Here is a 60948-nt window from a genome sequence, read left to right as displayed (position 1 = left end):
GAATCCGGTTAACATAGCTCTATCACATGATCTAAGATGATAAAGAAAGGTCAATTATTCCTAAATGCCCCGCAGCCTCCTGTTTAAAAGTGTGGCACACTTCACACCCATAAATAAGATTCTATTGGACACGGCTCGTAGATATACCTGAGGACGAACAGCTCTGATACCACTTTTATCACGACCCAACCGGAGGGCCATGACGGGTATCCAAAGTTAACCTTCCGAGCACCACTGAACATACATCTCATACTTATTTCTACGTAGGCCACAAAGCTAGCTCAAGCGCGTTATAATCTGTAAGGGCATATATCAAAAGATAATGTCACATCTATATATAATCATCAACAACTATGCCCATCATCACAAGCCGACAAGGCTGCCAAAATATTATACAACAATATGTACTGGTAAGGTTATGGGACATCTAGCTACATACATCTGTCTATGAGCCTCTATAAATAATACAGGGATCCATAAAGACGGGGCTGGACTCTGTCATGCCCAACTATATACACAAAAGAGTAATACCAATAGACATCATCTCCGAAGCAAATGGAGCGCTCCTAAAACTCCGTTGATGAAGCTCCTAAGGATCCGATCCGTTTCCCTACTTTCCTGCAGGCATGAACGCAGCGTCCACAAGAAAGGACGCTAGTACGAGCAATGTACTGAGTATGTAAGGCATGACTAACAACATAATAAGATATGACGAACATGAGATAAAGAGATAACCTGTATACCTGATTGCCTCTCAAGGCAGATATCATGCATGCTTAACTTTAGAAAAAAAATAAACATTTTCGTACATATATATGCACTGCGGCGGAACATACAGCCCGATCCATATATCATATCATCATTATATATATTGCTGCGGAACGAACAACCCGATCCATAACCATATATCCCGCGTTCGGGACGATATCATAATATACCAACTGATCAGGTGGTTATGCGTATATACCACCGTCACCTTTTCCCATACCCCATATACATATAATATACGCGTATATAATGCCGTCATCTTTTCTCATATCATATATACATATATAATATAAATAGCATGCGTGAGAGCCCAAATAAAAGCGACAACTTTATCGGAGTGAGTAAGGTCAGTAACCTCCGATTTATATTATAAAACAATCATCATCGCTATATCTCACCTTGAAGGAACAATTATCATAAGGTGAGATCAACAACAATGAATGAAAACAAGAAAATCTTGAAATAAGCTCAATAACCTCATAATAGCATCAAACCCATAAGCTTTGGAATCTTGTAGAAATGGGATCATCATCATTATCATCGTAGAAAACATCTATATTTAGCATCATAAGAACTTTGAGAATCATGAACTTCTAGCTTTTTGGGAATAAGGATATTATAGAAGTCATGTATGGGTTCATAAGAAGAGAATCATGCCTTTAGAAAGAAAGGGATTAGCCTTAACATACCTTTTTGATCTCTTTAACTACTTAACGCTTATCCTTCAAGCTCCTAAATCTACATTCAAGAGAATTCATACTATTTTTAGGTTTATCGGCATATGCTTATCTTAAGCCTTCAAATTAAATCTTTTTAGAATCTGCCGAAATTCGAACAACATCTCCTCTGTTTATGTCCCTAGCCCGAAATCACAATACCAACAACCAACAACAACAATAACAACACTAACATCAACAACATCATCCTCAGTACTAATATACTCCATAAAACATCCCACACGATGTTTACCCGATTTCTCAATCAACTAATTCATTATACGACTATTTAATAGCTCTATCTTCATAAGTAAACCTAAATCAATATTAATAAGGAGAGAGTCATACCTTGTTCTCACTAGAACAGCAATATCTTCAATATTTACCTTGAATCCAAGCCAAGATCTACCGCAAAATTATACTATAATCACAACTATACGCTATCCGAAACTAAATCTCGAGATTTCACTTGATTTGAGCAAAAGTTTTATGGGTGGAAATTGGGAGAAGGTTCTAAAGGGTTAGTGATAAATTGGAGGGGTGGATGAGTGAAAATTAGGGGTAAATCCCCTTTTTATCTTGTTTTAGAGTCAGTTTGCACCGACTCAATATTTGCTCTGCGCGTTTGCGCAACCTTGTGGTGCGTTCGTGTAGAGTTGCTCAGTGCTTCTCTTGCACATTCGTGCCACCTCTGGGCGTGTTCGTGCAGGGTTAGTTCCTACTCTGGCAGTCTATTTTTAAATGCTCATAACGTTTGATTCTGATATCGGATCGACGCGCGATTTGTTGTGTTGGAAACTAGACTTCCTGAACTTCAATTTAGGCTTTTGTTTCACTTCAAAACTCCTGATATACTAGGAGATATTCCTTTCTCAAGTTAGACTAAAATTATCGTACGAAACCTTTCCCATCCTTCCTCCAAAGTTCCAACAAACTTAATTTCCTTAATTCACTTGTTCTCCAATCCTTCCATAACCTGTTACATGAACTTAAACCCTCTTAACCATAAGATAGGCACATATAATCTCATATATCCTATAAAATAGCTCCAGTGTTTACAATTGAACAACTAACACCTAACGAATCTCAACGTATAAAACTACGAGGTGTAATAGATATAAAATAAAAGAAGAATCTTCAAGGCGGTGGACGTCCTCATGCTCACCCTGTAAGACTCGAACAGTAACTCTCGAACCACTATCAGCCACGAGAAGCCGAGGTCGATCCCACCTGGAACTCTGCAATCGTAAAAGAATGCAGTAAGTGCAGGTCCGTACAAATAACAAGTACTGGTAAGTATCATAGGGCGACTAAGTTTAGCTAACACATATCGAGGAAATAAAGTAAGATAAATAGGTAAATCAACAAGGTAAAAGTCAAACACGAGCCAATAGCAAAATGCAATGCAATAATGTATGAAATGCGGATGCAATGCATATGCACTGTACGCATATACTCCAATGATGGAACATACATATCGGCAGCACAACCCATGAGGGACCCGCGAAGTCCATCTACCTCACGGTTCCAGGAACAACCTCGGAAATCGCTACCTCATGATTCCGACAACAACCTCGACAATCACTACACTCATACCTAGATTCTGGGATAAACATCGGACATCGGTCCTCACGTCACTCTCATCTAACTGAGGCCAGCTCGTAACAGTATTTCCTCAAGTATCATCAATGTATCAATAGTATATCATAAAGGATGAGAATCCGTGCAATGTATGAGTTTAATATCAATAATCAAATCAATATCAAAGTACCACGCATGGATACACCAACATTATCATGCAAAGGAAACACAATAAGCCATAATAGAACACTATCCTCATATCAAATGACATCAAGTAAGATAATACAATATCATGATCAAGATATATCAACCGTCTCCAATATCTAATATCTCTACATGGCATCAAGCCAACAATAAGAGAACAAGATAAGTCATAACACAACGGGGTGGCTAACTCCAATAACACAACAAGGCCCAGCCTAAGACAATATCTAACCCAACTTTATACTCGAAGGTTTACATGCTTTCTCTGACAATATCGTTTAAATATATGCTTTGCTAAATGAAGTCTCACCATAGGGTAAACCGTAACCTACCTGGAAGGCCGAATAGAAATAACACCAATAATCACTCCTTAGACTTCCCTTTCCTTTGAGCCTCGAGATAAAGAAATTCTAGGCACATTCGAATCAAGAAATTAGAATCAAGAAGAACATCAAACGAACCCTACTTTTATGTAAGACCCAAATCCCTAACCTAATGTAACATCCCATAAACCTGAGTTAGGTGTGTATGCGTAAAAACTAGTATTAAGATGATATTTTAGCTACATGAATCCATTCGTATTGAATTCGGGTGATAAACAGTCATTTTAAAGTCAAACCGAAAAGTGAAGTTCTTAAGGCCTTCTAAATTCGTCTAAGTCTGAAACAGTCTTGTCACGAGCCAACCGGAGTGACATGACGGGTACCCGGTACTAACCCACCCGGGCACCTCTTAACGTACATTCACATTTACATCCAGGTGAGCCACATAGCTTAATCATAATTTCTATCCATCATTCATGCTAATCTCATTGGGCAACAATACATTTATATCACCATCAACAACTATGCCCATATCAATGTACATAAGCCGACGAGGCTACCAAAATGACATACAAAATATAAGCCGACAAGGCCAAACACATCTAACCATGTACACATGTCCACGAGCCTTTAAGGAGAGTACGTCACATTATATAGGCGGGACAGGACCCCACCATGCCCATAAATATGTACACAAAAGAATAGATACTAAAAGTTGTAGCTCCGAATGAAATGGAGCTCCACTACGTAGTCCCTGAGTAATAAAGCTATGGATCAAGTCTGTCTCCCTGGCCACCTGCGGGCATGACGCAGCGTCCACAAACAAAAGGACGTCAGTACGAAGAATGTACTGAGTATGTAAAGCATAATCAAAATCATTATAGAAGCATAATAGACAACATAAGAAATAGTATAAGATGGGAGGTAGTAGAACCATCGTCATAAACACTTACTTGCTTTTCATAGGGACCTTCCATTGCTAATATGTGATCGTGTACGTACATTCATATCCATATCCGTATTCGTATCCATATTTATTTACATTTTCATATCCATATTCATATTCATAATCGTATTCATATTCGTTTTCATATTCGTATTCATAGCATACCCGACCGTGAAGGTTCGGTGATTCACATACCCGACCATGGCAAGGCTCGGTAATTATGCATACCTGGCCCTACCAAGGTTCAACAGTATCCGTACCCAACTGCAGTGGTGAGCGCGCAATACATTTCATACCCGGCCATATAAGCTCGGGGTTACATAATACATAAGTTCCCATAAGCGTCTTTGGAATCATTACTATCATCGTTTCATTGCATCTATCCTTAGAGGATCACTCATCATATAATGAATTTAGTAGAATCAAATCATAATGAGAATCATGAGCTTTAGTAGCTTTAAAGATAGAATCATTTGGAAGACATTATAGACTCATGAAAGGATGGGTATATAGACAAAGAACCATGCCTTATTGAAATAAGGGTTAGCCTTACATACCTTTTCGTTTAGCTATTCTATCACTTGAACGTTGTCCTTCAATGCTCACGTTCTACCTTCATGAGAGTTTATACTAACATTAGATGATCGATAGCTTAGCATACTTGACTAAAGCTAGAGAAAATTGGGCAGCATTTCCTTTATTTATACAACTTCCTCCATATCATATATCAACTCCCAAACATCTATAATAACATTCACAACATCATAGCAATAGTCTTTATTCACCTCTATTATCTATATTCCTCAATTCACATCAAATTATCCATATCCATGGTCATAGCACACTATTACATTCACTCATATACAATGTCTATCCCATGTTCTTAATGTCAATTATAGCATAATTATAATCACAACATATCAAGAATCGTGACTCAATCCAAGCTACTACTCAAAAATGATACTATTCTCACATTCATGACCCATTTTCTATCTCCTTCTACAATCCAAGTCTTTCAACCTCTCAATACCTTAAAAAACATGGAAATACCATAAAACTTACCTTTGATGGTGTAGGAATGGACTTTGGGTGGAAACACTGCACTTGAGCAAAACCCTAGTTCCACTTCCACTTCCATTTGGATTTCTTGTCTTGGATGAACCCTAATGTGTTTCTTACACTTGATTCTCTTCGTTTGATGAAGTTGATCATTAATTCTCTTTAATACTTGTGGAAGAGGTGTGGAGAAATATTCTAGAGAGTTCTTGAGAGAAGGGGAGTGAAGATGAAATGAAATGAAATGAACTTGGTCCCCTTTTTAATAATTCACAATCTGTCCCGCTTTGATTTCACGGACCAACATACGGTCCGTATAATTTATATGGACCGTATGTTTGGCCATACTTTTATTTCAGTGAAGGCTACCGATCTGGGCAGAATATACGGCCTAACATACGACTAGTATATTTTATACGGCCAGTTTGTTGGGTCGTATAATGCCCAGCTTTTCCGAACACGTTCTCGTCGACTCGTTTGATCTCCAATCCTTCTGGAACCTTCTTAACACTTGTTTAGTACCAAATTAACAATCTATGGGACATTATAACTCCTCTCCAAAGCATCATTAAGTCATCATTAATTCGGTACTCGTAAATCCTCTCCGATACATAACGTATACCTTGCCTTCCTTGGAAAACTTTCTTCTCTCACTTCGAATGTCTTTGAAACCCAATTAGGGTCATCAAATGCTATTTCTTACTTATGAAGCATCATATACTTCGTGCGCTTTGTTAGCCTATTCACTGTGCATCAACGGAGAATTTTCCGAGGTGTAACATTCTTCCCCCGTTAAGAACATGCATCCTCGAATGTTAAGTGCTTGGGAATTCTCTAAAAATTTCGCCAGAGTTTCCCCTGTAATAGGGTACCACCATCCTGTCACAACAGCCCATAACAATAATGCCTCATAGGGCCACAACATAATAGCAATAGAGTTTGGCCACACACGACCCAAATGCATAAAAAGGAAAACATACATACCTCATGATCTGGATGTCTCATCTTGGATCTCTTCCGGGGGTTGAAATAGGTGCGGCTACTTGGACATCATATTTTCTTCCGCTTCCCAAGTCTTTTCTTCTCGGTTATTGTTTCTCCACAAAACCTTAACTGAGGCCACTTCTTTATTTCTAAGCCTCCGTACTTGCCTATCTAATATGGCAATGGGTACCTCTTCATAAGTCAACCTTTCTGTCACTTGAAGATCATTTACTGGCACGATCCTAGTAGGATCTCCAACACATTTACGAAGCATCGAGACATGGAAAACTGGGTGAACTGACTCCAAATCAGGAGGTAGATCTAATTTATAAGCCACTTCGCCTACCTTGCGTACAATCTCATAAGGCCCAATGTACCGGGGACTAAGCTTCCCCTTCTTGCCAAATCTCATAACACCCTTCATTGGCGATACCTTTAAGAATACCCAATCTTTCACTTGGAACTCTAAGTCCCTTCGATGATTATCTACATAGGACTTCTGACGACTTTGGGCTGTTAATAACCGATCTTGTATGAGCTTAACTTTCACTATGGCTTACCGGACCAAGTCTGGCCTTATCAATTTAGTCTCTCCTACTTCAAACCACCCAATTGGGGATCTACACTTTCTCTCATATAAAGCCTCATACGCTGCTATTTGGATGTTAGAATGATAACTATTGTTATAAGCAAATTCAATAAGTAGTAAGTGATCATCCCAATTACCTCCAAAATCCAGCGAACATGCCCGTAGCATATCCTCGAGAGTCTGAATAGTACGCTCAGCTTGCCCATCAGTCTATGGGTGAAAAGTCGTGCTAAGGCTCACATAAGTCCCCAAACCTTCTTGGAAAGATTTTAAAAAATTAGCTGTAAACTGAGTTCCTCTATCAGAGATAATAGATACTGGAACACCAAATCGACTTCGATTCTTGAATAATCCACATCTCCTTAACATAAAGCTTTGCATAATCTTTTTCCACATATATAGTTCTGACTGGTAAGAAATGACCTGACTTGGTGAGTCTATCCACAATCACCCATATAGAATCATACTTACGTCGAGAACGGGGTAAGCCTGAAATGAAGTCCATGTTAATTACTTCCCACTTCTAAATTGGAATTTCTATGGCTTGCAACAATCCGCCAGGTTTTTGGTGCTCGATTTTCACTTGTTGACAGTTGTGACATTGAGCTACAAATTCCGCTCTATCATCCTTCATCCCATTCCACCAACATCTAGATTTAAGATCATGATACATTTTCGTTGCTCCGGGGTGGACAGAATAATGGGAGCAATGGGCTTCTCCCAATATTTGGTGGCGTAATCCTGCCACATCAGGAACACATAATCTGCCTCGGCATCAGAGAACTCCATCTCCTGAGACCTCAAATGATGACTTCTCCTTTTGAGAGAGTGTATCTCTATAATGAATTTGCATGGGATCTTCGTATTATCGCTCCTTCACTTCCACTACTAGCGACGAGACTGCCGAATTCTGAATGGTAGCTTCCATGCTACCTGGGTCCACTACTCGAACTCCTAGGCTAGCTAACTACTGGAGCTCACGAGCCATTCCTCTTTTCTCTGGGCGAACATCACAAAAACTTCCCATATATCTACGGCTAAGAGAATCGGCCACAACATTTTCCTTTCCAGGGTGATACAGGACATCCACAACATAGTTTTTTAGCAATTCCAACCACCGTCGTTGCCGTAAATTCAACTCTTTCTGCTTGAAGATATACTGAAGGCTCTTATGATCTGTATAAATATCCACATTTACACCATACAAATAATGTCTCCACATCTTTAATGCATGAATCACCGCAGCCAATTCAAGGTCATGGGTTGGATAATTTTTCTCATGTTTCCGTAATTGCCTTGATGCATACGCAATCACCTTACCATGTTGCATCAAAACACAGCCTAGCCTAATGCCCGAAGCATCGCAATAAACAACATAACCTTCCAATCCCTCTGGAAGTGTCAGGACTGAGGTAGAAGTTAATCTATCCTTTAGCTTTCGAAAACTACGTTCACAAACATCTATCCATTGAAACTTTGCTGATTTCTGGGTCAGCTTTGTGAGTGGTGCAGAAATAGAAGAAAAGCCTTCTACAAATCTCTTGTAATAACCTGCTAAGCCCAGAAAACTACGAACCTCCGTAGCAGTCGTGGGTCTTGGCCAAGTCTTCAAGGCCTCAATCTTTTGGATATCCACCCGAATACCATTGGCTGAAACAATGTACTCTAAAAATGTCACTGAGTTCAACCAAAACTCACACTCAGAAAATTTGGCGAATAACTCTCGAGTTTGAAGAACTCTAAGGACAGTACACAAATGATCCGCATGTTCTGCCTCGGATTTAGAATACACCAACATATCATCGATGAATACAATCACAGATAAACCTAGGAAGGGTCTGAACGCATTGTTCATCAAATCCATAAATACTGCCAGTTCATTTGTTAGCCCGAATGACATCACCCGGAACTCAAAATTGCCATATCTTGTTCTGAAAGCTGTCTTAGGGATATCTTTCTCCCTAACTCACTTGATGATACCTGGATCTCAAATCTATCTTTGAAAATCATTTGGCGCCTTGCAATTGATCAAATAAGTCATCAATTCTCGGAAGAGGATATTTATTCTTAATCGTCACCTTATTCAGTTGCCGATAGTCAATGCACATTCGCAAGAAGCCATCTTTCTTTCGGATAAACAACACGGGTGCTCCCCACGGGGAAGAACTAGGCCTAATAAAGCCTTTCTCAAGTAAGTCCTTCAATTGCTCTTTCAATTCTTTCAACTCTGCGGGAGCCATTCTATAAGGTGGGATAGATATAGGCTTGGTGTCTGGCAACACATCAATAGAAAAATCAATCTCTCTTTCCGGAGGAAGGCCTGGAAGCTCTTCCAGGAATACATCCGGAAACTCATTCACCACGGGAACTGACTGAAGAGTTGGCGGTTTGGCTTCGACATATTGAACTCGAACTAGATGATAAATGCAACCTTTTGTGATCATTTTCCTCGCCTTTAGATAGCAAATAAACCTACCTTTTGGTGACGCAGTATTTCCTTTCCATTCTAAAACTGGTTCTCCCGGAAATTGAAAACGAACCATTTTCATTCTACAATGAACATTGGCATAGCAAGAAGCCAACCAATCCATACCCATGATAACATCTAAATCCACCATTTTTAACTCATCCAAGTCCACCATAGTATGATGGTCACAAATCACAACTATGTAATTTCTATATACTCGGCTAGCTATTACCGCTTCACCAACAGGTGTAGACACCTCAAAAGGTTTGATCGACTCCGGTTTGACTCCAAACTGACCCGCAATATATGGAGTAACATATGACAATGTGGAGCCCGAATCTATCAAAACATATACATCATGAGAAAATACTGATAATATACCTGTGACAACATCAGGAGAAGACTCAAGATCTTGGCGTCCAGCCAAAGCATAAATACGGTGCTGAGGACCGCCAGAACTGGGGACTCTCCCTCTGCCTCTACCATGGCCGACTGACGCATGTGAACCTGGTCCCATAGGGTGTATAGATGATGAAGACCCAGCTACCGACCCTGAAGGCTGAGTCCTACCTCTACCACCAACCGAGGGGCAATCACGCATAATATGGCCTGGCCGACCACATGCATAGCAAACCTCTGCACCTAATCGGCACTGGCCCCAATGTAACTTCCCATACTGGGAACATCGAGGCACGGGTGGCCTCGCCTGACCCGAATCACCCCTGAACTGTGAACCGAAAAAACTCTGACACGGCCCGAAATGAGTAGATCTATCAAATCTCTGGCCTGAAAACCGTGGAGGTGCACTAGTCATAGAATGGCCTGAATGCCTAGAAAACTGCTGTCTGTGCCCGCCTCTAAACTCATTCATCGGACCCGAAGATCTATCCCTCTTGTTATACCCTCTATCATGCTCACACTCACTTCTTTGATGTTGTTGGCTTTCCTCTAAATTTTGAGCATGGGCCTGAATGCGTGAAATATCTATATTATCCTGAAGGGATGCAGTCAAGAACCTATCCATCAAATGTGGCCCTAGGCCTCTCACAAATCGGTGCACTCGGTCACCCATATCCGCTACCGTGGCCGAAGCATACCTAGCCAAAGAATTGAAGCGGAGACTATACTCTAGAGCACTCATACTTCCTTGCCTAAAATTCAAGAACTTATCGGCTCTAGCTTGCCGAACCTCTAGAGGTAAGAAATGTCGGAGGAAAGCATCTACAAATTCTTCCCATACCGGGGGAGGGGCATTGGCTCCCTGTGAAGCCATCCAAACTGTGTACCAATGAACCGTAACATCCCTCAATCTATAGGATCCTAACTCCATTGACTCAATGTCCGAAGCATGTATCAACCATAGTGTCCTCAACATCCTGTCAATAAAATTCTGAGGTCCTCATCCGGCTTTGACCCGAAGAATTTCGGAGGTTTCAAGCTTATAAAATCACGAGCCCTTGCACTAACAGCCCTATCACATTTCCCTGTACCTTTCCGCTGAGTCTGGGCGGTAACCAATTGAGTAAGCAAATGAATGGCCTCTTTTACATCTTGGCCTGAAGCATTCGGTGGAGAAGGTGGGGGTGCTGGAGCTGGGGCTGAGGCTCCCTCATGCTCCTCAGATATAGGCACTGAGTGGGAGGACTGAGATTGAGCTGCATTCTGGGACGTACTTACCTCTACAACTGTTGGTGGTGCTCTTTCAGCCCGCTTTTCTGCCACTGTCTTGCCCTTTTGTGCTGCTGTAGCCTTTCTCTTCATAGGCATTTCTAAAATACATAATACACGGTTAAGGAAAAGAGAAACCCTTATATTATGGCTCTATCGCACGATCTTATGAAGAAATACGTTCATTCATTCCTAAAAAGCCAGCAGCCTCTTGTTTATAAGTGTGGCGCGCAACACACCCATAATCAAGACTCTACAGGACACAGCTCGTAGACACACCTTAGGGCAGAACTGCTCTAATACCACTTTTGTCACGACCCAACCGGAGTGCCATGATGGGTACCCGGTGCTAACCCACCCGGGTACCTCTTAACGTACATTCACATTTACATCCAGGTGAGCCACATAGCTTAATCATAATTTCTATCCATCATTCATGCTAATCTCATTGGGCAACAATACGTTTATATCACCATCAACAACTATGCCCATATCAACGTACATAAGCCGACGAGGCTAACAAAATGACATACAAAATATAAGCTGACAAGGCCAAATACATCTAACCATGTACACATGTCTACGAGCCTCTAAGGAGAGTACGTCACATTATATAGGCGGGACAGGACCCCTCCATGCCCATAAGTATGTACACAAAAGAATAGATACCAAAAGCTGTAGCTCCGAATGAAATGGAGCTCCACTACGTAGTCCCTGAATAATAAAGCTATGGATCAAGTCTGTCTCCCTGGCCACCTGCGGGCATGATGCAGCGTCCACAAACAAAAGGACGTCAGTACGAAGAATGTACTGAGTATGTAAAGCATAATCAATATCATTATAGAAGCATAATAGACAACATAAGAAATAGTATAAGATGGGAGGTAGTAGAACCATCGTCATAAACACTTACTTGCTTTTCATAGGGACCTTCCATTACTAATGTGTGATCGTGTACATACATTCATATCCATATCCGTATTCGTATCCATATTTATTTACATTTTTATATCCATATTCATATTCATAATCGTATTCATATTCGTTTTCATATTCGTATTCATAGCATACCCGACAGCGAAGGTTCGGTGATTCACATACCCGGCCATGACAAAGCTTGGTAATTATGCATACCTGGCCCTACCAAGGCTCAGGGGTATCCGTACCCAACTGCCGTGGTGTGCGCGCAATACATTTCATACCCGGTCATATAAGCTCGGTGTTACATAATAGTCGTACATAGATACATATACATAAAAGCTCATAAGAGTCTTTGGTATCATTACTATCATCGTTTCATTGCATCTATCCTTAGAGGATCACTCATCATATAAGGAATTTAGTAGAATCAAATCATAATGAGGATCATGAGCTTTAGTAGCTTTAAAGATAGAATCATTTGGAAGACATTATAGACTCATGAAAGGATGGGTATATAGCCAAAGAACCATGCCTTATTGAAATAAGTGTTAGCCTTACATACCTTTTCGTTTAGCTATTCTATCACTTGAACGTTCTCCTTCAATGCTCACGTTCTACCTTCATTAGAGTTTATACTAACATTAGATAATCGATAGCTTAGCATACTAGACTAAAGCTAGAGAAAATTGGGCAGCATTTCCTTTATTTATACAACTTCCTCCATATCATATATCAACTCCCAAACATATATAATAACATTCACAACATCATAGCAATAGTCTTTATTCACCTCCATTATCTATATTCCTCAATTCACTTCAAATCATCCATATCCATGGTCATAGCACACTATTACATTCACTCATATACAATGTCTATCCCATGTTCTTAATGTCAATTATAACATAATTATAATCACAACATATCAAGAATCGTGACTCAATCCAAGCTACTACTCAAAAATGATACTATTCTCACATTCATGACCCATTTTCTATCTCCTTCTACAATCCAAGTCTTTCAACCTCTCAATACCTTAAAAAATATGGAAATACCATAAAACTTACCTTAGATGGTGTAGGAAAGGACTTTGGGTGGAAACAGTTCACTTGAGCAAAACCCTAGTTCCACTTCCACTTCCACTTGGATTTCTTGTCTTGGATGAACCCTAATGAGTTTCTTACACTTGATTCTCTTTGTTTGATGAAGTTGATCATTAATTATCTTTAATTATTGTGCAAGAGGTGTGGAGAAATATTCTAGAGAGTTCTTGAGAGAAGGGGAGTGAAGATGAAATGAAATGAAATGAACTTGGTCCCCTTTTTAATAATTCACAATCTGTCCCGCTTTGATTTCACGGACCAACATACGGTCCGTATAATTTATATGGATCGTATGTTTGGCTGTACTTTTGGTCCAGTGAAGGCTGCCAATCTGGGCAGAATATACGGCCTAACATACGGCCAGTATATTTTATACGGCCAGTATGTTGGGCCGTATAATGCCCAGCTTTTCCGAACACGTTCTCGTCGACTCGTTTGATCTCCAATCCTTCTGGAACCTTCTTAACACTTGTTTAGTACCAAATTAACAATCTATGGGACATTATAACTCCTCTCCAAAGCATCATTAAGTCATCATTAATTCGGTACTCGTAAATCCTCTCCGATACATAACGTATACCTTGCCTTCCTTGGAAAACTTTCTTCTCTCACTTCGAATGTCTTTGAAACCCAATTAGGGTCATCAAATGCTATTTCTTACTTATGAAGCATCATATACTTCGTGCCCTTCGTTAGTCTATTCACTGCGCATCAACGGAGAATTTTTCGAGGTGTAACAAGTCTGTACTTATGGCCAGTTTTCGGGTATTTGCATTGGAAATTTGGGAAAACTCAAAAATGAAGTTGTAGGTCTTTGAAATACCTTCCAGCGATATATTATGGAGGCCAAACGGAGCACTGTACAATAAGTTATGTCCATTTTACCGAACACTACATATAAACTGACACGAGCCGCCTGATGGCCATGTGTCGTGCACGTGAAGGCTCGTGCAATGGCTCCATGTCACGCACCGAGTGCACAAAAACACCCTTTCTAAATCTAAGGTCTGCAATGGGTCCCACGATGGCCACACATCTCCGGCCCATCGTAAAAATATCGGGTTTTGGGTTAAAAGCTTGGTTTTCAAGTTTCTTTCTTATATTTAAGCTTGGGGTAGTTCCTATACATCTCTAATCACAAAACAATAATCAACCCTAAGGTCTCCCAAACCTCTAAGGTGAGTTCCTACTCCATTTACATCGATTCTACACTAAATTCACCGCTTCTTGACGCTACTTCATCTCTCCAAACCCTAGATTCTTGAAAACTCAAGAAGAAGGAGATAAGGGCATGCGGATTTCGTCTAAGAGGTAAGACTTCTGGTTTTCTAAGTTTAGTAATAAGTTTTGGATTGGTGTAGAGCATACTTCAAGATTAGAATTCACTAATGATTCACATACGAATTCAAGAACAAGTTTTAAGGCTAGAAAAACCCTAGTTTTTTTAATAAGGGAAGAAATTCCTCGAATTGATTAAAGTTCTAAACTTGGTTATTAATATCCATTGTAGTGTGATTGTTGAACTTAGAAGGAATCCGATTTCTAGTTTGTAGCGGGATTAGAGGTATGTCTCATTTTGAACATACTCTTTCGATCAGTTTCTATGAACTCTTTAGTTGTGGTTTGTGTGCGTGAGGGACACGCCCACATTAAACCTTGTTTGTACTATATTATATATACATATTCATGATTGTTTTCCTCTCTAAATGATGATTGAAAAATTGAGATATAAAGCTTTGGTATTCGAACTTTAATTACCCCATAAGGGATGTTTAAACTTGATAATTGAAAAGCTTGACTATCTTATGTGAATGCTCTATAATTGTTTGTGTTGGACTTGAAACCTGTTTAAAGAAAAGAACCCAGTTTCTCAAACTGCAATGGCTTGATGTACCGCTATAATGGGATGATGAACATAATCCTACATGAATAATGTGACTGTCATGATATGACTTGTGATTCGGCTTCCATGCCATGATTTGAGTGATTTGGCTTCTATGCTAGGATGGTCATTTGGCTTTTTTGCCATGATCTATGTTGTTTATGTTTGGCCTAACTACTCGGGAGAATGGGTAGTCACTATGGATCCTAGTGGGGTCAGCTTAGCCATTCGGGAGAAAAAGTGGTCATTGAGGATTCGCAATCCAGGTGTGGTCTCTGCCTAAATATTTGGAAGGAAGGGTAGCCATTGGAGTTGATAACCTCGATGTGGTGCTTCTATGCAGTTTAGGGAACCTTAATTGGTCGTCCCTTCTTTATGTTGATTTGGGCCTGTATCGGCATGTGTTATACTTTGGTTGCCTGTAAGTGGCTTGTTGATGATCTTGAATTCATCATTGAAAGACTTAAATTTGATAAATGACATAATGAGTTTAAATTGATTTATTTCCTCTTTAATGGTTTTCCTTAATGGTGTAACTAAGTGGGTGATTTATTCTATCTCTAAAATAAACTGCATTTATTGACACCGCTTCACTGATCCTTATTATATTATTTTGTTATATTAACTATTATCCCGGAGACACTCACTGAGTACCCAGTACTCAGGCATACCGTTGTTGTTTTTATGGTGTGTTAGGTTACGTTGAAGAGCAAGTTTGTGATACGCGTGCGGATTAAAAGAGCTTGCTACTTTCTGGACTATTTGGTGAGCCCAAATGCTTGTTCGTGGGGCACCATCCTATCTTAGTTATTGTTTTAGTTTTTGAGCTGCATCCCGAAGTTAGATTATGTTTTATTTATCGTCTTAGAGGCTCCATAGATAGAAGTTATTTCTGTGGGTAGTTGTTGAAGCCATTGCTTGACTCTTTGGGTGTTGCTACATTATAACGATATATTTATGACAGACTTCCGCTGATTTTATTATTTGATGGTGACCATGAGTTAGTTAGCTATTTATAACGTATTGATATAACTATTGAAAGATCACCAAAAAAAAATTAACGTTTATTAATTTTATAAGGTGCTTCCGGTGTTGTTCATAGCATCAAATGCCTGCTACGCCTAGGGTGGGTTTTGGGGCGTGACAAGTTTGGTATCAGAGCCTAGGTTTATATGTGTCCTAGGATCTGTCTGTGTCTAGTGGAGTCTTCCTTGTCCAGCCAGGTCACTTGCATGATTGAAAAAAATAGCAGGACATTAATAGGTGTTTCTCATTCTTCTTTATTCTAGATTGTGCTATAGACCTTGAACTTCCCTTAGGATCATCCTGACGTGTTCGTTAATTCGTGCTTCGCAGAAATGGCTTTATGTAACGACCCATCCGGTCGTTATTTAATACTTCACGAACCCATGCCCAATCTACGTCTATGATCGTAAATAATAAGCCCCATGGTGTGTTTTAAGGATTAATAGTGGGGAAAAATCAGTTTCGGAAAGAGTTAAAAGTCATGGGCTCGGGTCAGGAATTGGACCCCTATAGCGGCCAAGGGACCGCCACAGCGGTCCTGCTATATCAAGACCTCATCCGCCGTAGTGGACGAGGCGGGGCAGTGACACGTTTTTTTGGTTATTCAGTTTAAATTTCACCCTCCCTTTTAAAAAAAGACCCTCCAAGGTTGCTATTAGGTTTTAACAAAAGAAAAAACCCTTGACACCAAGAGGAGAGGCTTTTTTCAACATTCTCTATATCCTTCCCCACAACTATCACCTCCCCTGGATTTGGATAAAAGCTAGGAAGGCGAGCAATTCATGGAAACTCAAATAGTTGATCGTCATCTAGGTAGGTTATGATTTACTTGAGTTATACTTTAATTAGTGAATCATATATAAATTTAGATTTGATGGAGGATTGCATGATTAGGTCTTCAGACACGGAGTTTGGATGGATATATTCACAATTATCGAAATTTATGTGTAAATAGTAACTAGGGTAACAATGAGTATTTACTTGAGGGTTGAGTGGTGCTTGCGTTTAGGTTTATGCGTTATGGGACTAAAAGTGATTAATTGTCATGGCTAGAAAGGGGTATTTCATTGTTCAGAATATGTATTCCTAGGTATATTTGCTGGCCGTCTTTATTTCCAAGTATATCGAAATATCTACACGATTGTCATTCTTGTTAACAAAGAGGATAGTTTTGGGAAGCCTGAAGAAAGGCATAATAGTTCTACGCCCATACGCCCATCAAGGGCATGATTCATGATATTGTTTTCATTCATTGGCATCATTGCATACATTGCATAAGGTTATGAGGTAATACATGAAGCAAAAAGTCTGAGTATATGTCAGTTGTGTTATCCGGTCATATGGCCGATTTGGGTTAAATATGAGGTACTATCTATCAGCAAATCATTGGCGGTAATGTAACGGCGAGTATATTTATATAATATGGATCTGCGTCCGAGGTTCTTTCCGGAACGGAGGATTTATGGCTCGGGTCCGATGAGTATCTGGAACGAGTGGTACATGGACACCATGGGTCCTCTGCAGGTCAAGACTACTGAGCAATAACATCAGTTAACATGTATGTACAGCGTGATTAGGCCCTTGCATTGCATTACATTTCATACTGCTATGTCCTTATATTTGTGTACTGTCAGTATGTTATATTGCATTGTGCAACTCTTATGATTTTGTTGAGGTGGTGATTCTTACAAAGGTGAGTGTAAGAACGAATTCTAAGTGGTAAGTTTGTCCCATGAGTGCATCATATCTTGGTAAGTGAACTGGGTAGAAAGGCTCTACGACTAAGAGTTAGGAATTAGATGTTAGTGTAAATGAGGAGATGAGACTTAATTAATTGGCTTAAGGGAAAATGGAATGGGATTTTAATGACTAGTTAGATAACCAGTATTTCTATGGGAATAAGAGAGGTGAATATCTGGGAGTAGAAAGGAAGGTTCGTGACGATCTAATAATCTATGTAGAGAGTCTTGAGGGTCATTGACTTATCTGCTTACCTTATTGACTGTATATTGTGTTACGTGAACTAATCTTACTCGGCCTATGATGCTTACCAGTACGTGTGGTGTACTGATACTACTCTTGCTACATCCTTTTTGGGTGTAGGTATGTTGTAGGTTTAAGTTAAAGTTTCTTCGTGTGGATTACTAGGCATTCTCCTACAGCCTCGCTCATCTCACTCCAGGCAGAGGCTGGGTCATTTATTATATTTTCCTTGTGTAGTGGGATCTCTTGTACCTGTCTTGACTAGACCCCGGGGAGTTTTTTAGTTTTTCTTGTATCAATAACAGAGTTTGTTGAGCATTTACTTTTAAACATTGTGATTATTAAGAAAATCATAATTATAAACTGGCTGAATTTTGGGTTGGTTGGTAAAGGTTCGCCTACTAGTTAGTCTTATGGTAGGTGCCCGCACGACCTGTAAGTGGGGTCGTGACACTTTAACTCGTACGGGAGCTGCTAATCAAAGGAGTAATAGTGCTTCTGATTCATTGTCTGGCGGATGAGCCGATAGGATCACTAACCGCACCACTGATGAGACTGCTGCTGGGGTTGGGAATGGAAATGGAGACCAAGCACCACCGCCACCACCACCTGCTCCAACTGCCCCTGTTGTGGGTGTGGCTGATATTGGGTCGATGCAGAATGTGATCCAGATGCTTACTACACTTGTTCCAGCCCAACAATAGCGTGGGGGTGTGGATCCGACACTTAGTTATGGGGGACGGCTTAAACAATTTTTGGGGCTGAATACGCCCAAGTTCTTTGGTTCGCGAGAGGAGGATGATCTCCAGTACTTTATCGATGAGATTTTCAAAGCTTTAAGGGCCATGGGTGCTCATAGTTCTAAACCTATAGAATTCCCATAATATCAATTGAAAGATGTTACTCATGCTTTGTTCGAATTGTGGGAGACTGAGCGAGGTAATAATGCTTCAGCTCCTACTTGGGATAAATTTGAGGGGGCATTCATAGAGAGGTTCCTATCTGATGAGGAGCGGTTTTCTATGGCTACAAAGTTTGAGAATATTGAGCAGGGCACTATGTCTGTTCGTGAGTACAGCTTGAAGTTCACCCGTCTGGCGAAGTATGCGCCGTATATGATTCTGACTGAAAAGCACCAGTTGAGCCGATTTATGCGTGGGTTAGTACCACTTATCAAGCCTGTGTGTGTTGCTGCTGCTATGTCTCCCACTTGTACATTTTCATCTTTGGTTGGATTCGCTGAGCAACAAGAGAAAGGGTGAAGAGAGGCTAGAAAGGGAACAAAGTAAGAAGGCCCGGTCTGCTGGTGGGTTTAGTGGTTCACAAAATGGAGAGCAAAAGAAAGGGTATTCTGCACCAGCTCAAACCGGCACTTATTCGAATGTCAGTGCTCCATCCGGTAGACAGGGTCAGAGGAACAATAATTAGAACAGGTATTCTCAAGGTGGAAATAGGCACTCATCTAGATAGAAGGATCGTATTTTTCATCATTGTGGTATAAGGGGCCACCTCAAGAGGAAGTGTAGGAAGTGGTTACTTGAAATGGCTAACTCTTCGAGCTAGTGAAATAATTCGTCTGCACCTGTTGCTTCTTGGAATCCGCCTGCTAGTAATACTAATAACGCTCCTAATGTTTGTGGTAATAGGACTGGTAAAGCGGTTGATAACATCGCTAATAGGGGTCAAGCCTGACTTCATGGTTTGACCCGTAGGGAGGCAGCTGAAGCCTCAGATGCTGTGGTCACATGTATTCTCACTATTTTCTCTTTCGATGTGTATTCGTTGATTGATCCGAGTTCAAATCTCTCTTATGTAACACCATATTTTTCTCTTGATTTTGGGGTGGAGCTCGAACAATTGTTAGAACCCTTCTCTGTGGATACCCTTGCTGGTGTTCCCGTTATTGCTTCTAGAGTTTATAAAAATTGCGTAGTTGTAATTAAAGGTCGTGAGACTATAGCCGACTTGTTCGAATTAGAGATGGTTAATTTTGATGTGATTATGGGGATGGACTGGCTGTCTGTGTGCTATGCAAATGTGGATTGCCGACATAAATTAGTTCGTTTTGAATTCACCAATGAACCAGTTATTGTGTGGAAGGGAGAAATTGCTAAGCCTCGAGGTAGGTTTATTTCTTATCTTAAGGCTCATAAAATGATCTCGAAAGGGTGTATTTATCATCTGGTTGCTGTCAACGACACTCAAGCTGTAGTACTTGAGTTTGTATCTATCCCTGTAGTTAATGAATGTCCCGAAGTGTTTCCAGAAGATCTTCCGGGTATTCCACCTGATAGAGTTATTGATTTTGGGATCGATGTTATTCTAGATACTCAACCTATCTCTATTCCACCGTATTGTATGGCTCCGGCAGAGCTACGAGAATTGAAAGACCAATTGAAGGACTTGTTGGATAAAGGCTTTATTCGACCAAGTACCTCACCTTGGGGTGCTCCAGTCCTATTCGTCAGAAAGAAGGATGGATCCCTTAGAATGTGTGTTGATTATCATCCGCTTAATAAGGTGACCATTAAGAATAAGTATTCTTTGCCTGGGATAGATGATCTGTTTAACCAACTTCAGGGTGCTAAATTCTTTTCAAGGAGCAGGATATTCCGAAAATAGCTTTTCGTACTCGTTATGGACACTTTGAATTTCTGGTGTTGGCTTTTGGTCTAACTAATGCACCTGCTGCATTTATGGATCTGATGAATCGCGTGTCCAAACCTTTTCTTGATCATTTCATTATTGTCTTTATTGATGATATTCTGGTGTATTCGAAGAGTCGTGAGGAACATGCAAATTGCTTGAGAACAACCTTAACAATGCTTGAGGAGAATAAGCTTTATACAAAATTTTCTAAGTGTGAGTTCTTGCTTAACTCTGTGGCTTTCTTAGGCCACATGGTGTTTAGCGAAGGTATTAAGGTTGACCTTCATAAAATTTCGGCAGTCAAAGACTGGCAGAGACCCACGAGTGCAATGGATATTCATAGCTTTTTGGGTTTGGAAATTTACTACCAGAAGTTCGTGGAAGGTTTCTCATCGATAGCCTCACCATTGATGAAACCGACTCAGAAGACTGCTTAGTTTCAATGGTCTAAAGCTTGTGAAAGGAGCTTTCAAGAGCTTAAGGCGAGATTGTCTTCGGCTCCTGTTTTGACTTTTCCTTCAGGGTCTGGTGGCTATGTAGTTTATTGTAATGCTTCCAGGATTGGTTTGGGTTATGTGTTGATGCAGACTGGTAAGATGATCGCCTATGCTTCGCGACAGTTGAAGAAGCATAAGGAGAATTATCCAACTCATGATTTGAAATTAGCTGCTGTGGTTTTTGCTTTAAAGATTTGGCGTTATTACTTGTATGGTAAGCATTGTGATGTCTTCACTGATCATAAGAGCTTGCAATACATCTTCAAGCAGCGAGAGTTGAATCTCAGACAGAGAAGATGGTTAGAGTTGTTGAAAGATTATAACTTGAACATCTAGTATCATCTTGGTAAAGTGAATGTTGTTACAGATGGTTGAGCCGAAAATCTATGGGCACGTTTGCATATTTGGGTGCTCAAAATATGCCGATGGGCAGGGAAATTTGAAGACTTTCTAGTCTTGGTGTCCGACTCGATGAAACTGAAAATGGGGAGTTAGTGGGAATTACGCAAGCGCGATCCGATATTGTGGAGAGAATTAAGTCCAAGCAATATGAAGATGGACTTCAGGTGAAGCTGCAAGATGGAGTGGAGAAGGGTGAGTACACTTCATTCACTGTTGGTGCTGATGACAACATTTTGCGATTGCAAGGACGCTTATGTGTCCTTGGTATTGATGGCCTCGGGCAAGAATTGATGGTGAAAGCGCATAGTTCCAAGTATTTTGTGCATCCGAGATCCACCAAGATGTATAAGGATTTGAAACAACACTGTTGGTGGAAGAGCATGAAGGTAGATATCTCTAACTTTGTAGTTAAGTGTTTGAACTGTCAACAAGTGAAGGCCGAACATCAAAGACCTGGTGGTTTGGCTCAGAATATTGAGATTCCCCAATGGAAGTGAGAGATGATAAATATGGACTTTGTTGTGGGTTTACCTCGCACAAAGACCAAGTTTGATTCTATTTGGGTGATCATGGATAGACTAACCAAGTCTGCTCACTTCCTTCCTGTGAAAACAACAGATACTGTGGCACATTATGCCAAGTTATATTTGAAAGAGATCGTTAGATTACATGGGATTCCAACGTCTATCATATCTGACAGAGGTACTCAATTCACTGCTCATTTCCAGAAGTCGTTCTAAGAAGGTTTACGAACTCGAGTAAACTTGAGCACTGTCTTTCATCCTCAGACGGATGGGCAGGCAGAGAGAACTATACAAACTCTGGAAGACATGTTGCGAGCTTGTGCAATTTATTTTGGAGGTAATTAGGATGAAAATCTGTGTCTTGTGGAATTTGCGTACAATAATAGTTATTAAGAAAGTATCCAAATGGCTCCGTATGAAGCACTTTATGGGACGCATTGTAGATCTCCATTTGGGTGGTTTGAACCTACTGAAGTAGAACTATTGGGTCCCGACTCAGTTCACAAAGCAATAGAGAAGGTGAACCTCACTGTACAACGACTTAAGACAGCTCAGAGTCGATAGAAGTCTCATACGTACATGAGGCATCGTGAACTAGAGTTTTCTGTTGGTAAGAAGGTATTCTTGAAAGTGTCACCGATGAAAGGAGTAATGCGGTTTGGTAGAAAGAGTAAGCTTAGTCCTCATTTCATTAGCCCTTATGAGATTGTTAGGAGAATTAGGAAGGTGGCTTACGAGTTGAAATTACCATTTGAGATGGCCATGGTGCATCCTGTGTTTCACATTTTGATATTGAGGTTGTATAAACCTCATCCTTCTCATGTCTTGACTCATGAAGAGATTGAAATCAATTAAGGGTTGTCTTATGAAGAAGAACCGGTGCAGATCTTGGATCGACAAGTTAGGAGGTTGAGAACAAAGGATGTAGCTTCAGTTAAAGTCCTATGGCGAAACCATAATACCGAAGAAGCGACTTGGGAAGCGGAGGAGGACATGAAGAAGAGATACCCGCACTTTTTCCCTATTCTAGGTATGTGTTGAATCTTCTAGTTGTCGAATGCTTGTGATGGTTTAGGCTAAAGGTGTAAAACCCTTATTCCATGTTTAGGCTTTTCTGGTGTGGTTGTAAGAGTCTCTGTGAGGACCATATGGTTATTGTTAGAGTATTATATGACTTTTGTTCAAGATAGCTTGCAATGTAAAGGAACACTAGAGAGAATTTTGAAGACTTGAGGTTTAGTGAAAATCTAAGGCGATAACTTTCATTCGACGACGAATGATCCTAAAGAGGGGATAATGTAACATCCCATAAACCTGAGTTAGGTGTGTATGTATAAAACCAAGTATTAAGATGATACTTTAGCTATATGAATCCATTCGAATTGAATTCGGGTGATAAACAGTCATTTTGAAGTCAAATCGAAAAGTGAAGTTCTTAAGGCCTTCTAAATTCGTCTAAGTCTGAGACAGTCTGTACTTATGTCCAGTTTTAAGGTAATTCCGTTAGGAATTTGGGAACACGCAAAACATAAAAGTTGTAGGTATTTGCAATACCTTTCCAACGATATATTATGGACGCCGAACTGAGCTCTTTACAAGAAGTTATGTCCATTTTACCGAACACTGCGTAGAAACTGACATGGGCCGCATAATAGCCAAGCGTCGCGTGCTTGAGGGCACGTGTGATGGGTCCACATAGTGCACCGAGCATATAAAAACACCCTTTCTGAATCTCAGGTCTACAGGGGGTCCTGTAATGGTCACACATCGCGGAACCATCACAAATATGTCAGGTTTTGGGTTAAAAGGCATGTTTGCGTGATTCTTTCTTATATTTAAGCTTGGGGTTAGTCCCTAAACATCTCTAATAACGAAAAATCAATCCTAAGGCCTCTCAAAACCTCTAAGGTGAGTTCCTACTCCATCTACATCGATTCTACACTAAATTCACCTTTTCTTGACCCTAGTTCATCTCTCCAAACCCTAGATTCTCAAAAACTCAAGAAAAAGGAGATAAGGGTGTGTGGAGTTTATCTAAGAGGTAAGACTTCTAGTTTTCTCAGTTTAGTATAAGTTTTGGAATGGTGTAGAGCATACTTCAAGATTAGAATTCACTAATGATGCACATACGGATTCAAGAACAAGTTTTAAGGCTAGAAAAACCCTAGTTTTTCGAATAAGGGTAGAAATCCCTAGAATTGGATAAAGTTCTAAACTTTGTTATTAATAACCATTGTAGTGTGATTGTTGAACTTGGAAGGAATCCGGTTTATAGCTTATAGTAGGATTAGAGGTATGTCTCTTTTTTAACATACTCTTTCGATCGGTTTTTATGAACTCTTTGGTTGTGGTTTGTGTGCGTGAGGGACAAGCCCACATTAAACCATGTTTGTACTATATTATATATAAGTATTCATGATTTCTTTTCTCTCTAAAGGATGATTGAAAATTTGAGATATAAAGCTTTGGTATTCGAACTTGAATTACCCCATAAGGGATGTTTAAACTTGATAATTGAAAAGTTGGACTATCTTATGTGAATGCTCTATAATGGTGGGTATTGGACTTGAAACTTGTTTAAAGAAGTGAACCCGTTTTCTAAAACTAAAATGGCTTGATGTATCGCTATAATAGGATGATAACATAATCCTTAATGAATAATGTGACTATCATGATATAACTTGTGATTCGGCTTCCATGCCATGATTTGAGTGATTTGGCTTCTATGCTAGGATGGTGATTCGGCTCTTTTTCTAAGATTTATATTGTTTGTGTGTAGCCTAGCTACTCGAGAGGAAGGGTAGTCACTATGGATCCTAGTGGGCTTAGCCTAGCCATTCGGGAGGAACAGAGGCCATCGAGGATTCGCAATCCCAGTGTGGTCTCTGCCCAGCTATTCGGGAGGAAGGATAGCCAATGATAACCCCGATGTGGTGCTTCTATGCAGTTTAGATAACTTTAAATGGTCGTCCCTTCTTTATGTTGATTTGGGCCTATATTGACATGTGTTATATGTGGTGCTTCTATGCAGTTTAGGGAACCTTAAATTGTCGTCCCTTCTTTATGTTGATTTGGGCCTGTATCAGCATGTGTTATACTTTGGTTGCCTGTAAGTGCCTTGTTGATGATCTTGAATTCATGATTGAAAGACTGAAATGTGACAAATCACATAACGAGTTGAAATTGATTTATTTCCTCTTTAACGGTTTTCCTTAATAGTATAACTAAGTTGGTGATTTATTCTATCTCTGAAATTAAATTGCTTTCATTGACACCGTTTTACTAATCATTTTTATATTATTTTGTTATATTAACTATTGTCCCAGAGACACTCACTGAGTACCCAGCACTCAAGCATAGCGTTGTTGTTTTTTATGGTGTGTTAGGTAACGTTGAGGTGCAAGTTCATGATACGCACGCGGATTAAGAGAGCTTGCTACTTTCTAGACTATTTGGTGAGCCCACATGCTTGTTTGTGGGGCGCCATCCTATCTTACTTATTGTTTTAGTTTTCGGGCTGCGTCCCGAAGTTAGATTATGTTTTATTTATCATCTTAGAGGCCCCATAAATAGATGTTATTTTTGTGGGTAGTTGTTGAAGTCATTGCTTGACTCTTTGGGTGTTTCTACGTTTTATAACGATACATTTATGACACACTTCTGCTGATTTTATTATTTGATGGTGTTCATGAGTTAGTTAGCTATTTATAACGTATCGATATAACTGTTAAAAGATCATAAAAAAAAGATTTAACGTTTATTAATTTTATAAGGTGCTTCCGGTGTTGTTCATAACATCGGATGCCTGTTACGTCTAGGGTGCGTTTTGGGGCGTGACACCAATGGCACTGGCCGCTTTAGTAATAAGGTGACCGCTATAGTGGTACTGCTATCGCAGTGCTGGTGCCGCTCAGTAGAAAAGTTCCAAGTTTCACACTTTCAACCTGAAAGACTATCTCTCGAGGCCATCTGCTCACATACCAAATATGCAGACATACATAAAAACACTCTACGAACACACTCGTGGCCTCGAAATTTCTAATGAAGGTCTCATTGACCGAGTCAACCCCCGATACCTCAATTCCAACTTCCCAACCCAAGTCCCAAGATGCACTCGAGTGCATTGGGAACCGAACTAGATATGTATTCAAGTTCTAACATACCATACGGACCTCTCGAAATCGATGAATTTTCGAAAAAGGTCCGTTTACCCGAAAGTCAACTTTGAGTTAACTCTTTTTTGCTTAAAGCCCAATTTTCCCCAAAAGTCACCCAAATCAACTCCGAACACCTCGGGAAGCTTGTCAACGGTCCCCTCGGGTAAAAAGTGAGCTAAAAAGCCTGGGGAAAGGTCAACAAGTCCTGAAAAGACTATAACGGCCAAGCGGGTCGTTACACCCTTTTATCTCTTTTTACTTTTAAATTGTGTGTCATGGGGATATGACATCATTTAAGTGTGGGGGTAGAGGAATATATTTTAAAAAAAAATGCATTTTCGTTATTTTTTAACTAAAAAAAAATTAAAAAAATATATGTGTGGTGTGTTTTCATTTTCATATTAAAAACAAAATTGAAAAACAAAACTGAGTTACTTTATCCGTAAGGTAACTTATTTCATGTACTTCCATGGATTTCTTGTTCGGTTCTTTTCCATGGTCGTAATATTTGAACCAAAAACCTTTTAGGAATTTTAGGTATTTTCTTTGTTTTGGTAAATAAGTTGGTTAAACTTGGTTTAAATTGAAAAATGACGAGACATAAAAGACGGATTTAATTGAGTATCATTCATGAGTTGTATGACTCCAAACTCATACTTGCTTATTGGTGATTGAAATCATGGTTTTTGCTAGTCCCAAGTGCATTGTGTGGTCAGTATACATTATCTAGTTCTCGTGCTTATTCGGAAATCTAGAATTTGCCTTGAATGTGGTTTGAGCCGAAATTATAGGTAGATTTTGAGTTGAGAATTGAAAGTAGGTCTTCCTTGTTAACCCATGGCCTATTGACCTACCTTGATGATTTTTATCCTTATCTATCCCCTTTGAGCCTAAATGAATTATCCCTTATTTGTTGGTTGCCGAGCTTTAACCCTTAGCCTTTTTTTGTTATTACGACTAGTTATTTGTTCACCTTATTTCCTTTTAGGCACTTTGTGAGTTGATTTGAATACATAAAATTAAGTGTAAAGTGTGAAAAGAATAGGTGAAAGGATAATTGATTGATATTGCTAATATATTGAGATGTTGTCATAAAAACTGGGTTAAAAAAATTATTGAAGATTTGAAGGGGAAAAAAAAAGAGCAACAAAGAGATGATGGCAACTCATTTTTAAAAGGGAAAATATGAAAAGTATGTCAAGTCGAAAAGATAGAAAAAAATGAAGAAAAAGAGATCGATTATTTAAAAGAAAATGGAAGGCAATTGTTTCTAGATTTAGAGGAAGCAGTAAGTTACACCTTTACAAGAAATTCTATAAATAGCACTTGTTTGTACTACTTGAGGGACGAGTTCGGGGGGGGGGGGGGGGGGGGGGGGAGCCAACAAGATTTCAAAAGAGTTCTTTTCTTCTTTGTTCCATTCTTAAGCTTATTCTTCTGCAATTTCTTTGTGTAGGAAATTATTCTAGTTCCTACTTTTAATTAAATAGCGAAATTATTCTTCTTGAATATTTCTTCTATTTTCTTATTAATGGATAAGAATATTTCCGTGAGTTGTACTCACTCCAATATGGAGTAACTTTCTTTTGTGTTGGGAGAATGATGGATCTTGATATTTCTATATACTAGTAGATATTATTTCTCAATTTCACATGCTAGAGTTGAATCTTTTATTTAATTTTTATCTGCATTACAGTTAGATGTTATTTCAGTTGTTAACATCTATCTATTTTATACTACATATTAACATATTACTAATTTTGTAATCGAGAGAGGCAGAAGAGGTAATAACGTTACTATTGATATGGATAGATATTAACATTTATTTAGTACCATCTATCTCGTTTATGTTAGAATTAACTTTACACTTATTTATAATTGATAGAGGAAGATGGTGTAGTGCTTAGTTATAGCAAGTAAGGTAACCGAAACGGACTTACTATAAAGAGCATGTTTCAGTTCAAGCGTATATTTCTGGTGCTTTAATATACTATTTTGATAATTAAGTTGTATAACCGGGAGGAGTGCAATTAATTCTTCGACTTATGTAATAATATATAAATTTAATCGTGAGAGGCATTTATACATTTATGAGAAATAGAAATTGAAGATTAAATTATACTCTTTTTTATACAAGTGAAGTCAGGATCCCAACACCTCTTTTTATATTCGTGAAAAACAAAAATAATTTTCCATTGCTCTATTTACGCACTTTTTAGTTAATTAATTTGCAACTCAACTCTTTTTTATTTTCTCAAATAGTAATTAAAATAAGAAACGTCTCTAGAATAGATAAACCAAACTCTGTGGGTTCGACATCTTTCTATACTATTATTTGACAGAGTACGAGTTAAAATATATATACGCCAGACACTAGTCACATAACAACAAGTCTCAACAAGAAAAACCAAAAATTGTACAGGTGTTTTCACCATCATTCTTCAACAAGGATAAGCACAGGCAGTTTCAGAGCAATTATATTAACAATATTCACATGGATTTTGATCAAATGATCTGGATGGGTGTCCTCTTTGTGGTATTAGCATCATTTGGTGCTCATTCAAAGGGACATACTTTCATTTTATTTAGATTAAAATCACAAAATAATGTAGATATATATATATATATATATACACACACACACACACACACACACACATATATATATATATATATATACATATATGCTAATCAGCATCATTTCCAGATAGGTTTGTCGTACAAGTCAAAAAGAAGGGCAAAAACAGTACTTACGAGTTGTAACAGCAAAATTAGCCCATAGGTAGATCAAGGGAGGGTTCAACCAACAATTTTCATATCAAGGCGGGCACAAGAGCTCAACAAACAACGAATACGGTCATGCAAGACAACAAGAAAGCTTAAATTAGTTGAAATGCACAAACAAAGAGAAGAGTTGAAGTGTCTAGGACTTACATGGTGTTTCAACTTCACCTAAGAAGAAATAAGCCTCAGCACCGTCGATACGCATCAGAACAGAGCCAAATCGGAGCTGAATTGAGTTCAGATCATCATGGAAGCAACATCGGCGGTGGTGTCTCAGAGAGAGAAGCCCAAACAATGAAATTGACACTTATCAATCTCAAAGCTCAGGTGAGACTTGAACTGATCGACAATTTGAGGGGCAAATCAATTCAATTTTCTGGCCGATCATCATTTTTGCACTTTCAACAATGTCGATTTAAAGTGGAGAAGAGACACAAAGGCGATAATCTAGGGCAAAACAAGACAAATGTGCCACTTTCCTTTTTTAGAATAGACTCGAAAATGTTATTTGTTTTTTCATTCTATATTGGTTTGGGCCGGACCCAATTTTGGGCTGGCTATTTTTTGTTGCTAAAAAATTTCTTTTCAGATAAATAGAAAAGCCCAGGTGGGAAAATTTAATTATTTAAAAAATCTAAATTTAGAAAAGCAAGTGCATTCAAACCAGAATCTCAGCATATAAATCAAGCCCGGCAAGGGCCCAATTCCATCTTTCAAGCAAAGAAAATATCTGAATATTCTACCAAACAAAACAAAAGCCAAATATAGAAAAACAAAGGATCCAAATTGTTCAAAACACCCAACAAATAAAACCAAGGTAAATGTCTGAAATAAAGGCCCAACAAGGGATATGACCATACGCTAAAGGAGAACTGCTACTGCTGCCTCGCGCTGGATGCCTCGTCACCCTCTTCGTCTGAGCTACTATCACCACCACCTCCCTTGGGCTCAGTCAGAAAAGAGTACTGCTCATCGTCGTCCTAGTCCTCGATCGGAAGCTTTGATTTCGAGTACATCACCTTGAACATCCCCTTGAAACCCCTCCACAACTTTAGCAGCAGCTTACCCCATGACTTACTCTGCTTCTTCTCCGCATCAATGTCCCGGTGAAGCTTACCGTAAGCATTAACCATGGAGGTGTAAGTTGTCTCAAGGGTGTTAACTGAATTCTTTAGCCCCTTATGTGCCTCCAGGTACTCCTTCATCTCCTCCGATGAAAAGTCGCTAGCAGCAGCGCCTGATGTACCGTTCTCAGTGGGAGGTCTGGGAAGCCCGAAAATTAGTCCCTTGATAGCATCCATATGAGAGCTCAGCAGCTCAATAGGCCCCTACGGCTGCGAGGGTACAGCATCATCCTCATCCTCTCCAAGGTTCACCTCAATTTTTCTCTTCTTACTTTGAATCGTGCTACCCGCTCCCTTAACCCTCAAGGGGTTGAAGGCAATGTCAGTATCGATCCACTCATCAGTGTATCTCACAGGAACCTTTTCCTTCTTGCATAAGGCAGTAATAGAGAGGGAAATATCAAACTCGGACCCAGCTTTTCCATATACTCCCTTCCCTCCCAAACCACGTCATAAGCTACATTCACTGGGATGTCATCCAAGATGCAGGCTATCATAAGAGCATTAATGTAGGTGACATCGGTATTGTTACTCGAAGGACATACCCGATGAGTGATGATGTTCTGCCACCTCTTGGTCTCAGCAATGAAGGGGCTGTTCTTGATCCCCTACTTCTTGTTGACCTTAGTCGATCTGCCCCAATCTTCCTCCGTGGCTAGATTTGAGACTAACCAAGCCCTATTACCATAAATTTCTTTCTCTTACATAGCACTCACGGGATGGTCGGTTAGGTCGTAGTAGGCATTTATCACCTCAGCACCAATCTTTACCATCTTGCCCTGAATTATGATTTCTGGGTCTAGATCGGTCAACTTCACCTTCTTAAGGTTGGCATAAAATTCCCTTATCCATACCTCACTAGCTTGGCATGGTTCACCAATAAATCAATTCCAGCTAATCGTGTGTAGCCGCTCAAAGAACTCGGGGGCACGATGCTCCACCTTATTCATATTGAGTCCCCTTTCTAGCAGAAGCCCTTTCTCTTCCATATCTTTAAAGTAATGGCGCTCGTAGTCCTAAGACAAGAAACGGTGGGCGTCATAATTTTGGCCACCGCCCCTTCCGACATTCCCTTTATTAGGAGCAGCACTTCCTCCCTCGTTTTGAAACATAATCCGGAATTTGAACCTGCATCAATCAATTAAGTCAGTTTCTGCAATTACGCTATGTCCAGTATTTAATATATGTCAATCAAGCCAAGAAACTAGCCAAAAACAGTCCCAGCCCAACCAGTACGAAGCTACTGGTTTGGAAAAATCTGTGCAGGTCTCGCCTCGGCAGAGCACATACCGCCGGAGCCAGGCCGGTTCCGCGAATAAGTGTCCGCATAGGCTGACAGTGTTATCACTATTAATATGGCATCTGAGTAAAGAAGGACACAGAGGCGGGTCTGCATTTGCGATCGAGCCTCCGCATCTATGCATATTCCCCACCCCGGTTACATTTGCATCAGCGCAAGGTGAGGCGCTGAAGAGGAGTCACACCTCGGGGGTGGACTCGACTTCTACGTCGAACAGCCTAGAAAAATCCTTGAAATTTATTACCAATTTTTTACTCAAAACCAATGTGTTACCCTTAGATCATCTAATACTCAAGCATGCATGACCGTTAGACTTCGTAAAATATGATTCTAGGCCACAAACACCCCCAAATGCTAAGGATTTTTTCCAAACCATGAACACCTACCCAGTGTTCCTCAAGTTTTCCCCTAAATTCCAAGAAATTCTAGTGCATTACACAATGATGGACATTTTATGACACTAAACAACAACCAAATCTTTGGATTATCCGACTATCCACCACCAAAAGCCACATCGCAAAAATTGGAACTTTACCCAAATTCCTCCATGTTTGGCCCTGTATGGACCCAGATTTGCAACCTAAAGATCATTCTAGAGTAAAAGGAAAGTGAGTACGTACCTTGTGTTCAAGATTCGGAGTAGAGTGTGGAATTGACTAAAACCCTCTGTTGCCTCTCAAAGTTCTGCAAATTTTGAATGGCCTTGTGTTATGTTGGGGGTTGGAGTAGAGGTGGGTGTAGGGAGGAGTTCTACGAGGAGGGACAGGGAGTTTAAGGGGTGTAACGTTAGGAAGGGAGGACAGAAATTCAGATTGGAAGAGTGTTTAAATTGGATGTGGGAAGTTGTATGGTTGATCCTTACTGTGTTTATTTCTGGAACTGTCGACTCCCACTTCCGCAGAAGTTTACCGCTTCAGCGCATCCGCCTAAGCGAATAAGAATACCAACCCTGTTGATATGCCTTCTGGTGTCCCTGTTATTGCTTCTAGAGTGTATAGAAATTGTGTTGTTGTGATCAAGGGACGTGAGACCATGGCTGATTTGTATGAACTTGAGATGGTGGATTTTGATATAATTATGGGGATGAACTAGAGTCAGAGCCATTTCTGCAAGGCATGAATTAACGAGCGAATTAGAATGATCCTAAAAAGGACTTTAAGCTCTACAACACTATCTAGAATCAAGAAGAATAGGAAACACCTATGAATGTCCTGGGAGTTACTCAGTCATGCAGGTGATCACGCTGCACAAAGAAAGCTCCACTAGACACAGCTCCAAAGACACCGACAATAATCCTAGGACGTATTTAAACCTAGGATCTGATACCAAGCTTGTCACGCCCCAAAACCCACCCTAGACGAGACCGGCATCCGACGTCATGAACAACATCGGAAGAACCTAAACAACACAATAATAACACTTGAACCCGCCAGGTTCAACATTCGCCTCCAACAGTTTATAAAATAAAGGTAAATAAGTCATACGTATATGAACTAAATCAGCGGAAGTCTTTAGTAATCAATACTTGTCAAACATAACAACATGCCTGAGAGTTAATCAATAACTCAAGAACTACCCACAAGAATGTATACTAAGGAGCTTCAAAGATAAAGAAATAATAGTTTGACTCATCGGGTCGCAGCCCAAAAACTAATAATGAATGAACGAATAAATAGGGTATCCCACGAATAAACATGTGGGCTCACCAAATCAGCAGCAACAGCAAATCCTTCCTAAGCGCCTGTAGTATCAACAACCTGCTCTTCTCTGTTACCTAACATACATAAAAAACAACAATGGTATGCGTGAGTACTTCGTACTCAATGAGTGCCTCGGGGACAACAAGTAATACGAAAATAAATTATAATAATACATAAAGAAATCAGTCCTCAAAAGATAGTATAAAAACAGTTATTCCACTTTGTGATTCTTAATATCATTTGTTAAACAGTTTACAAGCCATTTCAAAATCCCAGTTTCCATTGTGCTTTAAATCAATCAGGCATAAAAATCAATTCCATAATAAAGATGGATATCACAATCGCCCATATAGGCCAAACTCAATATCAACAACACTGCACAATACACCAGAATATGGATTCACGGTGGCTACTCTTCCTCCTGAATAGCAAGGCCATTAATACACCCCAGGTAGCGAACCCGAAAGTGACCACTCTTCCCCCAAATGGCAAGGCAATTAATACACTAGGATCTATAGTGGCTACTCGTCCTCCCGCATAGCAAGACAAACACAACAACAAAGTTCATGGCATAGAAGCCGATTCACAATTTGTCTCAAAGTAGTCATACCATCAATAACATTAAAGTTCATTATGCCATATCGAAAGAATAAGTCATTCCAGTCAATGTTTTGAAAACGTATAACTTATTTACAAAAGATTTCCATGTCCCAATTCATCAATGAGAATTTCATTACTAACTCTTAACCATCATTATTAAGCATCTCTCATAGAGGAAAACATTCATAATACCTTATACATATATAGGGTTTGGTACAATCTAGGTTTAATGTGGGTTTGTCCCCTCACACACATTAACCACCATTTAGACATGAATTAGAGTTCAAGAAACATGAAAAGATTACTTTTCCTTTCATTCATTAAAGAATCTTGAATAAAATTTATACTTCCAACAATAGTTTCAAAAAGTGATTTTCATTCAGAATAAGTTTTCAAAAGAGAGACATACAAATCACCTTTATAGCCAAAAATAAATTTTTTTAAAAAAAGACATACCTTAGTACGTTAAACAAAGTTTAACAATTCACTTTTCTAATAAAGAACACCCAAAATCCTAGCTTGAATCACTTTAGAAAGAATTATGGTGTAACCCTTGTTGTGGGAGGTTGATAGGAGAATAACACGTTGTTCTAGGGTTTAGGGAAATCTGATTTTTCGAGTAAAGGGATGAATTTATATAACAGGAAAATTGGACCCCCTAGCTCGCCAAGCTAGCCCAAAGCCAGGGGTGACTCGCTATGGCCCTCGCTCGGCGAGGCCCTACCTCGCTTTGAGCCTCGCTCAGCGAGGTCACCCTCAAAAGGGACTTAGTCAATTTTTCTTAAGTTTTCACTTTTGGACCCCCCCTACCTTGCTGAGCGAGGGCTATGGCGAGCCTCTACCTCGCTTTGGGCCTAGCTCAACAAGCTCCCCTATCTATTTCACACTTAGCCAAAATTTTACGATTTTTGACTACTTCGGCATCGCTCAATAAATTGGTCATAACTTCTAGCACAGAGCTTTGCTTGAGGTACACAATATACCGTTGGAAAACTATTTCAAATATCTACAACTTTCATGGAGGAAGTGTTCCCAAATGAGCAACAACCTTTCATGAAAAGCACCCAGAAGACGGACCTACCAAAACTTAGGCGAATTTTAAGAGACCTTAAGAACTTCAATTGTGGGTTTGACTTCAAAACGACCATCCTCCACCCGAATTCATCAAGAATGGATTCACATAGATATAATATCATCTTAACAATAGATTTTTACACATTCACAACTAGTTCAAGTTTACGGGGTGTTACATTATCTACTCCTTATGATCATTCGTCCTCGAATGAGAATCGTATTCTAGGAAGTAATCACTAAACCACAAGTTGATTCAACAAACACAGGCGATTCACCTAAGAATAGTTAAAACGCTAGCTCATACCAGTCATAGGGAACAAGTGAGGATATCTCTTCTTCATGTCCTCCTTTGCTTCCCAAGTAGCTTCCTCAGTATCATGGTTTCGCTACAAAACCATGACCGATGCCACATTCTTCGTCCTCAACCTTCTAACTTGATGATCTAGAATCTGAACTGGTTCCTCCTCATAAGATAGCCCTTCATTGATTTCAATCCCTTCATGATTCAACACATGGGAAGGATCGGGTTCGTACAACTTCAACATCGAAATATGAAACACAGGATGCACCATGGCCATATCGGGGGCAACTTCAACTCATAAGCCATTGTCCCAATATTGTTAACAATCTCATAAGGACCAATAAAACGAGGACTAAGCTTCCTATTTTTACCAAACCGCATTACTCCCTTCATCGAAGACACTTTTAAGAACACCTTGTCCCCAACAGAAAACTCTAGCTCACGCCGCCTCATATTTATATAAGACTTCTGTCTACTCTGAGCTATCTTGAGTCGTTGCACAATAAGATTAACCTTCTCAATTGCTTCATGAACTGAGGCAGGACCCAACATTTTTACTTCAGTTGGTTCAAACCAACCAATTGGAGACCGACAACGCCTCTCATAAAGAGCCTCGTAAGGATCCCTCTGAATACTTGTTTGGTAATTGTTGTTGTACGTGAATTCCACAAGAGGTAAATGCTCATCCCAATTTCCTCCAAAATCTATAACACAGGCTCTCAACATATCTTTCAGCGTTTGAATAGTTCTCTCTACCTGCCCGTCAGTTTGAGGATGAAAGGCAATGCTCAATTTCACTCTAGTTCCCAAACCTTCCTGAAAGGATGTCCAAAAACGAGCAGTGAATTACGTACCTCTGTCCGATATGATGGATGTCAGAATCCCATGCAATCTAACTATCTCCTTTAGATATAGCTTGGCATATTGCACCGCGACATACGACGTCTTCACAGGGAGGAAGTGGGCAGACTTTGTGAGTTTATCCACTATCACCAAAATCGAATCAAACATGGTCTTAGTGCGGGGTAACCCACAACGAAATCCATGTTGATCTCCTCCCACTTCCACTGCGGAATCTCAATATTCTGAGCCAGGCCTCCAGGCCTTTGATGTTCAGCCTTCACCTGTTGACAGTTCAAACACTTAGCCACAAGGTTAGAAATATCAACCTTCATGATTTTCCACGAGTAGTGTTGTTTCAAATCCTTATACATTTTGGTGGATCCCGGATGCACCGCATACTTGGAACTATGAGCTTTCATCATCAATTCTTGTCGAAGGCCATCAACATCAAGAACACACAAGCGTCCCTGCAACTGTAGAACACTATCGCCAGTCCCAACAATAAATGAAGTGTACTCACCCCTTTCCACTCCTTCTCTTAGCTTTGCCAGAAGCATATCATCATATTGTTTTGATTTAATCCTTTCCACAATGTCAAACTGTGATGGAGTGATTCCTACTAACTCTCCATCTTCAGTTTCATCAAGCCTAACCCCAAGAATAGCAAGCCTTCGAATCTCCTTCCCCATGGGCATGTCATGAGCACGCAAATAAGCCAACGTGCCCATAGATTTCCTACTCAAAGCATCAGCAACCACATTAGCCTTACCAGGATCATACATAATATTCAAGTCGTAGTGTTTTAACAATTCCAACCACCTCCTCTGCTTGAGGTTCAACTCTCGCTTCTTGAAGATATATTGCAGACTCTTATGATCAGTAAAAATATCACAATGCTCACCATACAGATAATGGCGCCAAATTTTCAAAGCAAATACCACAGCAGCTAACTCCAAGTCATGAGTCGGATAATTCTTCTCATTCTTCTTCAACTGACACGAAGCATAAGCAATCACCTTACCGTTCTGCATCAATACACAACCCAAACCAATTCTAGAAGCATCACAATACACCACATATCCACCAGACCCAGAAGGTAACGTCAAAATAAGAGCCGAAGTCAACCTTGTCTTAATCTCTTGGAAACTCTTTTCACAAGCTTCGGACCACTGAAACTTAGCAGTATTCTGTGTCAATTTAGTCAGTAGAGAGGCTATTGATGAAAAACCTTCCACAAACTTTCGGTAATAATTTGTCAAACCCAAGAAACTACGAATTTCAGTCGCACTAGTAGGTCTAGGCCAATCCTTCACCGCTGAAATTTTTTTAGGGTCTACTTTATTGTCGTCACTAGTCACCACATGACCCAAGAAAGCCACATAATCAAGCCAGAATTCACACTTAGAGAATTTTGCATACAGCTCATTCTCCTCAAGTGTTGTCAAAGTTATCCTCAAATGATTAGCATAGTCCTCACGATTCTTAGAGTACACCAAAATGTCATCAATAAACACAATAATGAAGCGGTCTAGATATGGCTTAAACACATGGTTCATCAAATCCATGAATGCAGCAGGAGCATTAGTCAACCCAAAGGACATGACTAGAAACTCAAAGTGCCCATAACGCGTACGGAAAGCGGTTTTCGGGATATCCTTTTCCTTTATCTTCAATTGGTAATACCCAGACCTCAGGTCAATCTTTGAAAAGAACTTAGCACCCTGAAGTTGGTCAAATATATCATCTATCCTAGGCAAAGGATATTTATTCTTAATGGTCACTTTATTAAGTTGACGGTGATCAACGCACATCCTAAGGGAACCATCTTTCTTTCTAACAAACAAGACTAGAGCACCCCAAGGTGAGGAACTTAGTCGGATGAAACCTTTATCCAATAAGTCCTTCAACTGATCCTTTAACTCCCTTAGCTCCGCTGGAGGTATACGATAAGGCGGAATAAAAATAGGTTGGGTGTCAGGAATAACATCAATCCTAAAATCAATAACCCTATCAGGAGGAATACCAGGAAGATCTTCAGGAAACACTTTGGGATAATCACTAACTATGGGAACAGATGCAAATTCAGGTACTACAGCTTTTTGTATCATTAACAGCAACCAAATGGTAAATTCACCCCTTCGTAATCATCTTATGAGCCTTAATATAGGAAATAAATCTACCCCTTGGCATAGCAATTTCACCTTCCCACACAATAACAGGCTCCTCGAGAAAGGCGAAACGAACTAACTTATGGCGACAATCCATATAAGCATAACATGCGGACAACGAGTCCATCCCCATAATTACATCAAAATCCACCATCTCAAGTTCATACAAATCAGCCATGGTCTCACGTCCCATGATCACAACAACACAATTTCTATACACTCTAGAAATAATAACAGTGACACCAGAAGGCGTATCAACAGCAAAAGGTTCACACAAAGGTTCGGGTTTCATACCCAAATCAAGAGCAAAATAAGGGGTCACATAGGATTAATTTGAACCCGGATCAATTAATGAGTAAGCATCATGAGAGCAAATGGTAAGGATACTTGTAACCACAATATCAGAAGCCTCAGCTGCCTCTCTACGAGTCAGCCCATAAAGTTGAGTTGTCCCTCTACCAAAAGTATTAGCAACTTCCTTTCCCTTGCTGTTGTTACGAGCATTCTGATTATAATTGTTAGCATTACCAGCAAGCTGATTTTTAGCAGATGCAAAAGCAGGCGAATCATTCTTTTGGTTATTCATAGTAGCCATCTCATGTAGCCACTTTCTGCAGTCCCTCTTAAGATGCCCCCTAATACCACAGTGATGACAGATACGATCCTCTCATACAGCGGACCGACTACTACCTTGGGAGAACCTGCTTTGGTTATTATTCTTCGGACCTTGCCTATCAGAAGGTACACTAGCATTCGAATATGCGCCAGACTGAGCAAGTGCCGAATACCCTTTACTCTGACCTCCCTTATAATTATTACCACTAAAACTACCTGCCGATCGGGCCTTCTTGTTCTGATCTTGATCCACCCTTTCCTCATTCTTCCAACTCTCTTGTTGTTTAGCAAACCCAACCAGAGATGAGAAAGTGCAAGTAGGAGACATAGCCACAGCAGCACATGCAGACTTGATACGTAGCACCAAGCCTTTCACAAAATGAGTCAACTTATGCTTTTCAGTTGGAATCATGAATAAAGCATACTTTGACAGACGGGTGAACTCAAAACTATACTCGCGAACCGACTTGTTACCCTAGTCTAGCTTTTCAAACTTCGTGGCCATAGCAAATCTCTACTCGTCAGACAGAAACCTTTCCATGAACGCCTCTTCAAATTCAACCCACGTAGGAGGTAAAGCAGCGTCACCCCTCTTAGACTCCCACATCTCAAACCATGCGTGAGCAACATCCTTCAACTAATAAGAAGCAAGCCTCACAGCTTCGAAATCCTAGGCATCCATTGCCCTCAATGCCTTGAATGTCTCATCTAGAAAGTGTTGGGGGTCATCCACCTCTCGTGACCCGAAGAACTCTGGAGACTTCAAGTCGAGGAATTGCATAAGTCTACTTTCACCATGAGGTCCCACACCTCTACTGCTGCTGAGCCGCAACCAACGCAGTTAACATTTGAATAGCAGTTTGCATAGTACCAATCTCAGGCACATCCGCAACATAAACAACAGGAGCAGGCGGTGCTTGAGGTGGTACTTGGTTTCAGTATCATTTTCGTTACCAACATTCATGCCCCCAATATTTCGGTTAGCTCTCACGGGTTGTGCTCGGTTACCGTTTTTGGATCGCGTCAGAGCCATTTCTGCAAGGCACAAATAAACGAGCGAATTAGAATGATCCTAAAAAGGACTTTAAGAAATACACCACCATCTAGAATCAAGAAGAATAGGAAACACCTATGAATGTCCTGGGAGTTACTCAGTCATGCAGGTGATCAGGCTGCACAAGGAAAACTCCACTAGATACAGCTCCACAGACACCGACAATAATCCTAGGACGTATTTAAACCTAGGCTCTGATACCAAGCTTGTCACGCCCTAAAACCCACCCTAGACGTGACCGGTATCCGACGTCATGAACAACATTGGAAGAACCTAAACGACACAATAATAACACTTGAACCCGCCAGGTTCAACATTCGCCTCCAACAGTTTATAAAATAAAGGTAAACAAATCATACGTCTATGAATTAAATCAGCGAAAGTCTTTAGTAATCAATACTAGTCAAACATAACAACATGCCTAAGAGTTAATCAATAACTCAACAACTACCCACAAGAATGTATACTATGGAGCTTCTAAGATAAAGAAATAATAGTTTGACTCATCGGGATGCAGCCCACAAACTAATAATGAATGAACGAATAAACAGGGTGTCCTACGAATGAACGTGTGGGCTCACCAAATCAGCAGCAACAGCAAATCCTTCCTAAGCGCCCGAAGTATCAAGAACCTGCTCTTCTCCGTTACCTAACATACCATCAAAAACAACAATAGTATGCCTGAGTACTTCATACTCAGTGAGTGCCTCGGGGACATCAAGTAATACGAAAATAAATTATAATAATACATAAAGAAATCAGTCCTCAAAAGATAGTATAAAAACAGTTATTCCACTTTGTGATCTTAATATCATTTGTTAAACAGTTTACAAGCCATTTCAAAATCCCAGTTTCCATTATGCTTTAAATCGATCAGGCAAAAATACCAGTTCCATAATAAAGATGGATATCACAATCGCCCATATAGGCCCAACTCAATATCAACAACACTGCGCAATACACCAGAATATGGATTCACGGTGGCTACTCTTCCTCCCGAATAGCAAGGCCATTAATACACCCCAGGTAGCGAACCCGAAAGTGACCACTCTTCCCCCTAATGGCAAGGAAATTAATACACTAGAATCTATAGTGGCTACTCTTCCTCCCGCATAGCAAGACAAACACAATAACAAAGTTCATGGCATAGAAGCCGATTCACAATTTGTCTCAAAGTAGTCATACCATCAATAACATTAAAGTTCATTATGCCTTATCGAAAGAATAAGTCATTCCAGTCAATGTTTTGAAAACGTATAACTTATTTACAAAAGATTTCCATGTCCCAATTCATCAATGAGAATGTCGGTACCAACTCTTAACCATCATTATTAAGCATCTCTCATAGAGAAAAACATTCATAATACCTTATACATATATAGGGTTTGGTACAATCTAGGTTTAATGTGGGTTTGTCCCCTCACACACATTAACCACCATTTAGACATGAATTAGAGTTCAACAAACATGAAAAGATTACTTTTCCTTTCATTCATTAAAGAATCTTGAATAAAATTTATACTTCCAACAATAGTTTCAAAAAGTGATTTTCATTCAGAATAAGTTTTCAAAAGAGAGACATACAAATCACCTTTATAGCCAAAAAAAATAAATTAAAAAGACATACCTTAGTACGTTAAACAAAGTTTAACAATTCACTTTTCTAATAAAGAACACCCAAAATCCTAGCTTGAATCACTTTAGGAAGAATTATGGTGTAACCTTTGTTGTGGGAGGTTGATAGGAGAATAACACGTTGTTCTAGGGTTTAGGGAAATCTGATTTTTCGAGTTAAGGGATGAATTTATATAACAGGAAAATTGGAACCCCTAGCTCGCCGAGCTAGCCCAAAGCCAGGGGTGACCTCGCTATGGCCCTCGCTCGGCGAGGCCCTACCTCGCTTTGAGCCTCGCTCAGCGTCACCCTCAAAAAGGACTTAGTCAATTTTTCTTACGTTTTCACTTTTGTACCCCCCCCCCCCTACCTCGCTGAGCGAGGGCTATGGCGAGCCTCTACCTCGCTTTGGGCCTAGCTCAGCAAGCTCTTCTATCTATTCCACACTTAGCAAAAATTTTATGATTTTTGACTGCTTCAACATCGCTTAGTAAATTGGTCATAACCTCTAGCACAGAACTTTTCTTGAGCTCCACAATATACCGTTGGAAAGCTATTTCAATATCTACAACTTTCATGGAGGAAGGTTTCCCCAATTCCCAATACATTTACATGAAAAGCACCCAGAAGACAGACCTACCAAAACTTAGGCGAATTTTAAGAGCCCTTAAGAACTTCAATTGTGGGTTTGACTTCAAAACGACCATCCTCCACCCGAATTCATCAAAAATGGATTTACATAGATATAATATCATCTTAACACTAGATCTTTACACGTCCACACCTAGTTCAAGTTTACAGGGTGTTACAGTTATACCACAATGCTGAGTAAGGTCTAAATGTAACAGTTCAAGTTAAAAAGCAAGAATTCCTACCAATCTTATCGTAATTAAAATCTCTTCTTTCCAGATTCAAGTTATAGCTATGACAACAACATAGACAGTTCTAGCATAGATATATCATACAGGTTTTCATTGAACATATTCATTCTTAAACAACAAAGCAAGAAATTTTGAACTCTAAGGCATGAATCCAGGTCCTGATAAATTATTTCCCCCCAGAATTTGGTCAATGTTGTAGTTTTTAACCCCTTTGATTATGACAGGAAATGTGATATACCCTCATACTTTATTTTAACTCGGTTTTGATAGCATAAAACCTCAAAAAAAAAATCCCTCCATGCATAGTAAACTTCTCCTAACCAAGCATAAGACCTCTGCGAATCCCACAACCATGGGAATGAGGTTCGGGAGAAAAAAGAAACCTCAGGGTCCTGAAAGAGAAACAAGATAGGGTGAGGTCATCACCTCCCCAACCCTTTCCTGATTCTTGTTTTCTAGTAAAAAGGTAAAAAAGGCCCCACTGGTCATTACCTCCAATTCATACCTAAGCTAACTTTTTACTATTCTAAGGCAACCTCAACTCCTTACCTCATCCTCATGCCTAGTGACAACCACCAAGACCTTGTGGTTAAGATTTAGTTTAACACTGCCTTTAAATACAACTCCAGCTAAACCCCTGGTTGACCACACAAATTGGCAGTTTCAATTAACTCAACCTAGGGTTTACTTCTTTGAAAAAACTTGACATCTTAATCCTTATAAACTTAAGTTTAGACTGAACGCCAACCCTTAGGCTCAAGTAGTTCTCTTTCATTTATTCACTAACCATTTTCAACAATCAGAGAGCATATCAGGATCCAATCACCCTTTTCAGTGTCACTAGACCCCTTTGAAGACTCAAACCTGAACCAAATATAGAAGGGGGAGGGTCTGGTGACATAAAAATCAAGACTAGGTCCTGACCCAATAAACAATCATGTCACATAATTATCCTAGTGGTATCTAGATATCCTAATTCATCCTAAATGATTTTATAGCTTCATGAGCCTATATCCGCCTCTAATGAACCATTTGGGAGGATATTATACCAAACAAATAAACCTTGGTCTCAATCTTCATTTTAGAATTTCTATATTATGTTCTAGAGTACTGATTTTTTCATACTTACCCTTAGTGTATAGCATACAACTATTCAAAGTCATTTTAGACCAATCCAGACATATTTAAAAAGACTTTGGTAGACTCAGACCTATTCAAATGCTATTAAATCTCATTCTACTGCCTTGACCACATCATGAGACTCATATAAGTATGCCTAGACTCTTAAAACCTTATTTTAGTCCAATCTTGATCCTTTACTTATTCTAATCATGGTTTACAGTACTGATTATGACTTAAACAAAGTATGTAGAGGCTCAGGAAAGTAGATTGAAGACTCCAGGATAACATAATTCAATTAACAATACTAGAAACTACCTTAAACTACTCAAAATAGACCATCACAGTTCTTTAACAGTCTCACGCATTCAAACAGGAGTAATATTAGTCTAAAAGGTTACTAAAGTTACTATTGTTAATCATATAACCCTATTTTATCATGTTTAAAGGATGAGAAGCTAAGTAGTAACCTTAGCATCTAATAAAGCATACCTCAGTCTGTACATCTTTACCAACGGAGAAACATCAAATAAAATTATCTAGGCTCACACATTTAGTTCATATTAACAACCAACTATTAAGGCTAAGTATATCATTAATGAAGACAAGAATGTGATATCTATCTCAAGCTCCTAATGAATCTTAAGCATCACTTAGGGCAGCAAATTACCACTAATTAAACCCAAGACAAACCAACCGCAAACAAAGCATTATCACATGACAAAGCTACTGAAAAATAACAAATAAGTAACAAGATTAAAATGTTACCTTTTTTAGGTGCAGCCGTAATAAATTTTAGAACCAACAAAACCCCAACTTTTTAAGTCAAAGTTTAAAATTTTTATACTGAGAAGCATGTAAAACAACATCTACGGCTTAAAATGATTTCAACAACAAATGAATGGTCAGATCTGAGCCTCGTTGGACTCGATCCAACCTATTTGTCCCCAGCCAATGAAGTTTGAGCAAAATGAACACAGTACAACAAATAAGACAGCAAAAATCAACTTTTGACTGAATAATTTCAAAAGAAAAAGGCTATTACCGCGTTTGGAAGAGATCTGGGTGAAAACAAACCTTGGAATTAATTTTTTCATGTAAATGATTCTGCAAAAAGTTGTGAATCCTACATTAACTCTGTGATTTTACCATATTTGGACGAGAGAGAGAGAGAGAGACATGTGGCGGCTCCTAGGGTTTGCGAAGAAATAGAAAGAGAGAGAATAGGGGTAGGGTCGAGGTCGTTTGGTATGAATGGAGTTGTAAAGGGGTGTTAAGCCCTTAAACGGACTGGGCTTGGGCTAGGTCTTGGTCCATTTTTGGACTGGACTCGGTCCAAGTTATATATAAAAAAAAAATGGCCCTTTATGTGTATATATATATATATATATCTATATATATATATATATATATATATATATATATATATATATATATATATATATATATATATATATATGTGTGTGTGTGTGTGTGTGTGTGTGTGTGTGTGTGTGTGCGTGTATTTAATGTATACACGCATATATAGGGTAAAATGGGTAATTTAAAAAATGGGAAAAAACTAAAATATCGATTATTGGTCATAATATTCCAATTATAAGCATAATTAGCCTATTAAATCATTTTAAAAAAAATGGCCAATCGTATAAATGGGCTTAATTTTGAGAATATGGCCTTAATTGATTTAATCCAACTGATTATTTCAGTTATGGCCATATTTGGCCTAATTAGCCAATTAAATTACACTAATAACCTTAATTAATTTGAGCCAACGAATTTGGTTATTTTAATCAAGGCCATTAAGAGGCTAATTTTACAAAAATGACCCTAATTTCCATAAACCATGAATTGGTTAATTTAATTGTGGCCGTAACAAAAATAATTAAACAATTAAAGGTCAATTTGTAATAATGACCATCTAATTGGTTAATTAGCCAGATTAAAACATTTATAGAAAATTATAAATACTTTTGACAAATTATATAAGTATACAAAATTAAATATTAAGGGGTAAAATGGTTAATTATTTTAATTACTCAAACTCCTTGAACTGAAGGAAATAATATATTTGCTAATTTTGATTTTTGACAATTTAAACAATTAAATAAATGTTATTTTTTTAAAATGCCTTTTTCTTTGATTAAATCTAACAAGCATCTAATAAATGTCATAAAGGTACCAATTAATTTCTAAATAATTTATGATGTCATAAAAACCTGTTATCAATTTCAAGGAGTAAAATATTGACCTGGACAATTTATATAAAATTATTTAAACCCTTTAAGAGCTCATTTTATTTATCGTCCAAGGACTCTAAGTGATTAAAATAAATTACGAGAGGTCAAAAATTAGGTGTCAACACTTAGCCATGAGTGCACTGATTGACCCATTTTCAGTTGCTTCATCTTCAATGGCCATTATTGATGTGTCCCCTTTGTCATTTTCCACTTCAGATTCACTAGAGGAATTTCCCCATGCAGCAAGCGCTTGCTTTACCAGTTCGTCTACAACTTCTATTCTTCTGAATCTTCTATCGGGGATCTGGTTCCTCCTGACTATCCTATCATAATTGTCAAACTTGTTTTGAGGACAATCCATCATGAAGTGGTCAGGTTTCCCACATGTTATATCCCGTACTTTCGCGTGTTCGGAAAAATTTGAAATGACTTTGATTTGTAAGGAATGAGGCTATATGTTGATTTGAATTCACACATGTGTGTGTCGTTCATGAGAAATATTGGTGTGGAAACTCGGAGGAGGGCCAAGAGCAAAATTGGAATTTCGAAAATTAGTTCGGGAATTACAAAACGAAAATTATAAGTAATTGGGCTAAAAAAAAAAATATGAAAATGAGGCCCAAAAGAGATGGGGTGGCCGGCCATGTGCTTGGCCAAGCCCATTTGATTTTTATTAATTTCCCATGTGCTAACTAATATATATTAGTCCTTATCCTATAGAAAGTTCAAGAAAATAAACACAAGGAGAGAGAGAAGAACAACAAGAGCAAAAGAGAAGGGCATATTCGGCCCTTACCCCTCACCTTCACCCCCTCCAAATTTTGATCCAAAAATTATTGTCTTGTTGTTTTTCTACTATATTAAGGGTCCTCTACAACTTGGTGTAATTGGTTTGAAAGAAAGAGGACTTGTTTCTTCAATATGACAACTTATTCAAGTGAAGAAGTTGAAGAGAAAGGGTAAGATTTAATCCCTTTTTATGTGTTATGAAGGTTTGGTTTATGTTGTAGAATGTAGAAATGGCTAAAATTCATGGAAATATGGAAGTTGCATGGATGTATATATGTATGTATGTAGCCGTATACATGTGTTGTTGTGTAGTCAAAGATGAGTTGATTTTATATAGCATTCTAGTTGTAGTTGTTGTGAACACTATACTAGAAATGAAAGCTTAATGGTTTTGGTTGAAGTTGGAAATGTGGGGAGTTGGCCGAATGAATACATATGTGTAGTGTAATATGTGAATTAAGTTCCATGCAATGAGTTAGTTGTTGTTAATATGCATTCTATGATGCAAATGAGAATATGATGATTTAATGAAGTTGTAATCTTGTTTGGAAAGTGTTGTAAAAGCAAATGTGACTTGTATGTAGTCTTTTGTATTAATGGGAAGTAGTGTGATTAGTTGTGAAAGTTAATGTAAATCATGAAACTAGAAGATGAAATGTGTTGCGGATGTTTATGCCGAAGATTGGAGATTTTAGACGAATTATGGTTTTTGTGGAACGTTTGTGCATTTTGCGGAATAATGTAAAATGGTTCCGAATCGTATGTATATGGTCTTAAGTTAGTTAATGAATATGGAAATGTTGATATTAGTTTGAAATTGTGAAGTTGGAATGGAAGTTGTTGGACTATGTGGAAAACAAGACTAGTTGTGTTGTATTGTGTGTTATAGTGCTTGTTGTTGTTGTTAGTGTTGTTGTTGGATTGTTGTTGATCATTCTGGCCGAGTTGAATTCTCGGGGGTGCTATATGTATAGGGGAAATGCTGCCCAAATCTCTGTAGAAAAGTGTTGCTTCAAGATTTAAGTCTTAAAGTCTTATGGTTGACAATTGGTAAACATGACCATTTGTAGATTTCGGGCGAAACAAAAACTGAACTTGGACGAGCGTAAGGCGCAACTAAGGTATGTAAAGCCTTCCCCTTCATTCTTTGGCATGTCTTACACATACTAGGTTGAGATTTGAGCCTCGGGGGCAATTCTGCTCATAGAAATCCGAGATTGATTCTTGGTACTATTCATTCAATGCAATTGAACTACAAAAGGTGCATTTTGTTAGAAACATGGTTAAGCATCCGTAACTTTCACAAATGTAATCCGATCGCTCGGAAACTTTCCTGGGTGACTCCGTAGAGTATAATGTGCGTGATTCATGTCTGCCACCTCGACTTGACCCTAGGTGGGCCCGCTATCCCCGACTTCTCTTCTATGGTCCTGTTTGTTTCATTCTTGTACGATAAGTCAAGGGAACTTATGGTTATTGTTCCGACTACTAAACGGGAGTTATTTTAACTATTCTGAGTTTGATTTAATGTTTATTGAAACGATTGTGGAGACAGAAACCTTGATATCTTCGGAATGGCTTTAGCCAGCTCACTTTTGTCCGGAGCTCACAGGTAGCTCCTGGTTATTATGTTGTTTATTATATGATAGGTGTTATGACCACCTTTATGAGCCTTATAAAATATTTTTGACATCTAGAACATTTTTGGAAATCTTACCCTGATATTCTGGATAAACTACTTATCTTCTGTATTTTCCTGATATACGATGTTGGCATACGTGAATCTTGTGTGATGCATGATTCTGGCATGCGTGATTTATGTTTGGAAAGTGATAATTTGGCATTCTGTTATTCTCTCTTTTACCGAGCCCCGGGCCGGTTATAATATTATGCGTGTGTGTGATATTGGCCGCTGGACCCTCGACCGCGGCGTGTCCGACATTGACCGCTGGACCCTTAACCGCGGTAAGCCGGATGTGTGGCATTAACCGCTGGACCCTTGACCGCGGTATGCCGCATTTGTGATATTGACCGCTGGACCCTTGACCGCGGTATGCCCGACATAGACCACTGGACCCTTGATCGCGGTATGTCGAAATTGTGATAGTGACCGCTGGGCACTTGGCCGCGGTATGTGTGATAGTGACCGCTGGGTACTTAACCGCGGTATGTGTGATAGTGACCGCTGGACTTTTGGCCGCGGTAATTGTGTGTTTGATTTTCTGTGTGTATGAGATGGAAATGTTTTTCAAAAGAAAGCAAAGAATTTTGGCATTCTAATTGCCGTATTTGCCTTCCGGAACCTCTTGTGTATGACTTGTACGTCAGAGGTGACCCTGTGGCATTCTGGTTAGTCGTGCACATTCCATTGCACTAACTACCGCGCCCCTCACTAAAGGGCCAAGATCTGAGATAAATGCATACTATATGTACCTGTGTAAGTTTATGATTCTGCATGCATGATTCGGTCTGTGTTGCTTCTGTATGACTGAGCCGGACTATGATTCCGTCGGTTATATTTCTGCACCTCTGGCTTCGATTGGGATTATGTCAGTCGCACTTGGTGCCCCTGACCCGCACGATGATTCTTCCAGTTAGACTCGGTGCCTCCAGTTCATACTACGACTCTGTCGGCTATACCCCGTGCTTATGGTGTATGTTGTGGTTCTGCCCATACACTCTGTATTTCTATTCGGACTCGGGTTCGATCCTGTCTGCTGTATTTCCGTACTTCTGGTTCGGATCTTGGATTATTATTGTTATATTTTCGCTTTACATACTCGGTACATTTCCGTACTGACCCCCTGTTCTTCGGGGGCTGCGTTTCATGCCGCGCAGGTACTCCCAGTTGAGTTGAGGACAGATAGAAGATGATCCAGTGCAGATGGCAAGCTACATTTGTTCCCGGAGTGCTGCCGAGTCAGAGTCTGTATGTTGTGCTTTTGGGATCTTGTTAGAGGCTTTGCAGACAGTGTCGTGGGTATTGGTTGTCAGTCTGTAAGCGGCTCCGTCAGCCGATATGTCTGTTTATGTTATGCACCGAATTTGTATGGTCACAGATTTGTTCGGCTTGAAAGCCACGAGAAAGAATATTTCTGAAAGAAAATTTTTGCTATGTACTTTATCATCTTTGATTTAAAAAAAAAAAGTTTGACGTGACGTTATGTGCAGTAAGAGTCTGAGGGTTCGCTCTGCCCTAAGTAAGGGTCGGGTGCCCATCACACCCTAGCGAGGTTGGGGTGTGACACCACATTTGTGACAGCAGTTGTCGTTTCCTCTGAAGTGGTCAGCTCCCTATCTTGGTGAATCCATCATTCTTCTTGATTATCTTATGAAACCTCCGAGTAAGATAGGCCATTTCAGATTCATCGTCACTTGAATCCCCTTTTTAGCTTAAAGAACGAGATTTCTCTCCCTTTTTGCTTCATTCTTTTCTTCCTTCTTCAAGGTCATCTTTATCTCATATGTCTTGAGATTTCCTATTATTTCATCAACAGTCAGCTTAGCGAGATCTTTGGCTTCATAGATGGCATTTACTTTGATGTCCCAAGAATCGGGCAAAACTCCGAGTAATTTCCTTACCATCTTGATAGATGTGATAACCTCTCCTAGAGAGCTGAGTTTGTTGATTAAAGAGGTGAATCTAGTGTGCATGTCGTGGATAGATCTGTCCTCTTTTATTTTGAACAACTCATACTCTGTAGTGAGCATGTCAATCTTGGAGTTTTTTACCTGAGATGTTCCTTCATGGGCAGTTTGGAGAGCTTCCCAGATCTCTTTAGCAGTTGTACATGCTGAAATTTGATTGTACTCATCAGCTCCAATTCAACAGACAAGAATCTTCTTTGCTTTGCAGTTCTTCTTTACAGCCTTCCTGTCTACCTCATTATATTCTTGCCTCGTTTTTAGAGTGGTTTCCATGTCAGCTTCATCTTTGTTTACAGGAACATGAGGACCATCACAAATAATGTCCCATAGTTCTGAGTCCTTAGCCATAATGAAGTCATGCATTCTTGCCTTCTACCACCCATAATAATTTTGTTGAATCTGGGCGGTCTGGTGAATTATTGACCTTCTTCCAGGTTTGGTGGGGCTGCTATTTCACATATTCTTTCTAGGTGTTAACCTTTTCGAAAGCACCCACTCTGATACCAATTATTGCAGGTTGTGCATCCACCAAACAATCTATGAGGCACCTGGTTATCTACCGGTTCCCTGAGACAGTGTAGTAAGTAAAGAAGGCACGATTTTACTGTGGAAAACTCCTTGCTCAACGGATTAAAAACCACGACCTACCGCAGTAGGATTTCAACTCCACTACACGAGCAACTTCAGGTTACAACTCTATAGTAATCTAGGAAATAACTCCCATAATCCCTCACTCTTATAATAACGCTTTTATAACCTAGGAACTAACCTCCGTAGTCCCTCCACACTGCAATGCTCCGATTGCAAGCAGCTCCACTTGGCTAACTCTAGCCAAGGACTACTAATACACCTAGACTAACTCTAGCCTAGTGTACCACTCAAAAGCTTGTGGAAACATACTTCCAACAACCACACTTTGAGAATTTAAATCACCAACAAATAGCTTCTAAACAAGAAGAGTAGGTTTACAGTTTAAGCACAAACGAACAAAGACTCACAACAATGTAAAGAACTTATACTAAAACTCGTGTCTAGATCATTTTCTTCAACTTGTAGGTGACTTTGTTCTTGAGAGATCCTAAGAACTTGTGTCGGCATCTTTGCACGATTTAGATTTGATTTTCAAGTCTACTTAATATGTTGTCATCATGTTGTATATATAGTGGGAGCATGTGGGATGGATAGAGACCGCTCATTCATTTTGACCTAAAGCATGGGCCAACTTACAGTTGTACTTATGTGCACCAAGTGGCTCACATTTACAACTGTCTCTGCCGACAAAGCAAGGTGCACAGAGAGCATATTACAGACCAGGTCTCTATCTAGTTCTAAAACAGTTTAAAAATCATCAAAACACTATTGAACTTGGAACTACCATTAGCTTTGGGTTATACTTCAATTACCGAAGCATATGTAGAAGTCACTGATTGACGAAGAAATCAAGTAGACCTTCGGGTATGAAGTTGGATGGATATTCTTAGGTTGGTATGGTTTTTGAACTTTGTGGGCTTGTCGCCTTATTTATTGTTATTTGTCTTGTTCCCATGTATGAGGTGTTAGGCTTGTTGCCCATTTTCTATTTTGTGTTTGTAATGCATCTATCTCTCACTTATCTTGTCACATATCATCGATAAAGGAAAGAACATTAATTTAGGATTGGTATTGTGATGTGTGCTCATGTAGAGGCACAAATGTTATTTTATTGTGATTTACACATGATATTGACATCATGCATAGCATTTATACACATTTACATGATTCATCGATACGGACTGTGATTGGTACTGGTGATGATAAGTGAGAAAGGAACATTCGAGATTGTGGATAGATTTGATATGGAAGCCATCTCAGGGTTGTGTACGGAGTGGGTAGTAGTGTGGAAGTCATCTCTGGGCTGTGTACAGAGTGACTGGTACATGGACTTCGTGGGTACCCCATGGGTCATGACTATCGAGACCAGTATTTTCAAAGGCAGTTTTGGGACTCGCCTCGGGGTGGGGCTCTAGCAAAATGCCTCGGGCTTACGTGTGGGGCTTAGTTCTGTGAGGCTTATGCCCGACTGTACGCCCTAAATACGTCTAACGCCCAATGCTCGGGGCTCGGCTAACAGTTCTTACATAAATTATGTTGGTGACCCTCATAGTTCTTTAATAAAATGATGACTAATGGTTTTTTCATCTATAGAACTAAGAAGATTGAGAGTAACTCAAATAACAAGCCTTAGTATTGCATATTTACTGATTGAGAACACCGTGAGGGTGAATAACAATTAACATTATTTAAAAATAGATAGAAGAATTTTACACCTTCACTTATCATTGATCTTCATGTTTTTTTGTCTTATGTCTCAAAAGTATCTGATGTAGGTTGTGCATCCACCAAACAGTATATGAGGGACCTGGTTGTGTGTACCAGTTCCATTATGCAATACAGTAAGTAAAGAAGGCACAATTTTACCGTGGAAAACTCCTTGCTCAAGAGATTAAAAACCAAGACCTGTCCCAGTAGTATTTTAGCTTCACTAACCGAGAAACTTCCGATTACAACCTATTGCAAACTAGGAATTAACTCTCATAATCCCTCACCCTTACAATAGTTGCAACCTAGGAACTAACTCGCATAGTCCCTTCACCTTTGTAACACACCAATTGAAACATCTCCACTTGACTAACTCTAGCTAAGGAAACTAATGCACCTAGACTAACTCTAGCTAGTGTACCACTCAAAGTTCTTGTGAAGACACTCTTCCAACAAGCAACCTTTGAGAATTCAACTAATACAACTAAGCTAACTCTAGCCTAGTGTACCACTTCAGAGCTTGTGGAAGCAACCTTGAGAATTTAGAACACCTACAAAAAGCTTCCTTTTTGGGAAGAGTAGGTTTACAATTTAAGCACAAAAGAACGAAAGACCTAACAATCCTAGAACTCAACAAATCTTCAGTTGTAGAGAACAGGTTCTTGGATCTGGTACTGCCTTGTTCTTGTACACCCTTTGGAGAGTGGAGACTTGCACTTGAGATCTACATTTTGTGTAAGTGTTCGTCTTCTCCTTGGAATATGCTGCTTATATAAGAGGAGAGTTAAGATAAGAGTGACAGGACGCATCAGGACACAGAAACTCCAATGTTGCTCTACTCTAAGGGGGTGTGTGTGTCAGCATCTTTACAACTGTAATGTTGACCTTTGTACGAATAAGGACCTGATCCTTTACCTGTTCTCTCCCAGAGTCTGAAATAACTAAGCACAAATATCCCCTCAGCTTTCTTGTTAGTGCATCTGGTTCTTTATACATTTTTGTTAAATTGTCAAAACAAAATAAGTTACAGCATAACTATCCGTATCATATTTTATTATTTCACTATTTGAAAGTATTTTTGCTTTTATTCATGAAGGAGTGATGTTTTAATTATGATTCAAATAAAGTTTATTGATTATTTTCTTTAAGGGAGGTAAATTTCATAGTATGGTAGTAATGTATTTTAAGAAATTGTGATTCTTTTATTGTTTGAAAGTAAGATGTTAGAGTTGATTTGCATCTCATAATAGCTTTTATATCATTGCATTATTTATACTTGTAAAATCATATTAGAAGTTTCATTTTCTTTGAGTTTCTTTAATGTTTTAATTTTTTAAACTATTAATGTATTTTTTTTAATATAAGTTTTGTGTTATTGCACTATTTTACTATATTATAAATTAAATATTTAAAGATTTAGGGGGTGTATGCTCCATGCCTCAGGGCTTGCGCCTCGCCCTATGCTAAGTAGAATGTCTCGCCTCGCCTCGCCTCGCCTTGCCTCACGCCTCCGCCTTTTAAAACATTGATCTAGATGTGGAGGATTTTCGTCAGTAGCATGTGTGTATGGTTGGTGACATTGTCCATTGCATTGCATACATTCCCATTCATGTGCACTACATTTACATCATTGTGATTTCCTTATTGTTTGCTCCTTGGTTGTGTAATGCTCATTAAAGGTTTGTTAATTTACGTGGTAGGATTCTTGGTAAGGAGAACATATACTGAGGATTGGAAATATGACTTTATGATATAAATTGAACATAGCAAGACCTTTCTATCTTATGAGTTGGGACAACTTATGCATGTATTAGTATGTGGTTAGAAAGCTAATGGACTGAGGATTAGAAGGTTGTATCTAGGCCCATGATCTAAGACAATTTCTATATTGTAATTATTTGTTGCGGACCGCTACCTGAGGATGCCTATTAATTGGGTTTGATTGCCTAATATTCTTATATGTTTGACTTCTATCTATTATATATGTTTTTCTAATCGTTGTCGGCATATGATGCTTACCAGTACCTGTGCTATACTGACACTACTCTTGCTACACCCTATTTGAGGTGTAGAGTTGTTACAAGTTATGTTTGAGATTTCATTAGCTTCTGAAGATCTCACGGTGTCCATCCCAAACCTTCGGTTAACTTTCATTCTAAGACAGAGATTATACTTAGGTTGTGTTGTACTTCATTCCGAGTTGTAAATCTTAAAAGCTCTTCTACGAGGCTAGACCCAGTTTTGGGAAACGGTTATTGAATAAAATATTACTTTTGTTAACTTCTTTTCCTAGAATGATGTTTATAAAATGGCTAGTTATTTAGTCTTTTTATTTTGGTGCAATTAAGAAATTGTTTTGGGAAGGGTTCGCCTATCGGGTGGGATTGTGTAGGTGCCCGCATGATCCATGTTTTGGACCGTGACAAGGGACTAATTAAAATAACTAACATAAATTTCCCAAAGGGTAATCTGTCAAGACATTTTCCAACAATACGTTATATTCAAATGTTGATAAATGAGGAAAGACATTAAAGAAAATGGCTAGCTTACTCCAAAGATGATTAAAACTTGAGGATTAAATACTCCCTTCTCTATCCTATTCCCATGCAAACCCTAACCTTATTCTAAACCTTCATGGCGGCGCCGGCCACTGGTCAGCCACCTTTGGTGGCTGGCCAGCCTTTGGCAATCTCCTCTACACTACAATTCCCTCTTTTGACCACCCCTTCTTCATCCACGAACCCTCTCATGGCAGCATCTTCCTCCATAAACTCTAAACGCCCTAATCCTAACAGCCATGAAAACTATGCAGAAACGATGACAATTACTAAGAACTTTGCAACAATAGTGAATAAAGATGGTAATGACACCATACAATCGATGGAAACTGTCATTGAGCCTATTCCAATCAAATCAATTGACATAGTTGAAGGAGAACACGTGGTGGAATGGACAGAAGCAGAAGTTGAACGTATGAACATAATTGAGAAGCTCCAATATGCTGTAATTGGTAAGGGGCATATGTAGAAAAAGAATACAAGGGCAAGACTGCAGAACCTCAAGATGCTCTCAGCCAAATAAGGGGCATTATAGGAATTTTAGAAGACCAGGGTGGAGATAGGGTGGAGGCCCTGAAGATTGGAATACTGTCAAAGATAAGAGGGTGTTTACAAAAGAAAAGAATCCAGAAAAGTTTATAGATGGGAGGCCTATAAATGGGAATTTAGCAGAAGTTCAAACTCAAAATGCTTTTAAAGCTTTACAGAATGAAGGGGTTGTGGAACAAGGAGTAGAACCTGTGGAGGATGAACTAACACTGCAAGTAGATGAGGTGGAAGTTAACACTGTGGGTTTGAATGCTAATATAGTGGAATATAGTTCTCCTGCAACTGAAGTCAAGGAGAAGGAGGACAAGATTGAAAAGTTTGATATAGTGCAACAAATTAATGTATCATATCAAGTTCAAGAAGTTGTGCCACCTATAGGTACATCCAACATAGAAGAAGAAGTAGACAAAGAGGAGGAGATCATAGCACATAGAGAGGAAGTTGAGAACAAAAGGGAAACTGGAAAAGCTCACAGTAATCTAGAGGAGGTAGTAGTAGATCATGATGGTATATTAGAAGTTAGTAATCATTCTCCTTCTAATAAATGGGGGGCAGGGTGGATGAGGAAAAGACTATGGGAGGAGATGTGGTGAATAGAGATAGTGTTGGCATAGACTATCTAGGTGGAGGTGGACTCTATTCACCTCAACCAACTGCTGAAAATGCTATTGTTATCAGTAGCCCGTTGGCTCAGCCTTTACAGTTATTGAAGACTGATTCCCCCATGTAGAGATTACATGATATTATTTCCCATAATGCTGAAAATGTTGAAGGTCATTTAGAGGATAAAGAGAATTGTCACATTAATGAGGATGACCTGGAGGAGTCTGTTGAGCAGAAGCTTGAGCAGGTATGCAAACAAGTAGATATTTCTCCAACATCAAAGTTCAAAGGTGGAAGGAAAGGCAAGAAACAGATAGAAGGAAAGAAACCAGTAGGTGCAGAGCCACAACAACCTACCAGGGTTGTGCCAAAGAGATCTGCCAGTATTAAGTCAAAGTTTTAAATGATGATTAAAACATTCATTTGGAATATTAGATCAGTGCAGACACAACAAGCTTTTCACAGACTTCAAATGTTACATAGACATCACGGGTTTATGTTAGTTGCCTTAATGGAGCTTTTTCAACATGTTAGACAGATACAAAAATTCAAAAGGAGGTTATGGATGCATCAAGCTGTTGCAAACTGTAATGGAAAGATTTGGTTTTTTGTAGAGGAGAATGTAGATGTGGAAATTTTATTTGATACTGCACAGCAGGTCACCTTGAAACTGTTTCTTCAGGAGCACAATAGATATCTTATAACAACTTTGGTATATGATAAATGTGATGAAGTAGAAATAATGCCTTTTTGGGATAGTATTTATCAGTTAGCTGGCTTATTTGACATGCCTGGGTAGGTAGGGGGAGATTTTAATGTAGTGATGAATGAAGAGGAGAAAATAGGTGGAGTCCCTCTAGTCCCTCAGGACTATGAGGATTTTGCCTTTTGTATCAACTCATGTGATTTATTTGAAACAGGTTTTAAAAGCAGTCCTTTTACATGGTGGAATGGCAGGGCTGGGGATGATTGTATATTTGAAAGATTGGACAGAATCTTCTTTAACTCACAGTTTCAACAATGGTTTGGTCACATTGAAGTGGAGCATCTATCCAGGACTGGATCTGATCATGCCCCACATCTTATTACTTTGGGTGAGGAAGTTCAGATTTTCATAAAACCATTCAGGTTTTTGAAATTTTGGATTGAGCATAAAGATTTCTTGGACATAGTAAGGCCGAATTGGTCTGAGGAGAGTATTGGCAATCCTTTTTTGGTTCTTAAACAGAAGATCAAGAAGTAAAAGGGGCTCTATCTGCTTGGAGTAGACTGGCTTTTGGAGATATCTTCAAATAACTTATCATCTGGGAAGATATAGTGAGAATTAAGGAACAACTGTTTGAAGATGATCCTTCTGCAGAAAATAGAATAGTCTTGCAGCTTGCTCAGGCTGAACTGAAGAAGTATTTACTGTCACACCCCCGATCTTGGTAAGGCGTGATTGGCACTCGGCACCCTACGGGAACTGAGTGAACCAAACTGTAACTCACATTTTCTGTATCTCGAAAGGCAACATAAGACCAAGGTACTATAAGCCATAGGGGCACAAGCCCAAAACAAAAGATACTTACGTCTTTAAACTAATCTCAAGTGCATATGCCGGTAAGGCTATCCTTAATAATGATACAACATAGTATAAGTCAAGATAATTATATGATATCTAACTGTGCATATTTGTCTACGAGCCTCTATAAGAGTACATGACATAAAGTGGACGGAACAGGGCCTCGCCATACCCATGCAAATGTATATGCAACCGTGCTGACTCACAGGGAAACTCCGAAGCAAGTAGAGTGCCACGACTTTGCCTACTGAGCTGGTATCCTAACTGAAAGATCCGTCAAGATGTATCTCAAGACCTGCAGGCATGAAACGCAGCGCCCCCAGCAAAGGGACGTCAGTACGAGCAATGTACTGAGTATGCAAGGTGGAAAGTGCAACAAAATAGCCATTTACTAAAGATGAGAAGAATAAGAATCAACATGGCATTTCTGAACTACCGATAGAAATCTAGCACATGTATACATACCCCTTCATCTTCTTGTAATCTTTACGAGGTCTGTATACCCTACCATGGCCCTGGTTAACTTATCATCAAACATTATCTGAACATATGTTGCGGCGTGCAACCCGATCCATATATACATATACATGTCTCTATATACTCTCGCATGCTTAACCATATCTATGTACAGTACTATACCTTTATCTTACTAATCATCCTATACTAACTGCCCGACCGGTTGCAGTCCGGTGGTAATAATTGCCCGTCCGATTATCGCCCGATGATAGAGCGCAACTGCCCGACTGATCAGCGGTAACTGCCCGACCGGCCGTAGCACGGTGGTAATTGCCTGACTGGCTGCAGTCCAGTGGTAAATATATACATCTGCCCAACTGGTCGTAGACCAGTGGTAATTATAATCAACATCATAACTAAACATCTACAAGTAATCTCTATGCACTTCCCGCGGTCATCACTTAACTCGTAGGGTCTACATAATCACATAAGACTTATAAGCACAGCTCAGGCTATTAGTACTTATTCCCACCTGACTAAACTATAACCAATTCCTAAGATACAACATGAACCTCTCTTCAAACATTAAATACCTCATTAGGGATCCTCTACTAGCACTCTATTCGTGTCCTATAAAACATCCCTTAAGAACCTGTTCCTAAACTCATTTGATTATTATTATGGAACCGTCATCATGAACACGTCTCACCTTGAAGGAACAAAGTCATAAGATGAGATCAACATCAATAACTATGAAACAAGCTCAAGGATATCACAAGAACAACGGGAACCATAAGCTTTGGTACTTTTAGAAATGAGTTTATTGAAGATGTCATATATAGGTTCACAACAAAGGAATCATGCCTTAAGAAAGAAAGGTTTAGTCTTAACATACCTGGAATCTTGCTACTTGACCTTCCCACTTATCTACTAACTTGTAATCTACATATAAAATCGTTCATACTATTATTAGGCTCACCATCATACACTTATCTTAAGCCTTTGATTAAAATCCCTTTACAATCTGCCGAAATTCGGGCAGCATCTCCCCTGTTTATATGCCTAACCCGAAACCATAATCCAGCAACCAACAACAATAACAACAATACCAACATCAACCACAATATTATCAATACCAACATATTCCATAAAATATCCCACACGACATTTTTCCAATTTTTCCACCAACAAATCCACTATATGATTATTCTACAACTCTACTTCCATAAATAAACTTATATCCATATCAATAGGGAGAGATTCATACCTTATTCTCGCTAGTACCGCGATATCTCCAATATATGCCTTGAATTCCAACCAAGATTCACCGCAAGACGATAGTATAATCGCAACTACGCATTGTCCAAACTTAAATCCAGATATTATACTTAATTCGCGTTAAAATCTAGTGGACAGAAGTTGGGAGAATTTTCTAGAAGATTTGGGAAATATTTGGAGAATTCTTGGCTGAAAAATAAGGTTTAGGATCAGATTTGGTCCTTAAATAGTGGGTCAAATTCGGGTCGGGGTCACTGTAGCAAGTAGTACTGTAGTAGCACTGTAGCAGCCCGGTTACTATAGCAACGTTTCTGCTTTGTCAGCCGAACTTGTAACGTCCATAATTCTCTACTACGATGTCCTATCGATGAGCGGTTTGTTGTGTTGGAAACTAGACTCGACGAACTTCAATTTAGAATTTTGAAACACCTTAAAACACTTCATATGCTAAGAGATATTATTCCCTCAAGTTGGACCAAAATCTCCACACGAAACTTTACCCATCCTTTCTCCAAAGTCATACTACTCCGTTTCTTCCACTCATTTCCTTATAAAACCTTCCGGTATACCTTATATACATCCTTCACTCATTAAATATACTCAATAATGCTTGCTCCTTATATTCCAAAGTTGTTTTACTTAGCCATAGCTCGACATACTTACGTTCAAATTTACTAAGTGCTTCTCTGAAAGTACGGGGTGTGACATTTACATTATGAGGAAGAGTTTTGGAGACAAAAAGCAGGATACACTTGGTTTTCTGAAGGTGATAGAAACACTAGGTTTTTTCACAATTTAGTAAATGGAAGGAGAAAAAGGTTACAGGTGAATAGAATTCAAATATCTGATGGTGAGTGGATAGAAGATAAGGAGCAGCTTGCAGCAGAAGTGGTTAATTTCTTCCAACAACAATTCTCTCAAGAGGAGGGGACTCTAGATTTTGGCATGCTGAAGCATATTCCACAGATGGTCTCTTCTGAAATCAATGATTTGCTTTGTGCACTTCCATCCCAAGAAGAAGTAAAGAATGTTGTTTTTGAACTTAAAAGAGAGAGTGCTTGTGGTCCTGATGGATTATCAGGAACTTTCTTTCATTCATGTTGGGACATTGTAGGAATGGATGTATTCAGAATGGTTCAGGATTTCTATGAAGGTCATACTCTCCCAAAATCAGTAACTCATACTAATTTGGTGTTGAACCTTAAGAAATCAGAAGTTCACACTTTTGGGGATCTCAGACCAATTAGCTTGAGTAACTTCATAAACAAGGTCATTTCGAGGGTGGTTCATGGAAGAATGGATAAGATTCTACCAGGTTTGATCTCTAGCAACTAGTCTAGTTTTG

General features: G+C 39.3%; 3 protein-coding genes across 8 annotated transcripts; 1 reads left to right on the top strand and 2 right to left on the bottom strand.

The window, feature by feature from the left end:
- Window positions 1-2408: 2408 nt before the first annotated feature.
- Window positions 2409-29863, bottom strand: LOC132615291 (uncharacterized). Of its 6 annotated transcripts, none has more exons than XM_060329854.1 (4): window positions 29201-29863; window positions 4546-12058; window positions 4302-4388; window positions 2409-2722 (listed from the first exon to the last, which is right to left on the bottom strand). In XM_060329854.1, exon 2 carries the CDS (start codon window positions 11007-11009, stop codon window positions 9174-9176), a length of 1836 nt encoding a protein of 611 aa, XP_060185837.1. In that variant the 5' UTR covers window positions 11010-12058; window positions 29201-29863; the 3' UTR covers window positions 2409-2722; window positions 4302-4388; window positions 4546-9173. The 6 variants fall into 6 exon arrangements, 3 of the variants coding, with proteins under 3 accessions (XP_060185837.1, XP_060185838.1, XP_060185839.1); XM_060329855.1 differs by lacking the exon at window positions 2409-2722 and having other exon boundaries at window positions 2732-4388; window positions 29201-29282; window positions 29381-29863; XR_009572641.1 differs by lacking the exon at window positions 4302-4388 and having other exon boundaries at window positions 11972-12058.
- Window positions 29864-50042: 20179 nt separating this feature from the next.
- Window positions 50043-50645, bottom strand: LOC132612995 (uncharacterized). The gene is made up of 2 exons (XM_060327058.1): window positions 50504-50645; window positions 50043-50443 (listed from the first exon to the last, which is right to left on the bottom strand). The coding sequence occupies exons 1-2, from the start codon at window positions 50643-50645 to the stop codon at window positions 50043-50045; spliced, it is 543 nt and encodes a 180-aa protein (XP_060183041.1).
- Window positions 50646-56816: 6171 nt separating this feature from the next.
- On the top strand, window positions 56817-60938 carry LOC132612994 (uncharacterized). Its single transcript, XM_060327057.1, has 3 exons — window positions 56817-57017; window positions 57105-57501; window positions 60349-60938. The coding sequence occupies exons 1-3, from the start codon at window positions 56817-56819 to the stop codon at window positions 60936-60938; spliced, it is 1188 nt and encodes a 395-aa protein (XP_060183040.1).
- The last annotated feature ends 10 nt before the right edge of the window (window positions 60939-60948 follow it).

The sequence above is a fragment of the Lycium barbarum genome, chromosome 10 (genome assembly GCF_019175385.1).
Source record: "Lycium barbarum isolate Lr01 chromosome 10, ASM1917538v2, whole genome shotgun sequence".
Classification (NCBI taxonomy): Eukaryota; Viridiplantae; Streptophyta; class Magnoliopsida; order Solanales; family Solanaceae; genus Lycium; species Lycium barbarum.
Note: the sequence above shows the minus strand (reverse complement) of the source record. Positions and strands in the feature narration are given on the sequence as shown.

Coding starts and splice junctions, on each gene's coding strand:
- LOC132615291 (XM_060329854.1), bottom strand. CDS start 11,009: ATGTTGAGGACACTATGGTTGATACATGCTTCGGACATTGAGTCAATG.
- LOC132612995 (XM_060327058.1), bottom strand. CDS start 50,645: ATGGCTAAGGACTCAGAACTATGGGACATTATTTGTGATGGTCCTCAT. Junction 50,444..50,503: donor GAAGGCTGTAAAGAAGAACT/GCAAAGCAAAGA, acceptor ATCAAATTTCAG/CATGTACAACTGCTAAAGAG.
- LOC132612994 (XM_060327057.1), top strand. CDS start 56,817: ATGGAGCTTTTTCAACATGTTAGACAGATACAAAAATTCAAAAGGAGG. Junction 57,018..57,104: donor GATATCTTATAACAACTTTG/GTATATGATAAA, acceptor ATGCCTGGGTAG/GTAGGGGGAGATTTTAATGT. Junction 57,502..60,348: donor GCCGAATTGGTCTGAGGAGA/GTATTGGCAATC, acceptor GACAAAAAGCAG/GATACACTTGGTTTTCTGAA.